Source organism: Sprattus sprattus (genome assembly GCF_963457725.1).
Source record: "Sprattus sprattus genome assembly, chromosome: 10".
Classification (NCBI taxonomy): Eukaryota; Metazoa; Chordata; class Actinopteri; order Clupeiformes; family Clupeidae; genus Sprattus; species Sprattus sprattus.
Window position 1 is genome coordinate 1,547,316 of NC_137908.1, and position 72,089 is coordinate 1,619,404.

The 72,089-nt window shown below is 42.4% G+C and overlaps 1 protein-coding gene across 1 annotated transcript; it reads left to right on the forward strand.

Moving 5' to 3' along the window:
• Window positions 1-7,630: 7,630 nt before the first annotated feature.
• Window positions 7,631-38,410, forward strand: LOC308371710 (protein NLRC3-like; the record flags this gene model as incomplete). The annotated part of the gene is made up of 8 exons (XM_080846697.1): window positions 7,631-7,701; window positions 10,850-10,927; window positions 11,643-13,247; window positions 14,444-14,645; window positions 14,860-14,954; window positions 17,165-17,311; window positions 23,461-24,247; window positions 38,261-38,410. 8 exons carry the CDS (start codon window positions 7,631-7,633, stop codon window positions 38,408-38,410), a joined length of 3,135 nt encoding a protein of 1,044 aa, XP_080702823.1.
• Window positions 38,411-72,089: the final 33,679 nt, after the last annotated feature.

Genomic DNA, 72,089 nt, shown 5'->3' on the forward strand with positions numbered 1-72,089 from the left:
TACAATTCTGTCGTTTTTTCATTTAGGAGACACGTCAGCAGCGAGACAAACTGCCACACAACTAGTAGGGAAGTTTCCGTCTTGCTTCAGCAGGGAGACGAACCTACAATCTTCTCATTACTAGACTGCTTCTAACTACTAAACTGTTTCTCTACCTCCTGGACCACTGTCGGTTGATAGTGAAAGGATTATTTATTTGGTATTTGTGCGGCCCATAAAATGAATTATTATTTATTATTATTAGTTAAGGCACTGTACAGGTAATATTGGCATGGCCCTTACATACACGGACCAGTTTAGGCACTGTACAGCTAATATTGGCATGGCCCTTACATGTACGGACCCGTTTAGGCACTGTACAGCTAATATTGGCATGGCCCTTACATGAACGGACTAGTTTAGGCACTGTACAGCTAATATTGGCATGGCCCTTACATGAACGGACCAGATGGTACCGTGTATGTAAGGGCCATGCCAATATTAGCTGTACAGTGCCTAAACTGGTCCGTGTATGTAAGGGCCATGCCAATATTAGCTGTATAGTGCCTAAACTGGTCCGTGTATGTAAGGGCCATGCCAATATCACCTGTACAGTGCCTTAACTGCTCACTATATGTAAGGACCATGCCAATATTAGCTGTACAGTGCCTTAACTGCTCCCTATATGTAAGGGCCATGCCAATATTAGCTGTACAGTGCCTACACTGGTCCGTGTATGTAAGGGCCATGCCAATATTAGCTGTACAGTGCCTAAACTGGTCCGTGTATGTAAGGGCCATGCCAATATTAGCTGTATAGTGCATAAACTGGTCCGTGTATGTAAGGGCCATGCCAATATCACCTGTACAGTGCCAAAACTGGTCCATGTATGTAAGGGCCATGCCAATATTAGCTGTACAGTGCCTAAACTGGTCCGTTCATGTAAGGGCCATGCCAATATTAGCTGTACAGTGCCTAAACTGGTCCGTTCATGTAAGGGCCATGCCAATATTAGCTGTACAGTGCCTAAACGGGTCCGTACATGTAAGGGCCATGCCAATATTAGCTGTACAGTGCCTAAACTGGTCCGTGTATGTAAGGGCCATGCCAATATTACCTGTACAGTGCCTTAACTAATAATAATAAATAATAATTAATTATTAACAGAAGTAGTTCATAGCCTGCTAGAAGGCTCTCATGGTGGAAACTTGGTCAGTTAAAACAATCTGAATTTAAGATAACAGCTTAAATAATTCTGAAATTTTTATTTTTGCTTTATAGGAGGATTTCTCCAGAACCCACCTGTGTGACCATGGAGAGTGACCAGATCACGGATCATCCAATCGACTTTACAAAAGGAGACTTACCTCCTGGACAGTAAGATTATGACACTAGGATTGATTCTGTGTGTGTGTTTGTGTCTTTTTACGTGTGTCTGCATGTGTTTATAGGTTTAAATTAGGGATGCACCAATATGGAAATTCTTGGCCTGACCGATACCGATGTTCAAAACAACAATCTAGCCGATACCGATATTTGTATATTTTGTTTTTGTTGTTATTCATTCACCCTGCCAGAAAAATAATGAAATCATTATTTAAAAAGCACTTTATTCAATTATTTCAGCCCTTTATCACTATTATCTTTTAATGTAACTTAATTTCAATCATAACTTTCAATCACAAGTGCACAGTCTCTCTGTTGCAAAACAAATAGCACATAGTGCATATTAACAAAAACAATGAATTCACTATACTTTCCATAACATATGTCCATATAATCAAACGAACACCATTTAACCCAACAGAAAATAAAGCCAGACTGAATACTGTAGCTATATTACATAATTGAAATGTGAACAAAACAAACACCCCTCTGACTAAATGCCCCTCTCCCTCCACAAGTGGCATGAAGTAAAAGTGTTATCCCATCGCGAGTGCGCTTTTGCGTTGGGACCAGTATAGGCTATGTGGAAGCGTGAGAACCAGGAAGTGTGAGTGACATGTATTTTAACCAGTTTATGGATATTATCGCAATGCAAATGGTAAATGGATGAGAAAATTGGTACCCAGTATAAATCAGTATAATTGAGCAACAGTAGAGGTGTAGGCTATGCAAATATTATGTATTATGATATATACATAACATATGTATACATGCTATATATGCAGATTGAACAATACACCCAACTCGCGGTAAACACCCGACACCAATACAACTTCACACCGTGAAGCAAACAAGCACCACAAACCCACAAAACACCCAATAACACTTTCAACAATGTTCATTGATCACATATAATACGATCACTGGGGAGATGCTGTGTAATGGAGGCTGCGTGCGTGTGTCTTTAATTCCGCATTCGCTGTAAAGTGAGTAAATGTACAGTAACGCAAAATACATATCAATGAACATCGGCAAGTGCCATCGGTGAAAGTCAAGTTCATTACCGATAGGCCGATGACATTAAACAAGGCGAACATCGGCTGTTACCGATGTACGGCCGACACATCGGTGCATCCCTAGTGATCTATCTGTTAACTTGGGGCGTCCCTAAGTTCTTTTAAACAATTGACTCCACTATATGTGTGTGAACGTACATGTTTTTTTTTGTTTTAGGTTTTTAAGTGAATCAACTCTTTTTAAACTAGCTTAAGCACTCCTAAATGAAACTAAATTACTCTTAAAGTAAATGCAATGAAATTTTCATGAACGGAGACTCGAAACAAGGTATAGGATACAAGTGCTCAAGGCGTGTTTTACTTTGATAAAACAATAGGCCATGATGGGCAAACAAGGCAAGGAAACTCAGGACTCAGAGAACGTAGCGTTCTGCTATTCACAAAAAATATCACACAAAGACAAAGGAAAAGTCCAGGCCTTAAAAAGGAACTCAATTAACACAATCTAGAGGTTAGATCTAAACATGGAGGGAGATACTTAACACTGGGGATGATGAACGGACTGGAGTAGCATCAGTGGTGGACGAAGTACACTAACTACGTACTTAAGTAAAAGTATAGATACCTGGTGTAAATATTACTCCAATAAAAGTGGAAGTATGCACTTTGAATTTCCACTTAATTGGAAGTATAAAAGTATTTGCCTTCATATATACTTAAGTTTTACAGGTAAAAGTACCTTAATGAATTATGGTTCTAATGGCCTTTTATCATTTTCACATCAAAGCTCCGGCTCAATCAACTGATATAAGGTGAAAATACTATTGCCAATCTTTAAATAGTGGTGTACATTTGTCTATTAAAAAGTGTATAAGCACAAAACATTGAAAGCTATCTATTGCCAATAGGTAAGACAAAGTGGTTATGAAACAAGAGAACAATTTTTCAATTTTACATTTATTTGTAACTTAGTTGCACATTTAATTATAAAGTTAAACATAAGCTCCTTTACTATATCACATCTGTTCGTCTGTGTTACCCTTAAACTCATAAATCCTGATTTATGTTTCAAAGTATGATTAATACCGTAATTTCCGGACTATTGAGCGCACCTGAATATAAACCTCACCCACTGAATTAAAAAAAAATACTTATTTTGAACATAAATAAGCCGCACTTGTCTATAAGCCGCAGGTGCGTACCGGTACATTGAAAACAAATGAACTTTACACAGGCTTTAACGAAACACGGCTAGAAACAAGAACAGTTAGTAGGCAGACTACGTACTAATATTAAATATATAGCTTATTATAAGTGCAAAAGTGAACAATCGATGATGAGCGAACACGCAGAAAGTGATGTTGCTCAATAGCAGGATGATGACGAATTGGTTAAAAAGAAAGGGGGCACCTCTGTCGTTTGGAACTGGTTTGGCTTCAAAATATCCGATCTCGACCATAATAGGATAAAAGACAGTTGTGTCGCCGTGTTGTTTTAGCCAAAGGTGTAAGCACCAGCATCATGTACAATCACCATTCAATTGGCAGCTTGCACATTGTCTACTGTTTATCATATTTCATATTATATATATTACATACATTCTGGGCAGCCGTTGCCTACTGGTTAGTGTTTCAGGCCGGAAACTGTAGGGTGGCCGGTTCGATCCCCGACCAGTAGGAAAAATGTGGGCGGGGGAAGTGGTAGACCACTGCTCTCCCATGCCCACATCCACGGCTGAAGTGCCCTTGAGCAAGGCACCTAACCCCGATCACTGCTTCCCGGGCGCCGCCAATGGCAGCCCACTGCTCCGGGTAAGTGTTACTTAACTTCACTGTGTGTGTGTGTGTGTCACTTCCCTGGATGGGTTAAATGCAGAGGTTAATTTCAGAGTGTGTGTGTCTACACCACCTCTGCCATAGAGAGGACTTTCACTTTCACTTTCATATTATCATTCTTCACACACATAGGTAAGGTACATACAGTTGGCAGCTGCTAGCTTGTGATGAACTTGTGTTAATATGTGTGAATATGAACTATTTCATACGAAGTTGCACAGGCACCCTGAGGGCTTCTACCCCTTCCCATTATAATTGTATGAGTTAAATCGAGGATACTAGATAACTAGCTATAATTTCATGCAAATGTAACTCTTCCATTGAAATCGTTTATGTTAAGGTTATTTAAAGTTTCCTTAGCTAGCACAGCAATTCGATAACCAGTTACAACCAGGAAACACAACTTAAGCTGCAAAGTTTAATTTTTCAAAACCATCTCACCATTAAAAAAGTTGAATGAGTTATTTTCTGTCCCGACGTTTGAAGCATACCTTTTAGCTCCGGCATTGACCCCCAGTACGTAACATTTCACGTTTCGATTGAAAGTCCAGTTTCAGGCTCTCGCACGCCCCCTTCATTAAGGCAGAGTTACTGTTTGCTTCCCCTCAGGCATTAAGCTTGTGAAAGTGGGAAAAATCCATAAATAAGCCATAAGCCGCGAGGCTTAACACGTGGGAAAAAAGTAGCGGCTTATAGTCCGGAAATTACGGTACCCTTACAGGAACTAGTTCCACAAAATCAGAGAATGTCGTGTTATACTAGTTTGTGCTGAAGACTAGTGATAGCAGTGATATTCCCTACTCAACCCTAGGTACAAAAACAACAACATTTGACCTAGTTATACTAGTTTGTGCTGAAGACTAGTGAAAGCAGTGATAATCCCTACACAACCCTAGGTACAAAAACAAAACACTTGACCTCAGATCAAACGTGAAAAAAAAATGTCATTACAGGAACTAGTTTTTGCATAAATTGCACAAAATTACAGAGCATACCAGTCTGCACCGAAGACTGTAAAGAAGTATGTAGTGATACCTTTACCGAGGGAGTCAAGAACTGCATGATAAAAGTTTGCGACATCGTGTGCCCTGATAAAAGGCAAGCATTTTTAAATGTGAGCCTGAGCAGAAACACTGTTACTTGTGTATGTTTCTTCCATCATTTATGTAGCGTTACGTAGGCTAAGCTTGAGCATAAAAGAGCCTCAAAATGCTGCAGAATTCAACGTAGCTCGCGCTCAACGAATGAACGAAACTGACAAAACCGAAAGGACTTCAGAGCAAAAAGCGCTAATCTCTGATTGGTGTGATTGTGAACTCACTTTGACCTTTCATTATTTGATTCGCTTTGGTAAAAAAGGAACAAGAGATTTTACTAAATGCGATGAAGTAAAAATGATGAATTTTCACTTTGAAATGTAGTGGAGTGAAAGTATAAACTCTCACCAAATAGAAATACTTGAGTAAAGTACAGATACATAAATATGTTACTTAAGTACAGGAACGAATTACATTTACTTCGTTACTGTCCACCACTGAGTAGCATATGGTGTTGGAGCAGGAACCCGGACTGGAGCATAATAAAGGCAACACAAATGCCCCTCCACAGAAATTAGAATGTCATAATACTATATTAGAATCAGTGGCGGTCCGTGCATTTCACGACTAGGCCTTCAGCGATGTCCTACACGAGGTTAAACTGAGTGAATCCACCTCCTAATACCATCATTACGACGCCATGGCTCTCGAACCATTATATTTATACAGAAAGGCAGTATAAGTGAGCATTGCATCACCTTAACATAGTCGAGTACAACAGACTTTATTCATATTTCTGGAGCATTTAAAATCAATACACCCGTATTAACAATACATTAAGAGTAGTAAACTCTCAGTTATATGATCACTTGGATATTACTGTCACAACTTAAAAATAAAAGGCGATTTTCAGGGATTAGTCTACAAAGTTTTATTAAGTCCACCGAAAGTAGCCTATGTGAGCTTTAACAAGTTTGTCCACTAAACATCGCATTGTCCCACCTGCAAAGCAGTTTCATTAAACTTCCCATCCTCGTGATATCCAGTTTTTCTTGAAAGTTCCGTCTTGAAAATGGCGTTGTAATTGTATCAAAAACTGGAATTATCAAGTTGGTGTAAACTAGTTTATTTGAGTTGGTTAATGTAATTATATTTAGTCTTACCAATTGAAACAACTAGCATAATAAGCATTGAAACCGATGTACGTCGTTTTCGCATTAGCCAGCTAAACTGAGCACTGAAGCGCTGCACCGGTCTGCCTCAGTATCCAATCAAAGGACGTTTACGTGTCACGTTCAACGCGAGGAAAGAAATCTTCCGGGCCTTCTAGAAGGCCCAATGTCGCCAACTCGAAATCTGATTGGTTGTCACAACTGTCTGTTTCAGTTCATTCAACTTAAATGAACCGAAACAGCCAGTTGTGATAACCAATCAGATGTACACGGGCCTTCAATGTGAATTCTGAAGGCCTCAGGGAAGATTTCTGTTCTCAGGGAAGATTTCTTGGAGCGTGGCAACACATGATAGCTGAAATATGATTGGATGAAAGCTCTAACATAAATTAACAACGCTGGAAGCTATGAAATGAAGATAATGGACTATGGGAAATAATTTAATACATATTTATGAAAAGAAAATATTAAAATTAAATGTATTTTATTAAATTTATTTTCTGATGATGTTTAGGCCAGCAGAGAAGGCCTTGAAGGCCCTGACGGACCACCACTGATTAGAATCAAGAGCTGACCATCATACGTACAACTGATTTTGGGGTTGCACGATATTGAAAAAAACTGACGATGATACTGTCTGCAATATATATATATATCTATAAATACAGCATATGCATAGAAAATAAAAGTCTTAATTTAAAAAAAGCTGAATTATATTTTTTTGCTAGATGAGAGAAAAGTGAAATCAGTCCAATAGGTTTGGCCTTCAAGAAAACGTGATGCGTCTCCATATGGCGCAATAGTTTTGTCAGCTTCATTTGAACTTGAAAACACAAGACAAACAATTTCCTTATTCACTCTGCTTCACTGTTCTTATCAACTTCCGTGTCTTTTTAAGTGTGTGATTATGTGTGTTTGTGTTTGTGTCTGTGTGTGTGTTAATGTGTGTCTGTGTATTTGTGTGATTTATATCTGTATGCTTATGTGTGTGTCTGTGTGTCTGTGTGTCTGTGTGTGTGTGTGTGTGTGTGTGTGTGTGTGTGTGTGTGTGTGTGTGTGTGTGTGTGTGTGTGTGTGTGTGTGTAGCAGACATGAGCAGTGAAAGGAATGTTGTCCTGATGGAAGTTCTCCTCTTCTTCTCTAGGATGGAGGGATTGAGTAGGGGAAATCATAGGCCGCCCTCCCCTGTACCCACCTGTGTAACCATGGAGAGTGACCAGATCATGGATCATCCAATGATCATCGACTTTACAAAAGGAGACTTTACTACTGGACAGTAAGATTATGACACTAGGATTAATTCTGTGTGTGTGTTTGTGTCTTTTTACGTGTGTCTGCATGTGTTTATAAGTTTAAATTATCTATCTTTTAACTTGGGGCGTCCCTAAGTTCTTTTAAACAATTGACTCCACTTTATGTGTGTGAACGTACATGGTTTTGTTTTAGGTTTTTAAGTGAATCAACTCTTTTTAAACTAGCTTAAGCACTCCTAAATGAAACTAAATTACTTTTAAAGTAAATGCAATGAAATTGTCATAAACGGAGACACGGAACAAGGTATAGGATACAAGTGCTCAAGGCGTGTTTTACTTTGATTAAACAAAAGGCCATGATGGGCAAACAAGGCAAGGAAACTCAGGACTCAGAGAACGTAGCGTTCTGCTATTCACAAAGAATATCACACAAAGACAAAGGAAAAGTCCAGGCCTTAGAAAGGAACTCAATTAACACAATCTAGAGGTTAGATCTAAACATGGAGGGAGATACTTCACACTGGGGCGGATGACAGACTGGAGTAGCGTATGGTGTTGGAGCAGGAACCTGGACTGGAGTTGCTGCAGGGACTGGAGCAGGAACAGATGAGCGTGTAGCAGAGGCTGTGACAGAAATCAAGAATCTTCCCTTTTCAGTAAAAAGTAGAAAATGTTTACTGTGTTTAACAGGGGGTTTCAACTGGTTTTGTCCCAGGGACCATCATTCTGAAAAGAAAGTAATCCGCGGCCCACTGGTGTGCCTGGGTGCGTGTGTGCGTGCGTGCATATGGATAGAAGGTTTTCCATGAACATTTGGTTTTCCATGTTGGTTATATTTTAAAACCTCAAACATATCTAGACAGATCTACTTAAAAACCTCAAACAAATCTAGATAAACATATTCCCACTGTGTAAAAAAAAAACACAAAAAAGGTTGTTTTTCAGTGCTACCAGCCTCACATGGGAGTACCAGAATATGTAGGGACCTTACCTTGTGAGCAGGCACTAGGTAAATGTGGGTGCAATTGTGTGTAAATTGTGATACCGTCTTTGATTATGCCGGGAAAAGACTCTCATATTCCTTTATCAGATCAACTAACTTATCCTTCCAGTGGGAAAAGACCTGGCATGAGTTTAGCACCCAGACCAAGACTCTACATCATGCAGTGACCATTACCTGCACAGCTTCCTGAATTACTCTTGACAGATAAGCTGCCGTGTTGTAACAAATTGGCTTCAACTCAGAAACTCAAGTTATTAACATTATTTCAAAACACTGTAGAGGTGCAACTTGAAAACACAAGACAAACAATTTCCTTATTCACTCAGCTTTAAGGACAAACTTCATGAACCTTCTCAAACATTTCAATACTAAACAACAAAGGAGTCATACACATCAAATTATATATCAAGTCCCTTGAAGCATTGCTCCAAATAAGATATTTGTGGTAAAGGACAGAAACAAGAAAAAAGTCGGCCTTCAAAACATGTGCGGCCACCGTAAGCGACAAACAAACTAAAAAAACTCCTCTTCTCTGATTCTCTGTCCAGTGTGGTACCCTCTACAGCTAAGCTATCTGGTCAAGTAACCTGTCCAGTGTGGTACCCACTGCCTCTGCAGCTAAGCTATCTGGCTTGCCCACCCCCACTGAAGACTCTGACATACTGCAACCTACAGCCCCACCTACAGAGATGACAGAAGAAGCTGTGTGTTGAGATACATGGCCTCTCTATATTATCCAACATCCAACGTGTACATTGGAATACGGATTAATTACTTTGGAACAACGAAAAGGGAAAGTTCAGTTAGAGTTTTAGGGAAAATAACCCAACGTATAAGCATACCGTCCTGCTTCAGATGTTATTTGAGCATCTCACATGATCTGTCATCCCTCAAAGTACTCCTAAACTCAACAAAGACAGACTTCATTTCGTTCAGTAAAATATTTAAAGGACGTAACCTTTGGCGCAACCAAAATATGAGGTGTAGCCTAAACCAAATATCTAAAAGTCACCGAAATTGCACAAACGTATTATTATTATTATTATTATTATTATTATTATTATGCGTTTATTTGAAAGGGACAGTGTACATTGATTAACTTTTCCCAGAAAATGTTAATATACCGGAATTAGCTTGGTTACCTAGTTTTCATCTGTTGTCCCTTGGCATGGCATGACAACTTAGCGGAGAGATACGACTTCAGTGGGGAAATTCAGTGAGACACCATCACCCTGTAACAGTAACAGGCACACAAAGGTTAAATACTTCATTTTTGTGTTTTTCACCTTAAGGTTGAGAGGGATTTTTATTTTACTGCGTGTAAGTTTGGAAGATATGCTCTTCCTTTCTGTTCCTGAGTTCTCATGACTAAAATAAATTTTGGTTCATACACAAATTCCCCGTTCTAACAAGAGATAGAACAGACTGGATTGGTTGGGTTAGAGCCCGAAAAGCAGAACGAATAGGTAGTTTACTTTCTCTTTCGTGTGATAAACATGACAGTAATATAACACAGTGAGATGTGTGTGAGGGTGCACGTGGGTGTGTGTAAGTAAATACACCTACAGTGTGTCCTATGGTCAGTGTGTGTTCATTAGGGCTGAACGATTAATTGCATTTGCGGTTTAATCGCGATAATAACGCAGTCATTTGCCTACGGTCCCTGGTATGGCAATGGCACAGAGGCGATTCTCCATATTAAAAGTCATTGTAGCGCCCCAATTTTCAGAGCTGTTATTTTAAGGTAAAACTGCTTATCCTAACCCTAACCCTGAAGTACAATTACTCCATAAGGCCAATTTAAAAAGTGCATGCCTTGTGTTTATACTTGACTTTGTTTAAATAACTTAAATGCACAGTGGCAAAGCCACCGATTTGTTTCTGTAATGAGCAGTTAAATACAAATGTAAAATGTGGGAAAGAATATTTCACACTAAATGTATCTAATATTTCATATTTAAATCATTCAGTACGTTTTGTTTGAAAAAAAAAGAGGATAACATTTTTTTTAAATTGCATCTCGAATCGCAATCGCAATATTTTGGGGAAAAATCGCAATTAGATTATTTTCCCAAATTGTTCAGCCCTAGTGTTCATCATGAATCCGCAGTGTGGGCTCATTCTTGGATTATATAGTCTAAAAACTCTACACTTTGCTTTAATCCCAGGTCAGACTCTCCAGACGTCTCTGCCAATGAGTTCATGGTGCCTCCATCAGATGTCATGGGAGACTCTTCTGCTGGACAGTAAGATCATTGCTGTAGTGTTCAAATGACAAAAATGAAAGTTGAGGATAGGCCTGGTCATCTCATCTATAGTTTAAAATCAGTGTCTGTGTATTCTAGCACATAGCCATGTTTGTTCATGACAGTGGATAGACAAAGTCTAAGGTACTAATGATGCGAGTTTCAGAGTTTTAGCATCAGCAGGTGAAATGTGGTGAAAGTGAGAGAGAATGACTGCAGAGGAAATATTATTCCTGCAAGTCACTTAAGCATTAATCACATGAGGAAGGAGCATGAGGGGAGAACAGGGCTGGAGCTTTGCAGTGTGTGTGTGTTTGTGTGTGTGTGTGTGTGTGTGTGTGTGTGTGCGTGCGTGGGGGTCTACCTCCATCCCAATCACAATAGAGTTTTTGTTTGTGTGTGTTTGTTAATAACATCACTAATTACTTGTTTTTATTTTCACACACAGTTTCCAACTTACAATAAATGAACAAATTATTCAGATCCACAAGTCTAATCTGCAGCAGAAGGTTCAGCATCTGATTGAGGGAGTACCAAATCAGGGAGACACCAGACTCCTCAATAAGATCTACACAGAGCTCTACATCACAGAGGGGGGAATGGGAGAGGTCAATGATGAACATGAAGTCAGACAGATAGAGAGAGCATCCTTGAGAGAAGCAGCACGAGCAAGCAGGATAGAGAACATCCATGATAGTGACAGTGACAGTGACAGTGACGGCTACATTCCAGAGTGGGGAAAAGGCAGTCCAATCAAATGCAGTGACATCTTTAAACCCTTATCTGGACAACACAGACCCATCAGAGTGCTGACAAAGGGAGTGGCTGGCATTGGAAAAACAGTGTCTGTGCAGAAGTTCATTCTGGACTGGGCTGAAGGGAAAGAGAATCAAGATGTCCACTTAATATTTCCTCTTCTTTTCCGAGAGCTGAACCTGATGAAAAGTAAAAAAATCAGCCTGGTTGAGCTTATTCATCATTTTTTCCATGTAATTAATGATTCAGAGATCTTCACCAGTTCAGAGCACAGAGTTATGTTCATCTTTGATGGTCTGGATGAGTGTCGACTTCCTCTAGATTTCGACTCCAACCCAAGCTGTTATAATGTGTGGGAGCCAGCCTTAGTGGATGTGTTGCTGACAAACCTCATCAAGGGGAATCTGCTTCCCTCCGCTCATCTCTGGATCACCACCCGACCAGCAGCAGCCAATCAGATCCCCCGTGACTGTGTGGGCCAGGTGACAGAAATAAGGGGATTCAACAACCCACAGAAAGAGGAATACTTCAGGAGGAGAATCAGTGACGAGAACCTGGCCAGCAGAACCATCACACACCTGAAGTCCTCCAGGAGCCTCTACATCATGTGCCACATTCCAGTGTTCTCCTGGATTACCGCCACTGTTGTACAGAAAACTTCAGATGAATCAGGGAAAGTAGAAATGCCGAGGACTCTGACTCAAATGTACGCACACTTCCTGATCATTCAGACAAGCACCAAAAATGAAAAGTACACATACAGAAACGAGACGGATGAAGAGGTGATTTTCAAACTGGGGAAACTGGCTTTCCAAGAGCTGGCGAAGGGCAATCTGATTTTCTACCAGGAAGACCTGAGAGAGTGTGGCATTGGTGTTGAAGATGGATCAGTTTACTCAGGAGTGTGTACTCAGATCTTCAGAGAGGAGGCTGGGCTGCACCAGGAGAAGGTGTTCAGCTTTGTGCATCTGAGCATTCAGGAGTTTCTTGCAGCTTTATATGTGTTCCTCTGCTTCAGCAACAGAGAGAGAATGCCTGACCAACGGCAAACCTCTCAGATCTCTGCTCTGTTCAGAGCTGCAACACCTCATGACCTACACAAGACTGCAGTGGATCTGGCCTTACAGAGTAAGAATGGACATCTGGACCTTTTCCTCCGCTTCCTTCTGGGCCTCTCGCTGGAGTCCAATCAGAATCTCTTAAGACACCTTCTGCCCATGACAAGAAGCCAATCACAGAGCTCAGAGCAAACAGTCCAGTGTGTTAAACAGAAGATCAAACACCATAATAAGTCATACAGAAGGATCAACCTGTTCTACTGTCTGCATGAGCTGAATCACCATGCTATAGTGGAGGACATTGACAGGAGCTCAGGAATTCTGTATGTAGAAGTGCTCTTACCAGGAGATTGGGAGACCAGGAGATTGAAGTTTGAGATTCTAGAAGAGGAGCTGGATGAGTTTGACCTGCAGAAGTACATAAAGACCCCAGAGGAAGATCTGACTGAACTCCTCAGTCCTGATGATGTTCTTCAGAGGCTCGTGCCAGTGGTCACATCAGCTATGTAAGTAATTCTGTAATCTGTGACTGTGTGTGGTTTGTGTGTGTGTGTGTGTGGGGGGGGGGGGGTTATGATGTGCAATGAAGTAGAATGAAGTAGAGTGATCATGTGTAAAATATGATGTGTGTGTTGAGTACTTAATGAAAGATGAGATACAGAGAGATATGTCGTCCTGTGGCGCGGACACCTTCGCAGGGTCAAAAAAACAAACAAACAAAACAAAAAAAATGAAATGAATGATTGCAGATTATGGTGGGACTTTTGAACCTGCAATACCAAGAAAGGTTGGCAATAGTAATGCACCTCAATACAATATGGTACTAACAGTGAACTGTAGATAATGCTGAGCTTTACATTGCAAAATGTCCATAATTACCCGTATTTTCATAAACAGTCAGTTATTGATGCCGGTACATCAGCTGTGGTTGTTGCTCCCGGTACTAGCATTGTGTGTTGGAGAGCGCGAACAGCTGCTCTATGAGCGGGGTCAAACTCATGACGTGGAAGCACTTTTTCCCCACTAGTTGCGTATAGTAGCTTTCTCGAGCACAAAGTGCAGAAGCAAGCACCTGCTTCTCTTAACTTCTTACACCAGCTCAAAAAAAGGCTTACTGTACTTCCATTTCTCTACTATGCATGTCCTTCAGTGTGATGTCTGTCTACTCGGGCATCTACGCAGCGATAGAGAAAAGTCGGTGGTTGAAGCACATTTTCTCAAGACCTGCCCCAATCTACTTCTGATTGGTTAATAATGTTATTTTTAGAGCGGGAGAGTTGCGCTCCTTTCACATCATTGGCAGATGAACTCATAAACTTGAAAGTGATGGTGTTGATATGGAAGACTTTTTTTCGCAGCCAAACGCTGCACGCCGGAACCTCTGCCACACTGCAAACTGGAGACACTAGCGTGCGTGTGTGTGTGTGTGTGTGTGTGTGTGTGTGTGTGTGTGTGTGTGTGTGTGTGTGTGTGTGTGTGTGTGTGTGTGTGTGTATTGAATCCCCATTGCAAACTGGTAAAACTACTGCGTTTGTGTTCGGTTCAACCTGCCCTGTGTCTGTGTGATTACATTAGTAGGGGTAGGGGTTGGTTTCCCTATGTTCGTTACCTGTACTGGTTGGTCTTTGAGTGTGTGTGTGTGTGTTTTATAGGAAGAGGTGTGTGAGTGTAATAATCAGATGTGTCATTATGTTTCTCCCAGGCTGGAGAGTTGTTCTCTCACAGAGAAGAGCTGTGCTGCTTTAGCATCAGCTGCCAGTTCAACCTCCTGCAGTTTGAAGCAGCTGAACCTGGGAAATAATGAGATTCATGATGCAGGAGCTCAGCATCTCTCAAACCTCTTTGAGAATTCCCACTGCAAACTGGAGAAACTATTGTACGTGTGTACCCTCTACAACAGACCTGTGTGTGTGTGTGTGTATGTGTATTGAATCCCCACTGCAAACTGGTGCAACTACTGCGTTTGTGTTTGGTTCAACATGCCCGGTGTCTGTGTGATTGCATTAGTAGGGGTGGGTTTTCCTATGTTATCTGTACTGGTTGGTCTCTTTGTGTGTGTGTTGTATAGGAAGAGGTGTGTGAGTGTAATAATCTGATGTGTCATTATGTTTCTCCCAGGCTGAGAAGTTGTTCTCTCACAGAGAAGAGCTGTGCTGCTTTAGCATCAGCTGCCAGTTCAACCTCATGCAGTTTGAAGCAGCTGGACCTGGGAGGCAATGAGATTCATGATGAAGGAGTTTGGCATCTCTCAGACCTCCTCAAGAATCCCCACTGCAAACTGGAGTCACTTGAGTAAGTGTTAACACACTACAACAGACCTGTGTGTGTGTGTGTGTGTGGAATCCCAACTGCGAGGGTCACCAATCTTTTTGAAACTGAGAGCTACTTCAAGGGTACTGAGTAGTACGAAGGGGTACTTGTTTGATACAAACTTCCTGAATAAGAAAGTTGCACTGATCACTATTTGATGAGTTTCACATCAGATTATTAGAAGCTGAAAGAGTCTTTGTTTAAAGCTGTTGGGAAAGGCCTAGTTGTTAAAGAAGTGCTTCTTGGCCCAACTTCTCCTGTGTTATTAATTGCGAGTAGTGGGCCTCATTCTCGAACGCAGTTAAGAAAAATTTCTCCTTAACTCCATTTACGATGTTTTAGGCAAACATTTGGCATTCATGAAAGTTTTCTCATCTGGGATTCGTTCTGAACTTAGACCAGATTTTCAGAATGTGAAATAACAGTAGTAAATCGCCCAGAGTTTCCTTAAATGCAATTCCTCAAAAAAACACCAGATGCCCAACAGGGCCGCTCAGTGTAAGAAGGGTTAAGGGCTCAATTTGTGAGAAATCGTTGGTGATGGCGTTCACATCAACTCTACAGAAATCCTCGGATTTAAATAATTATAACAATAATAAATAAAAGAATATTTGTATCATTTACAATTACGTTACACATTTATAGTCATCATTATAATAATAATAATTCATTTTATTTTTAAAGCACTTTTCATTCAAAGGAATCTCAGAGTGCCTACATATGTCTACATATATTCATTATGTCTGAAAATAAATGAAAGCACTACACGAACACTGCATATGTAAGTAATAAATCAATAAACACTGAAAATAGTAGGGGTGGGGCTCCCTATGTTTGTTACCTGTACTGGTTGGTCTGTGTGTGTGTTGTATAGGAAGAGGTGTGTGACTGTAATAATCAGATGTGTCATTATGTTTTTCCCAGGCTGACCAATTGTTCCCTCACAGAGAAGAGCTGTGCTGCTTTAGCATCAGCTGCCATATTAACCTCCTGCAGTTTGAAGCAGCTGTACCTGGGAAAGAATGAGATTCATGATGCAGGAGTTCAGCATCTCTCAAACCTCCTTAAGAATTCCCACTGCAAACTAGAGAAACTAGTGTGAGTGTTAACCCTCTACAACAGATCTGTTTCTGTGTGTGTGTGTATTGAATCCCCACTGCAACCTGGAGACACAAGAGTGAGTGTTAACACACTATAACAGCCATTTGTGTCTGGTGTGTGTGTGTTCAATTCCCACGGCCAACTGAAGACACTAGAGCAGGGGGGGAATTGCAGGGGTCTGCGACATGCATGAGTTCACCATTGTTTTTTTTTTTATAAATTCGCTTTAATATTTCAACACATTTCAATTTACTTGTTGTGAAAAATATCTAGAATAAGACAAATATGTCTAAAATGTGTTCAACATTACTGTCAAATGAAGTGGACAAAACTTGCCGCATATGGAGACGCATCACATTTTCTTGAAGGCCAAGCCTATTGAACACATGTTGCGGAATTTCAAAGAACAAGTCCAAAAATAAGTGAAAATGCTCTGAAAGCATCATATTTGCATCATGGTCGCTCTCAGGATTGCAAAATGCAAAAAGCCCCTTAGAATTGTAGACAGGAAGTGAGGCGGAGAAGAGGTGGGGAGAGGACCGGGAAACGACATCAGGCCAGACTTGAACCTGTGCCCCCGCGGGCAATGAAGCTCGTAAATGGGGGGCTTATGGCGTACGACACAGTGCCCTCCCATCAGTTATATTCTATTGTTTTCTCAACATGTCAGCTACATGTCTGTACATTAAGTCATGACTGTTGTATGTATATTGATGAACATACAGTATGGTTAAGTCTGAAATGCAGTACAACTACAAATGAGGATGGGTGAACTACTTTGTGATGTGGAGTGAAGTGTGTGTGTGTGTTTTAGTCACCCTGCAGTGAGTGTACACTGTATCACCAACACACACAGTCAGGTATTGTCTGTGTGTGTGTATGTATAAGTAAGGGGATGTGTGTGTGTGTGTGAGAGAGACAAAGTAGTTCAGCATCTCTCAGACATCTCAGAATCCCCACTGCAAAGTGGAAACTGGAAAAGAGTGTGAACACATTAATAATTGTCTTCTAGGGTGACTGATAGTGGTGGTCGTGATCGCACCTTCAGAGCGAAGCGTCCAGCATTAGCTGCAGCCTTCGCTTGCAGCTCCCACTCTGCAGGTGCTGACAAAACCCAGAAGGATCCAGGAACACAGCCTCTCTCTGATGACACTCCCAAGTGAGTCTGGGGGACAACAACACACATACACATGCATACACACACACACACAGACACACTTGTATGCATGCACATGTAGACGGCGTGGTCTTACTTCGCCGACTACTGCGTTGTGTTCAGGTGCAAATATAACAGGACGCTGCAGTTCTTTGACGACACTTTACTTTTAGTCTCCCAGTGTGTAGATTGCAAACTTTTGTTGGCAGGCAAAACATAGACAGACGACAGGAAAGGACAACTGATACATATGGGCTACACTACAAAACGACAGAAAAATGAAAGCTAGCATAGTAAAATAGGTAACACACGAGGTTAGCTATATCTAATCCCCAAACTTACAAAACAGCAAATACATCCCAAAATCCCAAAACAAACTAACTAGGGATGCACCGATACCACTTTTTTACAAACCGATACGAGTACGAGTATTTTTATTTGTGTACTTGCAGATACCGAGTACCGATACCGATACTTCCAAGATTTGGTTTCCATGAAAGATTTTATTTTATCCTCTGCAGGTTATGTCAAGCCTATAGCACAACATTAACAGAAGGCTATCCCGAGCCAAAAATAAACAGAGCTTTCTGGTTTTAACAAAAAAAAAGAGTCAATATCATCACATTAGACAAAATGTAAATATAGACAGATGGCAATTCAATTTGCTGCATAGTTAACAACACAGTCTGCTTAACAAAAAGTGAACAGAACTATTCCTGGATAAGAACATGAGCACAGTTCAGTTACAAAAGGATCAACAACTCTCTTCCTCCCCTTCTCTCTCTCTCTGTCTGTGTACGTGCGCGGTTTTTTCTTTTGCAAGACGTCAGATTGGTTGCTTTGGTCTCTTGCGCGACTGGCACTATGGTGCGTCTTCAGATGTTTAATCAAATTGCTTGTGTCAAACGAAGTACTTTACTTTCTGCCCCTCGACACTGTAACAGTGCAGATCTTACACTGTGCCTTACTCCTGTCATCATTTATCTTAAAATAAGTCCAAATCGCCGTTAAGGCAGCACAACGGTATAGCGATTTCTTACTAGAGTTGAATGTTGACAATTAACTGGGCTACGTTATTGCAGCCAAATTGACACAGTTTGCTTGATGGTTAGTGAAGTTGTTTGCAACCTAGCCAACATAGCTATCACAATAACATTGCAAAGAAGTTAACGCAAGAGCACTTAATATTAGCATCAAGCGGAAAAACTAAGGGAAAAAAACGTAATACTAGCATCAATGTCCAAGAGTGTTAAAACAACCTTGCTAACATCGCTAACGGGATGTCTTGCTAGCGGCTACTTGCTAGCGGCTGTTTATGACAAACTAGCAAGTCAACAAGATTCCTAACACAGTCAAACATCGAGCAACTGAAACACAAGACAAGGCAGACATCCTCTTTTACCCTGACATGTCCTCCTAAATGCGTCCGGGTAAAAGAGGAGAAAACAAATACATTCCCGTCCCCGTCAATCAACCGTAGCAAATGGCAATAATGTGTTTTAGGCGCAGCGTCGCTAATGACAGTAGGCTAGCCCCTACACTTTGCCTATGTAACAGCAGTTCTAAGTTTACTGCAAAACATAAAATAGCCGAAGATAGCACTTACCTTTACTGGTGGTCGTACGTGTTAAATTGAGGTTGAACTTGAAGTTAAAATCGATTCAATAACAGCTTGGATACGATGTGTGGAGGTGGCTTGCGAAAGCTAACGGTTTCGCTAGCTGGGTAGCTTGCTTCCGTTAGCCAAACTAACTAACTATATGGTTTTGTTTGCCAAACCACGGCAGACAAAACGCAAAAAAAAAAAAACTACCGTCACGTTGTGCACAAACGAGGACCTTACTTGTTCACAACAGTGTTGAAGGTATAATTACTTCGCTGCCCTAGAAGCTACTTTGCCCACACCAGTTATATTTTTTCTAAAATCTCTATCAGTCTGCAATACCGCTCTCGGCCTCTATGCAACTTCGACCTTCTCAAACCTGCCAGGCATAGACAATAGAGGAGAAGAAAGCACACGCGTTTAGACATCCCTAAAACTAACCAACTCTATATGTCCTGATCACAAAACATATTTATAAACCACCGTGTGCACCACAATTTACGCTAAAACACATATATTACTAATCTACATTAAATGATTATGGACACACTATTAAAACGTACCTTTTGTTGGCAGGCAAAACATAGACTGAGCCAGGCACGTAACTGCAGCCTATAGCCACCAAACCAGCCAGTAGAGGGCGCACTTTCTCAACAAATAATAATACAATCATAACTGTAATAAAAGAAAACAACATTTTGAAATAAAACTTATATACACAAAATACAAAATGAAAGATTGCACACATATTAATTATTTCTAAACCTGTTACACACACACACACACACACTTTCACACACACATGGCAGGGCCGTCAGGTAGCTGAAGGCCAGCAGCATGTAAGACACACACACACGCACACACGCACACACACACACACACTCTCTCTCTCAAGTGAGTCTGGTGGACTACACACACACATATGCATACACACACACCAGTGGTGGAATGTAACGAAGTATTTTTACTTCGTTACTGTACTTCGTTACATTTTTACGTATCTGTACTTTACTTAAGTAAAAATAATAGTGCATACTTTTTACTTTTACTTCGTTACATTTTGCAGCTATTATCTATACTTTTACTCCGCTACATTTCTACAATATGTGTCGTTATTCGTTACATTTTATGAACACAGTTTCGCCAAAATGTTGCCTACACAAAAATATGGATTGCGTTGCTTTAGGACGTTTCAGCCAATCAGGTGGCTCTATCAGCTCCAACGACAGCAGAGTGTGTATTTGGCAGCAGCAGCAGCACTACGGTAGCCTTTGCCTTGCATGTTTTGCTCAAACATTTGACAAACGGCCTGACTAACAAACAACTTTTCAGCATGGATTCAGAGTCAGCCTCATCTGAGGACATGTTCAAGTTCAGAGGCCCCAAGAATAACCCGTGGAGGTTTCAGTGCGTTTCCTGTCTACCTCAAAAAATCGCCTTCAAATTTGGAGAAACAGGTCAAATTATGCGGAGTTCTTGCTATGCTAAGTTAATGTCTATGACTTTTGCATATCGTATGCGGTTACTGACATGATTTTATACTGTTATCTAGCAAAAATACATGTTGACATACAGCAATAGCATCAACATAAGTTAAATAACACGATTGTACCTTGATTATTTATTTAACGTAGTGGTAAGATAAAGCTGGTAGTTTAGCAATGTCAAGCTAACGTGAAGATTTGCCTTTTGTATTGACTGGTTATTGCCTGGCATGCAAACCTAATGCCTAGTCTTGGGTTACTCAATATGTTTTTTTTTTTCCTTTTCTGCAATCAATAGAGCATAAAACTCTGCATTGACCAGTTTAACAACTCCATTTGTTTTTCATGTTTCATATTTACATTTTTTTACACGTTTACAATTAAATAAAAGATTAAAAGATATAAAATTGTGTCTTTATTGGTTTGGCTTAATGGTATTAACTTTGCAAATAATCCCTGGTAGATAATTTGTCATCTGCAGAATTGTAAAATAGAGTGTGAACAGTAATACAGACAATAGGCCCAATAAGTACACCAACCTTTCCAATTAACAAATGTTGTTGCTTATAATTATTACTAGTAGTGACATCTGTAGAGGCATTTATTACCAGTCGCTATTTCTTTATCAAAATGGCACAGCCCATTGAGACAACCCATTGCGTGAGTACTTTTACTTTTACTTTTAAAGTAAATTTAAAAGTGAGTACTTTTTACTTTTTACTTAAGTAGGATTGTTGATGTAGTACTTTTACTTTTACTTTTACTTTCATTTGCCTGTTTACTTGTACTTTTACTTAAGTAATAAACTTCAGTACTTCTTCCACCACTGACACACACACACACACTCATGCATGCACCCACATATGCCACACACACATATGCATGCATTCACACATATACACACACCTACACATTTATACACACACCTACAGTCGTGGCCAAAAGTTTTGAGAATGACACAAATATGCATTTTCACAAAGTTTGCTGCTTCAGTGTCTTAAGATATTTTTGTCAGATGTTACTATGGAAGACTGAAGTATAATTACAATAATTTAATAAGTGTCACTGGCTTTTATTGGCAATTACATGAAGTTAATGCAAAAAGTCAATATGTGCAGTTTTGACCCTTCTTTTTCAAGACCTCTGCAATCCGCCCTGGCATGCTGTCAATTAACTTCTGGGCCACATCCTGACTGATGGCAGCCCATTCTTGCATAATCAATGCTTGGAGTTTGTCAAAATTAGTTTTTTTTATGTTTTCCCACCCGCCTCTTGAGGATTGACCACAAGTTCTCAATGGGATTAAGGTCTGGGGAGTTTCCTGGCCAATGGACCCAAAATATCAATGTTTTGTTCCCTGAGCCACTTAGTTATCACTTTTGCCTTATGGCAAGGTGTTCCATCATGCTGGGAAAGGCATTGTTCATCACCAAACTGTTCCTGGATGGTTGGGAGAAGTTGCTCTCGGATGATGAAAAAGGTGCCCCCTTTTTAACCAAATCGTCATCATCCTGCTCTTGAGCAACATCACTTTCTGCGTGTTAACTTATCCTCGATTGTTCACTTTTGCACTTATAATAAGCTATATATTTGTATAATATTAGTACGTAGCATGCCTACTACTAGCATGCCGTGTTTCGTTAAAGCCTGTGTAAAGTTCATTTGTTTTCAATGTCCCGGTAGGCACCTGCGGCTTATAGACAAGTGCGGCTTATTTATGTTCAAAATAAGTATTTTTTTTAAATTCAGTGGGTGCGGCTTACATTCAGGTGCGCTTAAAAGTCCGGAAATTACGGTAATTATCTCATGTCACTTTTAAAATTAAAATCCATCTGTCATAACACACGGTCACAAAACCTCATCTCCCTTGAGAAAACTTATATAGGTAAAATAGCTTTTAAGTTTGCTTCCCATAAATGGAACACTATTCAAGTGGATTTGAAACTCACTTTTAGATGCTAAGGATGTGCCTCAATGCTGTTGTTTTAAATGATTCTCTGATTACATTTTTTTACTTTATGTAATTTTTTTTATACTTAAGTTCTGAGTTTTTTAATGTGTTTTGTTTATTTATTTTGTCTGTTTTGTTTTGTTATGGTTTGTTTATTTATTGTTCTTCTGTATTCTGTAGCCTCAGTCAGGGCATTGCTGCAAAAGAGCCATGTGCTCAGTCAATTCTCCCTGAATAAACAATGATGAATGAAAATGCACACACACATTCACACATATGCACACACACACACTTACACACACGATGAGCCATCAACTACCTGCTCAAGGTCAGCAGCATGTAGGACACACACTCGCACACACACTCCCAAGTCAGTCTGGTGGAAAACATACACATATATGCATACATACAAACACACACATATGCATACCCACAGACACGCTCGCACAAACACACATATGCATAAAAACGTGCGCGCGAGTGCATACACCTACCAGTCTCACACACACACACACATATGTTAGGTGCAAATTCACTCAAGTTATCTCAGGACTCCGGAGTTGTAGATAAGTATATTTATTACAAACAAAAAATAGCCATCGGGCTCAATCACAGCACAAGGATGAAAGTGAAGCAATTTCACAAACATCGCACAGGGTTTATATACTTAAGATTTATTTAACTTTGATGCCGTTAATGTTTCTTACGTCAGTAAAAATAGCCACGCTCGACTTAAAGTCCTTTTGTTTCATCCCAACTGCGCCTTCTGAAATGCAAGGATGTTAGTTTTACGCAGGGTAGAACAAGCACAGTTCGACCCTTCTTATCACCTCTGAGCTCACCCAAACATATGCAGAAGGTCCCTCTCCTTACGCGTATAACTCTTACTCATATGCAGACTACATGGCATCAGCTTAATACTTAATAATAAAAGTTACACACACACACACACACAGAAAAGTCATGTTCCTGCTTACATAAGAACATTCATACAAGGTAGTTATTAATACAAGGCACTTGATTGATATGTTCTTAAGTCATCAACAGTGTTTCGAAAAGATCTCTATCAAAACACATACACACACTCCTTAACTCTGTGTGTGTGTCCGAGCAGGCAGAGGAGGAGCTGCCAATCCTGTGCCCACATCCCAGACCTCGCCCACTGGGTTCCTGTCATGCCCTCCATCACCATGGAGACCGGTGTGTGTGTCTACAGCTTGAAATCTCCTGCAGGGAGCTATGAGTGCTTAGAGTCTGGTCTGCGCTGGTCGTGTGCCGGTCCAGTCGCCCTGCAGTACAGCTTCAGCAAGGAAGAGCTGTTCTGGGCCGACCTGCAAATGTTACAGTACCAACCCGTGGGTCCTCTGATGGACATCAAGCTTCTGTCAGGCGAGCTGGAGGAGGTCCATCTACCACACTCCCTCTGCCTGGGTGGTTCTGACCCGTCTGTGCTGAGAGATGCTGTCAGGGTCCTGCACGGCAACGACAGTGGCGTTGCCCTGGAAACGTGTGAGCTGAGTTGTTTCCACGCCAGACTCCCGGCACCGCACTTCTCTCTGTGGCAGCTGGTGGTGAGACTGGGCATCCCGGTGAGAAGCCACTGTGATGTCCTGATCTACAGGTCCTGCCCCGAACCCCTGGTCATCAACGCCTTCCTGGTGCCCCAGCCCTCCACAGCCAGGCAGGTGGTTGAGGAGATGTGGAAGGAGCAGGGCGCCCGCAGAATCCTCAAGTCGCCCCCCGAAGACTCCTTCTGGCTAAGTTCCAGATTCGAGCTCCACACCTCCTGCTCCTCAGTGATCACTCCCCTGGAGATGACACTCACATACAAGACCGCCCCAACCTTCTTCGAGGTGTATCTGGAGAACCCACCGGCGGACTTCAACATGGAGCTTAAAATTGTTGGGGAAAAACAAACCGTTTGGACAGCCGTGATGCGGCAGGGAGCCGACTACAGACGGATGCAATACCAAGCAGAACCGAGGGCACCTTCCATTCCGCACACAGGTTGGGGAGTTGGGTGTTTTTTTTTAATAATTTAAAAACAGAAACGTGTGTGTGAGTGACCAGTGATGAAATGGTGGCTGAGGTGTGTTGGGTTGTGACTATAATAGACTGGTGATTGTGACTGTAATAGACTGGTGATTGTGTCTGTGACTAATAGACTGGTGATTGTGACTGTAATAGACTGGTGATTGTGACTGTGACTAATAGACTGGTGATTGTGACTGTAATAGGCTGGTGATTGTGTCTGTGTCTGTAATAGGCTGGTGATTGTGACTGTAATAGACTGGTGATTGTGACTGTAATAGACTGGTGATTGTGACTGTAATAGACTGGTGATTGTGACTGTAATAGACTGGTGATTGTGACTGTAATAGACTGGTGATTGTGACTGTAATAGACTGGTGATTGTGACTGTAATAGACTGGTGATTGTGACTGTAATAGACTGGTGATTGTGACTGTAATAGACTGGTGATTGTGACTGTAATAGACTGGTGATTGTGACTGTAATAGACTGGTGATTGTGACTGCTATAGACTGGTGATTGTGACTGTAATAGACTGGTGATTGTGACTGTAATAGACTGGTGATTGTGACTGCTATAGACTGGTGATTGTGACTGTAATAGGCTGGTGATTGTGACTGTAATAGACTGGTGATTGTGACTGCTATAGACTGGTGATTGTGACTGTAATAGACTGGTGATTGTGACTGTAATAGACTGGTGATTGTGACTGCTATAGACTGGTGATTGTGACTGTAATAGGCTGGTGATTGTGACTGTAATAGACTGGTGATTGTGACTGCTATAGACTGGTGATTGTGACTGTAATAGACTGGTGATTGTGACTGTAATAGACTGGTGATTGTGACTGTAATAGACTGGTGATTGTGACTGTAATAGACTGGTGATTGTGACTGCTAAAGACTGGTGATTGTGACTGTAATAGACTGGTGATTGTGACTGTAATAGACTGGTGATTGTGACTGTGACTGTAATAGACTGGTGATTGTGATTGTGACTGTATTAGACTGGTGATTGTGACTGTGTCTGTAATAGGCTGGTGATTGTGACTGTAATAGACAGGTGATTGTGTCTGTAATAGACTGGTGATTGTGACTGTAATAGACTGGTGATTGTGACTGTTATAGGCTGGTGATTTTGACTGTTATAGGCTGGTGATTGTGACTGTAATAGACTGGTGATTGTGACTGTAATAGACTGGTGATTGTGACTGCTATAGACTGGTGATTGTGACTGTAATAGACTGGTGATTGTGACTGTAATAGACTGGTGATTGTGACTGCTATAGACTGGTGATTGTGACTGTAATAGGCTGGTGATTGTGACTGTAATAGACTGGTGATTGTGACTGCTATAGACTGGTGATTGTGACTGTAATAGACTGGTGATTGTGACTGTAATAGACTGGTGATTGTGACTGTAATAGACTGGTGATTGTGACTGTAATAGACTGGTGATTGTATCTGTAATAGACTGGTGATTGTGACTGTGACTGTAATAGACTGGTGATTGTGATTGTGACTGTATTAGACTGGTGATTGTGACTGTGTCTGTAATAGGCTGGTGATTGTGACTGTAATAGACAGGTGATTGTGTCTGTAATAGACTGGTGATTGTGACTGTAATAGACTGGTGATTGTGACTGTTATAGGCTGGTGATTTTGACTGTTATAGGCTGGTGATTGTGACTGTAATAGACTGGTGATTGTGACTGTAATAGACTGGTGATTGTGACTGTTATAGGCTGGTGATTGTGACTGTAATAGGCTGGTGATTGTGTCTGTGTCTGTAATAGGCTGGTGATTGTGACTGTAATAGACTGGTGATTGTGACTGTAATAGGCTGGTGATTGTGTCTGTGTCTGTAATAGGCTGGTGATTGTGAGGGTAATAGGCTGGTGATTGTATCTGTAATAGGCTGGTGATTGTGACTGTAATAGACTGGTGATTGTGACTGTAATAGGCTGGTGATTGTGTCTGTAATAGACTGGTGATTGTGAGGGTAATAGGCTGGTGATTGTATCTGTAATAGGCTGGTGATTGTGACTGTAATAGACTGGTGATTGTGACTGTAATAGACTGGTGATTGTGATTGTGACTGTGACTGTAATTGACTGAATGTTCCTGATTGTTATTCTTCAGGTCAGAACAGCAGTCAAACTGTGGCTCCTTCAGTGTCTCATAACCAAGTCCAGAGAGATGTGAATGTCACAACTCATATTCACGGTGAGAACATCAAAATAAAAAACAAGCAAGTCAATGAATGATTACAGAATAATCAGACATATTCATAAGAAAATGAACACGTCACGGAAAACCTAATATTCACAGTAGCAGATATTTCATGTTGCCCATTGCCCCCCAAGAGTCACATTTCTTTTGTTGTGTTTCTTATTTTAACTGCCGTTTCCACCATTTCTCTCTGTACAGTCCAACCATCACCAGCAGTCAACACAGACAGGTAAATGGAGTTTTACAATCTCACTTATAGAGGTATCATTTTGTACAGGCAGATAACTGTTGTTATGATCCCTCACACTCTGAGTATATGTATTAGTGCTGTCAGTTTAACGCGTTATTAACGGCGTTAACGCGAACCCATTTTAACGCCGTTATTTTTTTTATCGCGCGATTAACGCGGTGTAAAAAAAAAAAAAAAAAAAAACTTTTTTTTTTTTTTTTTTAGATCAACGTTATTTTGCCCTCCCAAACTTTGTAGTAGGCTAACGTCACGTTTGAGTGAATGATGAGCGCGATACAGCGAAATGGATGATAAAAAGCTTCTGAATAGAAAGTTTACCTTTAAAAGTTGTGTTGTGCAAAAGAAGTGAGCTTCACTGTTGTCTGAAAATGTCAACCGGCAGCTGGCAGCAAAAAATATTAAGCCATGGTTTAACTGCACAATAGGCTGAGTCCATGTTTATCTTAAATGTGCACTTCATAATTTTATTTTGTACCGCCCTGTTCGGTAATGTTGTTTTTCAATAAAATAAAACATTGCTTAAAGCAAGCCAATCCACTTTTCCATGTTGATAACAGCATTAAAATAAAATAAAAATGATGGAAAAAAAATTATTGAAGGGGGCATTTAGAATAGATACATTTTGCGATCGCGATTAATTTTGATTAATTTAATCGCGATTCATTTTGAGTTAACTATGACAAAAATGCGATTAATCGCGATTAAATATTTTAATCGTTTGACAGCACTAATATGTATATATAGTTATATATCTCTGCATTGGGTGGCTGTGAATGATATGGATATATATACATATTCTATGTCTGAGTCATATAGAGTTGTATCTGTGCATTGGGTGGCTGTGAGTTACAGTCCTATAGTTCTAAAGCTCCTTGGGTTCATATGAAGTTAAGATGAAAATGTCTTTCAGATGAACTCAACCCTGAGGAGCCCCTTCTAGAAGACTTCTACAAGAGGAGGATGAATCTCTTAATCTGAGCTCAAGTCTCACTCAGATAATCTTTAATCTGAGCTCAGGTCTCTCTCAGATAATCTTTAATCTGAGCTCAGGTCTCTCTCAGATAATCTTTAATCTGAGCTCAGGTCTCTCTCAGATAAACTTTAATCTGAGCTCAAGTCTCACTCAGATAAACTTTAATATGAGCTCAGGTATCTTTCAGATAGTCTTTAACCAGTATTTTAGATTTTTTTTAGCACTTAGTCATATGGCAACTGTGGTGTGTGGTGTGTGGTACATTCCTGTTTCTGACCGGTTTAATGATGTCTTTCTTTTCTGTCTGTTTATAATCACATTGATCAACTCAAAATGTCTTCCGTGCAATACCTTTGCCATTTAAAAGCTGTAATACAAAGGAATTTATATTTACATACAGGAAATTATTTCTAAGTGATGAATGACTTTGGTTCTCCTATAATTCTACCATAATTCTTGTATTGTTCCATTTGCACTGTTTTGTCAATAAAAAAAAAATAATCAAATAAGTCTCTGGTGTAACCCTCCACTCATTCAGACAGAGTGTACTGATGGTGTTTTTGATTGGCTGCTGGACTCACCTGAGGAAAGCCCCTGATGAGTTCAGACAGGTGTGTTTGATCCGGGAGGGAGAGAGATGGAAAACATGGCCTGGAGTGGGATTCCCTTAGAAGCAGGACTGGCTAAACTACCACAGCGCCATCAGCTCTCATCAGTCATTCACTACCCAAGGCTGGGAAGGTACCACAGTTCAGAGTGATGGACTAGTATTCCCATTCATCTCTATGGGAGCTCAGCCAATCAGAGTGATGGACTAGTATTCCCATTCATATCTATGGAAGCTCAGCCAATCAGAGTGATGGACTAGTATTCCCATTCATCTCTATGGGAGCTCAGCCAGTCAGAGTGATAGACTAGTATTCCCATTCATCTCTATGGGAGCTCAGCCAATCAGAGTGATGGACTAGTATTCCCATTCATCTCTATGGGAGCTCAGCCAATCAGAGTGATGGACTAGTATTCCCATTCATCTCTATGGGAGCTCAGCCAATCAGAGTGATGGACTAGTATTCCAATTCATCTCTATGGGAGCTCAGCCAATCAGAGTGATGGACTAATATTCCCATTCATCTTTATGGGAGCTCAGCCAATCAGAGTGATGGACTAGTATTCCCATTCATCTTTATGGGAGCTCAGCCAATCAGAGTGATGGACTAGTATTCCCATTCATCTTTATGGGAGCTCAGCCAATGCATTCAGATCAGCAGGATCGCAGACTGGGCGCTAGAAATCTATTAGTGTCACACACACACCTCACAGATCGGTGGTCATGTGTTTGATAGAATATCAGTGTCACCAGGTGTGTGTGGAGCAGGGAGGTTTTACACACGCACACACACACACTCACCCACCCACACCCCATACAGCTCAAACACAGTAAGGTCTACACCACATACACACACACACACACACCAAAGAGCTCAAACACAGTTAGGTTGGGCCTACACACCACAAACATATACTATGCCTGAGTCATATACAGCCACGGAAAAAATTAAGAGACCACTTCAAAATTATCAGTTTTTCTGGATTGACTATTTATTGGTATGTGTTTGAGTAAAATTTACATTTTTGTTTTATTTCTACCACATTTAAAATAAAAATATTGTCATTTAGAACATTCTTCCAGGACAACTTTATACCTGGCTTGATTCATGCGTCCTTCTCAAAGACAAATCTGCTCCACCAGATCATCACAGATCCTCCAGTAGGTGCAAGACACTGTGGCTTGTAGGCCTCTCCAGGTCTCCATTTAACCGTTACACGACCATGTGTTGGGCAAAGCTAAAAATTGGACTCATCAGAGAAGGTGACCTTAGAATATGTCCTCCAGTCCTCTTTGGTTCAATCCTTATGGTCTTTTGCAACCCTTAGCCAGGCCAAGCACAACGTACAGAACACCTTACACAAAATCATACTGTATTTATTGCCAAGCACCCCAGGGAAGTACAAGCAATCTATGCCACTGCACTTTGAACTCTTAACATATATATATATATATTTTTTAGCTATTTGTACTACTGTTCTGTTATACTGTATGTTGTCCCTCGTTGCACCAGCAGGGGCAGCACTCCAAAAGAAGTTGTATTCAAATACAATGACAATAAAGGATTTTTCTATTCTATTCTATTGTATTTCTATTAGTAACGTTCTGAAACAATTTGTTCTTCTTTGGCTCCACCAAGTGCTCTGAATGCCTTTCAACCAGGAGTTACGGCGAGAGTTTGTGCACACACATACACATATACACACACACACACACACAGGCAGACCCAGTGGGGTATTACACAAGCGTGAGGAGAGTGGAGGATTAGTATTAGCGCTCATCTCAATGGGAGAAGCTCAGGCAGGTGACTCAGCCTCACACACACACACACACACACACACACTGAGAGTCCACACGGACTCCTGAGCTCTAAACTATGAGCCAATCACCTGGGCCGTACATGTCACATGACTCATCTTGGAGGGATATACTCTATCTATATTATTATATATACAAATTGATTTACTTATTGTTTGCCCTCTAGAAGTATTGGACATTTAAATACTACCTGAAAAAAAGTATTTTAAGCTATTACATTGGCAAACAAATGCATGCTTTTCAATGGAGGTCTTGGAAGTTGAATGGAAAACATGCTTTTGCCCGCATGGTCACTTGCAGGATGTGACCAGCAGAGGGCGCCCTAGTCCATGCTGACTCAGACCACTTGCAGGATGTGACCAGCAGAGGGCGCCCTAGTCCAGGCTGACTCAGACCACTCACTCAAGAACACTTGCAGGATGTGACCAGCAGAGGGCGCCCTAGTCCAGGCTGACTCAGACCACTCACTCAAGAACACTTGCAGGATGTGACCAGCAGACGGCGCCCTAGTCCAGGCTGACTCAGACCACTCACTCAAGAACACTTGCAGGATGTGACCAGCAGAGGGCGCCCTAGTCCAGGCTGAATCAGACCACTCACTCAAGAACACTTAGGGAGTTCATCCCTCATGAAGGACATCTCTGGCCTTCAGGCTCCAGGGTTAAATACCCATTGCTTAAAATGATTCAATTCAATTCAGTTTTATTCACAAAGTGCCTTATTGAAGAACAGCTAAGTTGGTAGGCAGAGCGCTTGCAAGTTTACTATTACAAGGGTAAAAATTACACAGAAAACTATGTCCATGGTGGCAAGTATTTACATAATTAAAATAGGCTAGCAGAGAGTATGTAGATGTTTCATAAGTGGAGTGGAGTTAATGCATGACAGTGTGGTTGGGGTGGGTAGGTGTAGGCAGAGGGTTTCTGCACGTAGATCAGGTGGAGAGACTTCATCAGCATCCCACAGTAGAGAGAGAGAGTGTGTGTGTGTGTGTGTGTGTGTGTGTGTGTATCGATAGATCAGGTGGAGAGACTACATCAGCATCCCACAGTAGAGAGAGAGTGTGTGTGTGTGTGTGTGTGTGTGTGTCGATAGATCAAGTGGCGAGACCAGCATCCCACAGCGGAGACTAGAGTCTAGGGCCCTCATTTTTAAAATGTTGGGTAGTTGTCCAAACGTTAAACCTCTCCAGGTAAAAAAAAATGGTTAATCACCATGTGCCTTCAGTACCAGGGTGGCCGAGTGGTTAAGGCGTTGGACTAATATCCAATGGACGTTTGTCCTCCTGGGTTCGAACCCCACTCCTGGTATAAGATTGCTGTTTATAACATCTACAGCCCTTAATTAACTTGAACCACATCCTCTTAACAAAAAAGGCCCATCACTAGCTGTGTGACCTGTCCACGTTGGTTCAAAGTAGATGTGATGAATTTTCAGTTCACTTTCAATCCAAGATCGTTCCAAATCAAATTAGCAGGCTGAGTAGCAGTAGATATCATGGATGTGGGGTTAAGGCGTTGGTCTTAAAACCCAATGAACAAATGTCAGCATGTTTTCAAACCCCAGTCTAGGTGGGAAGATATGACGTGTGGCTAACTCCATTATTGTAACACAAACCTGAAACTTACGGGGGGAAAAACACTGCCTTGGGCCGACACACTCACTCACAGGTGAAGCTCAAAGCCTTCAGTTTGAACCTGAACAGAAAAAGCCAGTTGCATTACAAATCCAGGCACTGAACCCCTCAGCCCCTGATTGACTTTGTGGGATTTTGACTATGAAGTTGATGTCAGGACATAAGCGTCATTTGGGGCAGACAGGAGATAGACACAGACAGGACAGGAGATAAACACGCAGACAGGAGGTACATATTTGTTCAGCATGTAGCTTTGGAGTGGCGTGCTGGTGGTGCAGTGGTAGTGTCCACGCTCCACACCACCAAGGTCACTGGTTCAAACCTAAGCACAGGTGAGAAGGTGGAGAGGCAGGTGGGATGTCAGGATGGAATGCAAAGAGAAAGACAAGGTGGGTTGGAAACAATCGAATAGAAAAGCAGGGTGTTGAAGACATTTTTTTCAGTGGGCCAACTTTACTGGTACTATACATACAGATCACTGTTTGTGGGTTCCAAGTCAAGTTGGCCCACTGAAAAAAAGTCTATAACCTTCAGCTTTTCTACTAGATTGTTTCGGGGGGCCAAGTAAGGCCCCCCATGTATTTCTCTTTGCAATCCATCCTGACATCCCACCTGCTTCAGGGCCTCTGAGTCCACCAGGTCCTCTCCACCTTCTCTCCTGTGCTGAGGTTTGAACCGGTGACCTTGGTGGTGTGGAGCGTGGACACTACCACTGTGCCAACAGCGCTCCACTCCAAAGCTGCACGATGGACACATATGTACCATTATTTTTAGTGTGTGTGTGTGTAAATGGGTAGGGGTTATCTGAGTCTGCCATCGCCTTGTGTTACCTTTGGTGACAGATTTTTTTAATGCGTGAAAATGACATAAATGCAGGAACATGAAAAGCAGACCATCTACCTTGTTATATTAATAACCCTATGAAGAACACAGTGGTGGCATAAGCCACATAGGCTATACTTTGTCCGTGTTTGAAACACAGCTCATGAATTAACCTGATTTCAATTGCAAATATGTATTCTTTAAGTGTGAGGTGTAAAATATTATACAGTTAGACATATCAGCTGGGAGAGTAGCTACCTAAACATGTGAAATAGATTGTATTTAACTTCAACAAATTTGGCACAGATCATCCTCAGACCAAGCCTCACAAAAGACGAGGTTCAGAAAGTCAAAAGGTTTCCTGAACTTTATTTTCTAAAATCTCTTGTAGCCCAAATTCAAGCATGAAACAATTTCCAATCCATAGTTATGTATACAAGAAGTGGGTTTTCGAGGATTCCCAGCTGAATCAGTTTGGAATCTGATGACAAGGGTTGGACGAAGAGGCCACTTGAGGAAAACAGCCGTTCGCAGGTTGGGAGAAGCGGCAGAGAGAGAGCCTCCTGTTGGCTCTGGCATAAGAGAGAGGACACTAGCTGGAAGCCTGGAGGAGGGGGGCAGTGACTTGGCCAATCACTGCTGACCCGCCAACTGGAGAGTGTTGTGGTTAAGGGTCAAAAACACTCTTAAGAAGGTTGGGGACCACCTGACGACCCCTCCTCCAGGTCAAGGCTTCATCCATTGGAAATGGGTTAATAAAAGCACCTTTGATGTATTACAAAACAAAACTTAACTTAAATTATGTCCTGTTGATGAATAAAAGTTTAAATGAAATATTCACACATAAATGATGTTGACATAACATTGTGTTAGATGTCAGTGGGTTGATGTATTCAAACTAGCTTCCTGACCTCTTTGTATTCAATGGGATTTAATCAAGGTATTCATTTAATGTGATTAAATCAGGTTAAAAGTCCTAATTAGCAATCATCCACTCAAAACTAGCACCTACCTGTAGACACACCCATTCCCTCCCATATGTTTACCTGTAACTTGTACTGTATAAAAGATGTGAACTCCTGTTAGTTGTCCTGTGACGCTGTAATAAACCTATTTCTAGTGTTGGACACTTTCCCGAGTTTTCCTGATTATGCACAAAAGCATTAAGTTAAAGTAGTTAAGATCATGTTTGATTTATACTTCTTTACAACTGAATCATATCAAAATCTTTTTATTTATTTGTATAGCCCTTTTTTTACAAGTACTGTCACAGAGGGCTTCACATACACCCATAGAACTGCCCCTCAACCAAACTAACTCTCAAGGAAAAACTCCTTCAGGACAAATGGAAGAAACATTGGGAGGAGCAATTCAGTGAGGGGTCCCCTCCTCCAAAGACAGTTCGTTTTTTTTTGTATTATTATTATTTATTTGTATTAATTGTGATTGTACATTTTATGTAAACATGCTTTGGCAACATTGTATTATATGCAGTCATGCCAATAAAGCCTTTGAATTGAATTGAAAGAAAGGTGCAGAGCCCAGGCTTAACATGGTCATACAACAGGGAAGTGTCCATGTGTGTTGAATACACCAAAATCCAGTGTTGTACTTGTATGGAGGACCAAACCTGCCATATTTACAAATGAATGAATTAATAAATAAATGTCCACATCCATGCATTTAGACAGAAATAAATGGATAAATGTATAAAATGGATAAATAATAGTTACTTATAATTTACATTTACGTATGTATTTATTTATTCATTCATATATTTATTCATTCATTCATTCATTCATTCATTTATTTATTCATTCATTTATTCATTCATTCATTCATTTATTTATTCATTCATTCGTTGTTCCCAATATGATAATGAGAGGAGGCCAGTAGGCGTGGAAACTGACGTGGAAACTGACGTTCAGACCTTTTGCAATCAATCCAGAGCCTTGATGATACTGATTTAATGCTATGGCTTTGTATCAGATCGCCATATTGCTCTCAGGTTGTGCTTTAGGGTGACCAAACGTCCTCTTTTACCCGGACATTCCGAGACCTAAACATTTTTGGGATTCCAAAATTGTCCGGGATTTTGCGTCATCGGATATTTGTGTTTCTGGGTCTTTCACAAACTCGTTTTTAAGCCCTTACAAGTTTTGGAAAGGGTATCTCCCTTATGTTCCACCCTCTTGCGCGAGCTCTGACTAGAGAGAACTGTCATAGGTCATCGACAGCCCTCTCAGTGTTGCCAGGTGCACAATAATGATCCTCCAAATACGATCATTTTGAGCATTTGGCACGATACTGAGCACTTTGCCGGCCCCACTAGGTGCATTGTTTACAATAACGGTGATTTCCTTCAAAGGAAAGGTACCCCATATTCAAAACCATAGTAGGCTAAGTTAACAAATATTGTAGCCTGGATACCAGCCTGAACTCCGCCCACAAAATGTTTGGTCTGACTAGAATTATGAGTATGACATCGTCAGGCTACAAATATTGTCTAGGAAAAGTGATCTGCGTGATAGCCCGATGGGCGTCTCTGCTGCGCAAATTAAAACCTGTGTATGTTTTGTGCCACTTAAACTAGTTCTAAAGTATGCCAGTGGAACTTTTTTCCCCCGCAATATTGACATTTCGGAATATTGGCCTTTCGGAACACTGGGCCGTCCCCAGAGTGCCTACGGGACTTGTAGATCTTACACAAGGTACCCTGAGAGATTATTAGAGGGACACATCGTTTTTGTTCGCATTTCCAAAGCCCAAAACATAGGAGGAAAGTTGCCAGTTGTGGATTAAACAGTGTGGGAGACACCACTCCCAACTCAATATATCGCAAAATACACATATGTCTGCTCCAAAATAAATTAAGCTGCTTGCAGTTAGCTAGCTATCTATCGCTAGTTATGACGACTAACTATCTTGTTGAGAGAACATCCCCTAACAGTTGTGGTTCATGGCAACTAGTATTATTACCATCAGAAGTACATAACTAGTCTCTCCAACAAATGTGTTAATGTAAAAATCAAAATGTTAATGTTACCGTCAAAATGCTAATGTTACTGTTTTAAAAATTGCAGTCTGAGCTATCCTCCTAGCTACTAGCGATAGCAAACGCCACCTATTTGCCAGGAGCTCAACACAATACATCAATGTTGAACAAAACGTCCCAAAAGGCCATTAATAACTTTTTATATTTAAATCTTTGTAGAATTTTGTGAATGGGAAGCCTACTCCTGAGTATCCCATGGTATGCATAAGCACAACCTGAGAGCAATAACATGGCGATCTGATACAAAGCCATTAAATCAGTATCATCAAGGCTCTGGATTGATTGCAAAAGGTCTGAACGTCAGTTTCCACGTCAGTTTCCACGCCTACTGGCCTCCTCTCATTATCATATTGGGAACAACGAATGAATGAATAAATAAATGAATGAATAAATGAATGAATAAATAAATGAATGAATAAATGAATGAATGAATAAATAAATACATACGTAAATGTAAATTATAAGTAACTATTGATTGACAATTGTGCATTAATTAATACATTTATCCATTTATTTCTGTCTAAATGCATGGATGTGGACATTTATTTATTTATTCATTCATTTGTAAATATGGCAGGTTTGGTCCTCCATAAACTTGGGCCAGAGTTGGTAAATGTAAATTTAAGCAGAGGTAGCCACAGGGCTGGGGACAGTGATCGATGCAGCATCACAGGCAGGGGGGTGAGGAAAGGGGCCGGGAACTCGATGTTGTCCGTCAGAGACTGGCGTCCACTTGGCGACTAGATCCAGCTTTGGCAGACTGTCACAGATCGATGTCCACTAGTGACCAGATCCAGCGTGGGCAGACCGACGACCAGGCAGGAGCTGAGAGCTCAAACTCCCCCATACCACAGGGGAGGTGTGGAGGGGGGACAGAGAGGAGATCAGGGATTAGAGAATGCCAGGAGCAACAAACAGATACAGTAACTGAAGTTTTCCCTTTTTGTAGTGTGATTTATTTTTTAAGAAATTCATTTCAAGAATGCAGTATAAATGTATTTATTGCAGGTGAAAAAAAGAAAATAACACACACACAAACACAAAAAAGATTCAGGGAATATGTAAAATATCACTATAGGCAATATAGTGATTTAGATTTTAGATATAACAGTATTAATTAGTATAAATATAACAGTATATTAATTAGTACAAAAAAGATATTACAGTATTCAGGGAATATGTAAAATATCACTATAGGCAATATAGTGACACTCCAGCCTTGGTGGCTACGGCCGGACACCATCCGTGGGATTATCCCTTACCTACCCCACTCCCACTATATTGCTTAAATTACTGTATATACTCTACCAGATTTGCACATGATGTTGCTTATCAGATTTAGCATGCCTATATTGGCGGGGGGGGATTGTCTGTTAAACCAGGTATACTCACTCTGTGTGTCTGTCTGGAGATGACACGTTGCTTTCTCTGGTCACTTGGTTCAGAAGGTCAAAGGTCTCCTGAACTTTACCTCTTGTAGCCCACACACAAGCATGACATCATTTCCAATCCATAGTAATGTGGTTAATCTCACAAATTCAACAGTAATATTAAGCGACATGTTGGTGAATAATAAAATACAACCATGGACAACCAAGAAAATTCTATAATACAAGAACATTAAAATACACGTGTAAACAAAATAGTATACCTTTTAGAAGAATACATCAAATTAAGAAAGTACACTTAGAACTCCTCTCCCTTCCCCCTCTCCAGTTGCAGTTAGTCTCTCTGTCTCTCTTCCTGTCACACAGCACTACATCACTAATTGGGCCTGGGTCCTGATTGATTAGGCTGCCTGACATATTAAGAACAGGCTTATATATAGACACCTGGGGTCCCAAAGCCATTAAGAAACAGGCTTATATATAGACACCTGAGGTCCCAAAGCCATTAAGAACAGGCTTATATATAGACACCTGGGGTCCCAAAGCCATTAAGAACAGGCTTATATATAGACACCTGGGTCCCAAAGCCATTAAGAACAGGCTTATATATAGACACCTGGGTCCCAAAGCCATTAAGAACAGGCTTATATATAGACACCTGGGTCCCAAAGCCATTAAGAACAGGCTTATATATAGACACCTGGGGTCCCAAAGCCATTAAGAACAGGCTTATATATAGACAACTGGGTCCCAAAGCCGGTAGCAGAGCCACGGGTGCGGCGTGAAATCTACAGGAGTACAAACGTTGGCGGAGGCGCGGTATGTTGGTGTGCTTGATGTGCGAGTAAGTGAGTGGCGCCAAGGAGGAGAAAGAAGGAGATTGGTGATCTCCAATGAAATTTGGGCAACGGTTGTAGACCATGTTCTCAACCATGGATTGAGCATGATGGCGAGAGTTTGTGCTTGTAAGTACCATACACACAGCACTGACACATGCATGTATTGTACCTGTAATCCAATGTTGTTCCTTCTCTACAGTGTCTCGGTGTGTTGACCTCTCCGTGTCCATACTGTTACTTGCATTCTCATGCTCTCTGTGGCAGCGGCTCCAGGAGCATGACACAGCAAATGTCCAGGAGCATGACACAGCAAATGTCCTGTACCAGTTCATCTTTATTGATGAAGTGGGGTTCAACCTGGTGAAGAGGAGGCGCTGGGGCAGAGACGTCATTGGCCAGCGGGCCATTGTTTAGGTCTGGTTGAACTATTTGCACTTTTCTACGAGGCTACTAGCCCCAACAGAAACTCTGGCTTGCTCCAGGTTTTCAGACCTGCCAACATTGGAAAATGTGTTTGAGTACCACCCCGGTGCGGCGCAGCGCGGCAAGATTTTGTGGCCTTCATTTTATTAGTTATAATGCTGTTGTTGCATGATTGAACCAATCGACGACATTCTGAGCTAATAAATAATGCAGTTCTGAACCACTTTAGAAGGCCTAATGAAATAAAATAAAAAGACTGTGATAACAGTTATAAGTGATAACTGTGCCAACTAATTTGTAGCCTGGGATGTTATTTCACTCTAGGCTCCTTAGGAACTTCTCACACAATGGTCATGTTGTATTTTTTCCCTACCTCATACCTATCAAGTGTCATGATTCATCATTCACGTCTGATGTTCGAATGCAAGCCCAATAACATGTGATACCAGGACTAGACAACTGCTAAGACCAAATGATGGCGCTGTGTTTGCTTCTTTATTATTTAATTAAATTCTAGTCAGTGGAAGCGTTTTTTTAGGCTATTACAGACATCCCAACCTGCAAAAAGTCATTTCAGGGAGGTATTCCCCCCCCCTAGGCCTACGTATTACTGTTGTGGTCCCTAAAAGTTATAAAAGCATAATATCATTCTATAGGCTATAGCCCTATGCAATTCTTTGTTAATTATGTTTAAATATGTAGATTACTTTTACTATTTATTTATTATATGCAGCTAATACTATCCTATTTATGTTAACTGCTTTTATTTGTATTCCATTGCAACTTTAAACCAGTTTAAGGAGCTTGTTTTTTTCATGTAGCCCTGGCAACTAGCTGGCATGAATAATATGCACATGAAATGAAACTTTTTTGGGGGCACTCTCCCTGTGCCATGGTGCCCCTGTTCCTAGATACACTGAACTGATAAATTCGGTTCGGGAGAAGAGATAAAAGGCCGCCCACACTGAAAATTGATTGGTTGACTTACCGAAACAGGCCAATCAGGATGCTCCTGAGGCACACACGCACACTGCCTCACACACGCAGTCTCCAGGTCCCTCTCTCTCTCTGTCGTGCGCGTGCTACACAGATGCTAACACGGTTTGGAGCACGTCGCTCGCTCTAGATTCCGGGAGATTTTAAGTAATTTGCGGGCATCAGGGAGTGGTTATCAATATGCGGGAGACTCCCGGAACTTCCGGGAGACTTTGGATGTCTGCTATTATCATTAGCCTATTATTATTATTAGAAACATATAGCCTTTTACACTGTGGCCTGACAACAGCTGTGCGTAAGCATGTGTGGACACTGTACGTAGAAGACTGCCGCGGACCTCTAGCATGAACTTGACAGATAGGCCTATGATTTTCTGATAATATGCATCTTACTGTGTTCGTTACCTGTTGCTCCTTGGTGACTGATGTCAATAATGACGTTGCACACTGTGCAGAAAGCATGGTGGGGTTGTGCAGGGTGCGATTTATCCAAAAACCAGAGGGGGGGATGTTTTTTTTTTTTTTTTTTATCATGAAAAAAAAAAAACAAGCAATACATAGGCCTAATTCTCTTCATATACATGCATATGTCTATCATGATATGATAATCGCTGCTAGACGCTCAGTTCTTGTGCTCCCTCTCATTCACGTTGAAATACTGAAACTTTGAAACTGAAACGCAACTGTTTTGGACAGAACTCGCTAATTCAGTGAACAAATATTTTCATATTCATTGTACAGTAGCCTATACACGGAAATAGCAAAGCCAGCGAATTCTGAGAATGCCGACAGTTCGGGTAAGGTAAACGTTAGTGCCAGCGATGTAAGCAAGTGTAAGAAAACGCTGTCACAACCTGTCTGTTTTTTCATTGTTTTTTTAATAATTGAGGGTTATCCCCCCCATGTATGAAATTCATCCAGCTGAGGTGGGGATGTAAAAACCAGAGGGGGGGTAAATCCCCCCCATCCCCCCCGGCAAATCGCACCCTGGGGATGTGCCTGAAAAGAACGGAGGCATGGCCATCTCTCCCGGTAACTATCTATGATTTTTTGCGATCTTTTTATTTTATCCGGTGGTTCTGCCATGGTAACATACTACAAGAGTTTGTCTAAAATAAGTAGTTTGAAAAAACACAAAAAGCGTAAAGTCAAACCATTTCTAACACAGCCAAGACACTTAGATTTATTTGCCATTTTAAATCGATGGCGAACACGAAAACCACATGGTTAACATCGTTGGGCTACAATTTTATAAATACATTTTTAACGTCTTATCTCTACATTAGTCGTTAGTTTACCTTAAGTGATTTTTTTAATGTCCTCACTTGAAGAATTGGCCAGATGTGGTAGGGAAGGGAGAATTAGGTAAGTATTCATGAATGAAAAATCGCTAACTGACACCTCAACAGCGGTTGATTCCTCTGACCGCAGAGAAACCTAGTATTATCTGATTTCGATGGTCATACAGGGAATAGTAACGATAGTAACGGCAGGGGGTCTGTGATTGGTCAAACTCCTCTTCTGCTTCTTGATCTGCTGCAGCTGCCTATTTACGCATTGGTGACTCGAGACAGACTGTGAAGTTTGAACCCGTTGAAAACCGGCAATGCATTATTGAGCGTTATGCGTTCTAAAAAAAAAAAAGATATATATATATTTTTTTGGTTATGCGTACTTTTAGACCATCAACTCGTACCAGCGTACTTTGATGTCAAAATGCGTGCCAGGTACGCAAAATGCGTACATGTTGGCAGGTCTGGGTTTTAAGAACTAAGTTCAACCTTTTAAAACTGACTTAACTTGCATTTGTTTGTGTGTGTTGTTTAAATGTAGGCCCTTGAGTCCTTTACCTACGAACTGTTGTACAGAGTTTGGAACATCGCAATGTGTGCTGAAATGAATCACCATGGGATTTTGCACTGCCATAACCACGTAGGGGCCTATAACACTGAGGACACTGAGAGCCACTGCACCAAGACACATTCCTTCTTACTTGGCCAATAAAAGCTGATTCTGATAACACTGCCCATCTCCTCGTCTTCCTGGATGGCCTGCATGACCTGCTGGTACTACCTGGCCAAATAGATGACCCACAGCGGATCGATCACGTCGTCATCTGGGACAATGTCAGTTTCCAGCGGGCTGCTCAAGTGCGTGAGTGGTTCCAGGACCACCCACATTTACCATTCCTGAACCCAATTGAGGAATTCTTTGCAGCTTGGAAGTTGAAGGTTTACGAACGGAACCCACAGGACCGGGTCCCACTGCTCAAGGCCATGGAGAAGGCGTGCGGCGACGTGAGTGTCGAGGCCTGTCAGGGCTTCATGCGTCTCTCAAGGCGGTTCTTCCTACGCTGCTTGGACAGGGAGAACATTGCCTGGGATGTTAATGAGGCCCTCTGGCCAGACAGGAACCGGAGACGTGATTCCTACACTGAGACATTTTACAAATGGCACAGCAAAGCTATAGAAATTAAGTTATATGGACAAGTTTTAAAGCAAGTTTAAACCATTAGATACCTGGAAGTGTGGTTTGATATAAAGTTAACGTTTATGGAACACATTCAGAAGATGATTGAGAAGTGCAAGAAGTGTATTAATGTCCTGAAATGCTTAGCAGGGTTCAACTGGGGAGCTTCAGGAACGTCCCTAAAATTAATTTATATTGCGCTGATTAGATCAGTTTTCGATTATGGATGTACAGGAACTATTACTAGTTCAATTTTTATCATGTATCAAAGACATACAGTTAGCGAATAGGATTTAGAACTCTTGTTTTGTTTGATTTGGTTTTGTTTTATATATATATATATATATATATATATATATATATATATATATATATATATATATATACACATACAGTACTGTGCAAAAGTTTTAGGCAGGTGTGAAAAAATGCTATGAACTAAGAATGCTTTGAAAAATGTAAACAATAAATGTTTATTTTTTATCCATTTACATGGTAAGACTGAGCACAGCAACAAGACACAACAAAGTTATACTGCATCAGCAGGGTCTCTCCCAGACAAAGATTTCAAAGCAGACAGGGGTTTCAAAATGTGCAGCTCAAACGCTTTTGAAGAAGACGTTGAGGATCGTAGACGCAGTGGTCAGCCAAGGAAACTTAATGCAGCTGATGAAAAACACATCAAGCTTATTTACCTTCGAAATCGGAAGATTTCAAGCAGTGGCATCAGCTCAGAACTTGCAGAAACCAGTGGTACCCAGGTACAGACATTTACTGTCCGGGGAAGTCTGGCCAGAAGTGGTCTTCATGGAAGAGTTGCAGCCAAAAAGCTCTACCCCGACAAGGGAACAAGGCCAAGTGACTGAACTAAGCACAAAAACATAGAAACTGGGGTGCAGAAACATGGCAGAAGGTGCTCTGGACTGATGAGTCAAAATTAGAAATATTTGGCTGTAGAAGAAGGCAGTTTGTTCGCCGAAGGGCTGGAGAGAGGTACAATAATGAGAGTCTGCAGGCAACAGTGAATCTTGGTAGAGGTTCCTTTCCAGTTTGGGGCTGCATTTCTGCAAGTGGAGTTGGAGATTTGGTCAGGATGAATGGTGTCCTCAATGCTGAGAAATACAGGCAGATACTAATCCATCATGCAATACCATCAGGGAGGCGTATGATTGGCACCAAATGTATTCTGCAGTAGGAACATAACCCCTAACATACAGCCAATGTCATTAACAACTATCTTCAGCTTAAAGAAGAACAGAAAGTCCTGCAAGTGATGGTATGACCCCCACAGAGCCCTGATCTCTACATCATCAAGTCTGTCTGGGTTTACATGAAGAGACAGAAGAATTTTAGGAAGCCTACATCCACAGAAGATCTGTGGTTAGTTCTCCAAAATGTTTGGAACAATTTTCCAGCCGAGTTCCTTCAAAAACTGTGCGCAAGTGTATCTGGAAGAATAGATGCTTTTTTGAAGGCAAAGGGTGGTCACACCAAATATTGATTTAATTTAGAATTTTCTTCTGTTCCTTCACTGCATTTTGTTAATTTATGAAGAATTGATGAAAATAAACTGTTAACACTTCCATTTTTGAAAGCATTCTTAGTTTACAGCATTTTTTCACACCTGCCTAAAACTTTTGCACAGTACTGTATATATTTTTTCTTTAAAAGATCCCCAATGAACTGCACCTCAGTCTAGTAGATGGTGGTAATACACTTAGTTTGTAAACTGCCATAAAACACAACAGACAAAGAAGAAAACTTCACCCTTATTATCTTCTCGCGGTAGGTGAGTAGGTTCACAGGTGAGTGTAACGTATGCTAATCGTTGTGAGTCTTGCAAACCGTAAGTTGGAGCTGCGAGTTCTCCCCCTCTGAAGACTGCGATTAGCATCATAAATCAACGTTGGATAAGTATTTTGATTGAGGTGGAAGGGATACTTAATTCTAGAACACCAATGGCACTGAGAAACACTCTAGAACACCAATGGCACTGAGAAACACTCGTCTGGGGGACCTCAGAACCGTCATTCCCACCTGTGTTGGCCGCAAGCCAAGGGGACTGGATGACCTTAACCGCTGGAAGGCTACCGAGTACCGCCAAATTTCTCCTCTACACCGGGAGAATGTCGGTGCAAGGTGTACTCAGCGAATGAATGTTGGAATGAATGTTGGTGGTGGTCGGAGGGGCCGTAGGCACTGCCACGCTTTCGTCAGTCTGCCCCAGGGCAGCTGTGGCTACTCCCGTAGCTTACCACCACTGGTACGACTGTGCGACTTTGGGTCATTGAAAAGCGCATTACAAATAAAAGGTATTATTATTATTACTCAGAGAAGATCTTTTGGAGAACTTTATGGCCTTCAGCACAGCCATGTGAACATTAGTATCCCCAGTTTTAGCTGCGTCACAGATCGGTAATGTACATGATCTCCTGAGATGTTTTTGTCGATCATGGAGAGAGTCTGTATGGCCGACAATTTCTAGTGTATAATGTACACTCACTGTTGCACCCGGCAGCCGATGTCTCTCTTTTAGGATGCCTTGACAACTTCAGTGCATTTCAATCTGAACGCAAGCTGAGCAGGCTGGTTTACAGTATTGTACTGTTGTCTCTGTGAACCAGAATAAACCTTTTTTTTGCTGCTTATTTGTGCTGTTTTATGTTTGAAAAAGTGACATGGAACTGGACTATTTGGGAGGGGATGATGAAGCCAACTGACGCCTGAACCAGAGAGTGAGACAGAGGAAGGGAGAGATGTAGGTGTATAACTTGGTCTGGTATAATCTTGAATGGAGAAAAAAAATCTGGTATACTTAAGAGGGATGGGGAGGGACTGGTACAGTTATAGCAAACAAATACCCATAGATGTACAAGGCATTAACCAACTGTCATGGATGTGGTTATGGGCACCGAGTGAGTGAGTATTCATGTGTATTTTTAAGTATGAGTGGAAATGCTATAGATGTGGAGATGAGGATTCTTGCACTTTATTGACTTCCATCCTAACAAACTCAAGACTCGCTACGTCAAATATTACATAATAACGATGGATACAAGTTCTTAAGAGGAATTCTTTGCACATCTCCATTCTGGATGTCAGTATAGAAAGACCTTTTTGCCATGATCAGACAACTTTCCCTACCCACTTTTTCAATACCCATCTTTTAGCTCTACTGATTTGGCCAGAAATGCTGGACTCTATCCTCAAGATAGAAAGAACAGTTAAATGTTAATGAATTTGTGAACAGTGCATGGCCATGCCAGTCTGAGTGGAAATTTACGGGGTACACCACCAGCATTCGTGACTTTATCCTCTTGTACTTCAATTAGCGTTGAACGCTCAGAAAACCTCACATTTGATTTTGATCTCTGAATCTTACCAACATTTGGGTCGTCAAACTCTACATAGCTGTAGGGAAATCATCATCTTGTTGACGTTTACTGATGTGGACAACTGTTCCAAAATGCTCCATTGACAAGACCATCAGACATATCAATGTTCTTCAACATCACTTTTGCTCCAATACCCAATGAAACACAATCGGACAAACAGGAATTATAAATGCAAGTAAATCAAAAATATTGAGCGATGCCAGCTTAACATCTCCCTATGGTTTAGCGCAGATTAGGCCCACGGGGACGGCAGTGATTACATCACCCTTACCGTCACCTCTGCCACGGGGCTATTTCCCACGCCCCCCCCCTCACCCCACTGTGTATGCCAGAAACACCTACCAATGCTGCCAGCATTACTTTGGATGGCACTGTTACCCTCAGCAACCTGAACACGGACGGTAACAATACACTCAGCAGTCCGGCCGTGTTATCATCATCAAGGTCACCGTTAGCATCCCCTCTCAGTCAGCCAGGTGGCCGTACGAACAGACTTAGTCTGAAAGGTAGAGCACAAAAACAGCCACTACAAGAACCCATCAGTCATTCAAAGAGTACTAGGAAAGCGCAGGAATGGCACATCATTATTAGGAAACCACAGGTCATCTTGGGTGATTCTAACCTCTCTAGAATACCAGCACTACAGGTTGTTAACATGCAGATAGATAGCTACCCTCAATACCCCCAATAAGGACCACCTTTGAGCTCATGCGGAAGCTACCCCAACCCATTGACTCTTAAGATTCTCATTCTCTCGGTTGGCATTAACAACTGCCTTAACAGGAATCAGGAGGCCACGCTTAGGAAAAGTCTCCTGAAACTTCTGAGACAGGCGGCGCTCTCCTTCCCTTGCGCCGCTATTCACATCCCCTTATTAAACATTCACACCAATTTTGACAGAGACCAACAGGCCAGTATTAGGTGGTTTAATGAGTTGGTGACCTTAAGAGCCAGATTTCTCGCCGAGATAAGTCCACTAAGATTCCACACACAGGCGAATGGCATCCACGGGATGCCTGTAACAGCCCGCGCCATTCTAGAATCTTGGCGGGATCAGTTAAACTATTAGGGGGAGCTCAGGTCCAACAGGTCACCAACTCCCACACATCCAACATTACTCATTGCTCTGCTGTCCGGGACTGTTGAAAAAGCGGTTGTATCACTCAAAAAGATTTTTACTGCAGGGCAAGCATACGTTGCTTTGAGTCGTGTGAAGACGCTCAGTGGACTGATAATTGAGGACTTGAAAGTCAACCAAAATATTGCAATAACAAAATAGACATTGCAATGAAAAGCTTGACCAGTTTAAAATGTGTAAATTCGGTTTTCTCTAATGTTAAACGTGTAAAGGTTGCAAAAAAAAAAAAAAAAAAAAATCACCTTTGTACATGGCTGTTTAGAAAATTTGAATATTATGTATGGTGTGATATGTATGTATTTTCTCAGGTCTGTTATGTAAATTTGTAATCAGCTGGTTTTAATGAACATGAGTTACGGGAACATGTGAACCTGTATTCAATTCAAAATTGAACCTTTTTTCAATTTTTTCAACATGACAGAGTCATGGATGGCTCCTGTTGAGGAGGAGGGCATATCAGACCCTGTATTGACTGGGTTGGGAAACATATCAAACCTAGAGTTGGAATGGGGTAAGGCACCAAATGTGCAAACGTTTTTACAGTCGGACGAGGTCCGTATTCCGTTGCATTCGTGCACAATCCCTTGTCCTGCCGAATGTTTGATTTATAATTATGATGTGGATGGGGTTGTCATTCACTTGCGCACGCTGACAGGCCTCAAAAGAGGACTGCATCAGCTGATGCTCCCTAAAATGACACAGAAGACTGTGTCCCCGCATTTTATTCTTTTAAAGAAACACATTGATCTGACAGAATATTCAACCAGAGGTTTGGAAGCATTGCACAATTGTTTTGGTACAACCATAGCATACCTGGATGGAGGTTATACCCTGAACCTCACAGCTTTGCCCAAAGACCCCAAAAAACCTCACGTCCTTCTTGGGGACAAAGCCGAGTACAAAACGATCGCAATTAATGCTCTAAACGAAGTCGTCTTGGACTTCCAAGAACGTTTACAGCATCTTGATGACGCTGATATCCGAAGAGCTAGCATGGTAAAGCAGTGCCTATCTAGGACGTCTAGGTTCGAAGTGCTGTTCCAAGATCTGGGGCTTGTCCTCAGCTTGCTGCAGCGTTCATTCGTCAACGCCAATGCCACGGATGATCACATCAAGCTGATCATAACAGTCATCAGATTCGGGCAGAAGCAAGACTACGGTCTTTACTTAGGCTTTCTTGATTCGGCAGAGGTGATTGATGTGTCCTTGCATTGCGCAGTCAATATAAAAGCAAAAGACCCAAACCTACATTTGCTCTGGTCCAGGTATGGGCTGCAGGATTTGTGCGGTGTGTTTTCCAACACATTTCCAGTGTTGGGGATGCACGAGGTCGTCAATGTTCAGACACGGCTGACCAACCGGCCTATGGACATTAGCAAGACGCTTATGGACATGGTGGCCAAGAGTCCACTGAGGTTCTTACAACTTTATGTTGACTCGCCTCATTCAATGCTGAGTTCAGGCAGCAATCCACACCCCATCAGTGGGAATATAGCATTATGTGACCTGCAGCACCAAAAAGTGAGAGCTAAAATGAACACTGCTGCCGAGGACTACCTTGAGAGAATGAAGGACTTGTCTTTGAAACTCAGAGGGCAGTTGGGTTTGAGGATAGAATTTGTTACATGTTTGGACCGGGCTTGGGGATTAGGCTTCATCCCGCACTCTGCTAACCCAGCCAATTTCTTTGATGAGATTGCGATTGAGAATCTCTTCAAAACCCATCCAGTTGTGGTTCCATTTATGGACACAAATGAATGTCACTTTCTACAAGTTGTACATGACACCTTTGACCACATTGTGTGTTCACTGAATGACTTGTACATAAATAATGGAGGGAAGGGGGGGTTCCTGCCTTCTTGGCAGGCATTTCAATTAGAATTAGCCTGTGAGGAAATGGTCTTTGGTCATCCCATCAATCGGGCTGATTTGCATTACAGTGCCTCTTTGGGTACCTCATCCCATACGGAGAGAAGCTTGAGCCACATTCGGGGCTTCATCGGCCTGTCGCCCTGTAACAGCGCCTCAGTTGGCGATGATCCCCCTCCAGTCACTACCTGGACTGGGAACTTGTCCCTGCAGAGCAGAGTACAGAGGCTTTTCCCACTTACTGACAGCCTGCAAGCTTCTCCATCAGTGATTGGGGCGGCAATGCTGAGGGTCGTGCTTGCCGACCTCTATCCACTGGGTATACCGTGGACGCAATTGCAGGCGGACAAGCTTGGGCCTGGGCGTACTCTCGTTGGCTGTAGCACAACTGAGGACCTTGCAGACCGCATTGTAAAGACACTCACTTTCACCTTCCCACACACCTTCTATCGGGGGAAACAACTTGTGGTGGAGGCTGGCCATAAACCTGAAGAGTGCCTGGTCTTGGGCTTCCAAGAACTCGCCCTGAATTTTTTTCCTGATATGTCGGTGTACGACAAACACGGGAATCGTGTGGCAAGGCTGGTCCCGAATCAGTTTACAGCTGTTCACCCTTCCAACACCGATCCCCCACTGGAAGCAAGAGTGGCAAGCCTCAAAGGTGACATCTGCATCGAAATCGAACGCAGGAGGCTCAGCTTTTACACAAACATTGAGCGATACAAGCTCAGCTGCTGCAAACCCTCACCTTTGTTAGCTGTGTAGGGATGCGGATGAACGGTGTGTTCATTGATTACCTCCAGCTCAAAGAGCTTGCGCAAGAGATGCCTTTGCCCCAATCAACCTTGCAGAAATACTTGGTGTTGGGGCATGACCTGTTGGAGCAGGTCACTGCGCTTCGGCTGTGGAAAATCCACAAAAACATCCCGTACCGCATGTCCAGGCTGCCTCTGCGTCCACCTGGCGCAAAAAAGAAAGATGACGAGAAGAAAAAGGAGAAGGTCAGGGAGAGGGAACCTGAGATTTTGGAGGAGATCGAGTTCGTCCCTCCAAATATTTCAGGAACAGCCAGTGTTAGCCAGGTCTTACCTAACACGACTAACATCAGGTGGTCATCTTTCGAAGTGGACTTGGTCCCCCTCGACCTGGCTCTTACCCATAGGCAGGCATACACTGCCTATGTGAAGATTTGCCAGGAAAAAAAGGCAAAAATCAGGAGCTTCAAGGCCTTCGAGAAGAAGAGAGGAGCCATCATTGAGGGGATCAGGAGCTTCAAAGCCCTGAAAACAAGCGGAACGGAGCGTTGATTGATGGTGCCGGTTAGCCTTCTATTTCTTTGTTACTTTTTTCTTTTGATACTTTGAACGCAGCGTGAGTCCTGATAATGGCAGCGTAAGACGTATTTTTTTTGTACATAGTTCTTTTTTGTGTGCAAGGTTAGGGTTTAGTTAGTTTAAATTGTTAGGGTTTAGATAGTTTAAAACCTCCACATGGACTCTGCCGTGACATGGCGTGGGGGCTTACGTGTCTCTGCTTTTAGACACAACCAAAGAGTCCAAAAGATATATCATCTCCTTCAAACACTTCTACTAAACATAACCTGTCAGTGGGGCCAAAGCATGAAGTTAGCATAATGAAATTCGGGAACATGTGACTTTCAATTGAGAGGACTTTAAATATGAAGGCGGAGGCGTGTGCCCGAGGAAGTCTTTTGTTCCGTTTACCTGTAGAGTTGGAGAGGAATGCGTGGCGGTAAGAGAAAAATCAAAGTGTGGATTATACCCTGCCCCGTGGTCTTTGGATGCCGTCTTTCTTACGCCCGACTCACATTGTTGCGTTGATGCAACGGACGGTGGAGGAGGAGTTTGGCGCATGGGGTTCTGTTGATAACGGAGACGTTATAGTGAGATTGACAGGTCAACAAACCAATCACGTCATTAGTAAGCTTTTACCCTGTGAGTAGTAGCATGCTAACCCTAACCCATCATTAGACAGTGTGCTCAGACACCTCGCAAATCCTATGATACGTATTTCTCAGTTAAAATAAAGGGTTTTTTACATTGTACAGTGTCTATTTCTCGGTAACTTTTAAAAAATCTAACCAAAAAAAAGTCAAACAACCAACTTGAAGGTACAAATACGACCATCTACGGAGTTTGGCAGCCATGTTTTTTTTTTTGAGTTTGCCGCTCTGTAGACGTGAGCATATACGGGATATGATTGGCTAGTGCCTGTGCTGTCAGTTATGCATGAACGGCAATATGATTGGCTGACGCATGCATTGTCTGTCGAAAAGTTGAACCTTCTTCAACTCTTGTCGCGAGCAAAGCATGAAACGCAACGCACGCGAACCAAACGGAGCCACAATTCAGTTCGGCAAAGGATGACGTCACCCCATGCAAAGTGAATGGGGATGCGTTAACCCTGACGCATCAACGGCTTCCAACGCAACAATGTGAGTCGGGCGTTAACTAGATAATCCCTGAAACAATTAAATTCACATCAGTTGGAGCCGGAGGTATTTCCCTAAGGTTGGAAGAAGTTCACACAGACTGAATTCAAGAAATTCAGACAGACTGCTGCAAAAGACAAGGTTCGTATCTTTATCCATAAAAACATTACCAAAAAAGGCAGAAATGGGGCAGTCATGATAATTGGCTTCACAAAAGTGTAACCAAACGTTCTCGAAGGCTTACGGTGGGTGTCCACGATAAATATGTCTTGCGTTTAGTCGCTATGCGACTAGTTGCCTGGGGGGCGTGGTCAGAAAATTCAGTTTGGCTGTAGCAAATGTTAGCTCGCTAGCTAGCCACTATTTGCTCCAATGGGTTTTCGGTTAAAGTTTTCGCGGCAAGCTAACAGTAATAGTTCAGAGTTCAGTTAAAATGTTGCGCTGATTACTTTAATTTGTAATTTGTGAATTTATTCTATCTAAACCATATATATCAGCCAGTTCAATCACGAAAACATGGTATTGTAACATATTTAGCAGCTAGCTAGCTACAATGGCTTTTCGTTCAAAGTATTAGCGGCAAGCTAACTAAAATTAAGCTCTAATTAAGCTCTCAACTATAAGACCTACAATATTCTGTTTGACCTCACAGCATTCGTGTAGCATATAAACAACAAACCGAGTCGATTAGACGTATACAAGTCGTGTAGATAACCTTTATTCACATAAAATATGTCCCGGTAAATGAGTCTTGATGTCCGCCATCTTGTTTAGAAATGTTTGGTTACTCCCGCCCCTATGAGCTACGCTGACTTCCAAATCACCCACACGCCTAACTGATTGGCTCTCAGCAGGCAGCAAGTCGCCTTCATTTGCATAGAGTTAAAAAATCCCCAAATTTAAGCAGCCAGGAGAGCCGACTTTTTCCTCAGCAGGTGTCGGCAGGCAACAAGACGCTTCCATTCTATCCCAATGAGAGTGACACGATGTGTCGCCCTGTGGACACCCACCGTTATAATTGAATTATATTAGTATCAAGAGACACTAACAGATTAGACGGTTCTGTAACATTTACCTGGTCATTTTGTTCTCAATTGCTACCTACTTATGTTATCTCACTTTACCAAATTTAATTAAGGAATCTTTAAAACCGGCAGGCTTAAATGGAGAAGAGAACAAAATCGGAAGTTGAAGGATACCTCCGCAGTCTCAGAGGTCATGGAAGGAAAGAACCTTTCAGCTATACAGGGTCTCGCAGAGGGGTGCGCCATTCGTACAGTACAAGGTGCCTCACAGTATCCTGAGCTTGCTAAATACGGATCGACATGTCTTTCTACACAAGTCTAGCTTTCACCCACGACACACATTTAAGGGATTGAAAAAATCTCAACTCATACGCTTCTTTCGCATCTGTACCTTTCGGGATGACGTCGAGTCTGCCACTCAGGTCCTGTTTGCAGCGTTGAAACCTCGTGGCTACACCGCACGCTTCCTCTGCAAAATCAAGGAGCAGGTCACCACGAGTTTTAATACCAACACAGGTGCGTTCAATCCCACTCCGCAACCACGAGACCCCCTAATTCCCTTCGTGATTACGTATTCCACGGCAGCGCTGGAGTTCAGAAACAAGGTTGCCACAAACTTTACATACACTGCCTCACAGTACCCTGAGCTTGCCGGCTACAGGTTCATCACTGCTCAGAGACGAAATAAGAACTTGCAAGACACGTTAGTTAGAGCACGCACGGAAGGTGAGCGAAAACGTGGTGAGAGCGCAACACGCCCACCGTTCTTCAAACAATTTACATATGTGCGCAACAGGATCTCACAGAGGGGTGCGCCGATCATACAGTCACTCACACTGACGAAAACCTTTTTTTTTTTTTACTGTATTCAATGGCAGTCCTGTAATATGCTGTACGTGGGTGAGACAAGATACACGCTCCTGGCACGGCTTAAACAGCACCATTACCACACACGGAGGGGGAATAGAGAACATGCTTTATGGTCATTTTCGTGCTTCAAGTAAAGTTCGACGGGGTGATTACAAAAGTGGTACTTGAAGACTTGAACGTACCCTGCTCGACATAAAGAAACGCACTAAAGTAGACCCTGCAGGTTTAGTTTCAAAACTTCTGGAAAAAGAAGATATTGAATTTGCAGGGTCTCATGTTCTTTCAGCAACCTTTCTAAAGGTCTAAATAAGTGTTCTGATTTTTTGTATTTCTTTTACAACTGTTACGCTACGTTATGCCTAGTTTTTTAAATATATATTTTTAATTTAATTTATTTATGTACTAATCTTTTACTGTTCTTTAATCTTAAGTTTTTGAAAATAATGTGAACCATTGGTAAGTTAAAACAAACATTTCTTCAACTCTGCTGCTGCTGGAACTCTGCTAGAAACACCACCTCTCTCAGACCCATTTCATTGGGCACCGGTCAACCACAGGGACACACAGCGTCAACAAGCAGACTGGGCCTTGGCCACTCGCTAGCCTCCCACAGCTGGAGGAGACGAGCAACTTCCTGCAAGAGGCACTGAGGATAACCGCCGTGCCACGGACCAAACCCCACCTCCCTGCCATTTAGTTAAGTAGCCTCCTAGGGTGAAGCTTTCATAGACATGAATGAATATGCCTGCCCAGGTTTCAAGTGTCCCTCCAGGTGGTGGTTCACAAAGCATATGGAGAAGGCATATCAACGTATTCTTGAAGAGTTGAAGGAAAAGCTAAAGAAGAGGCCCTCAAAAATAACACTTACCACCGATGCCTGGAGAGATTTTAGTTGGTTACACAGGCTGGCCTTTCATTTTGTATAATTGTACTTATTTTATTTTGCTGTGCAAAACGGTGCTCAATAAAGTATATTAAGATTTTTTTTTGGTATTTATTTGAGATACATTATGGTTTTAATCGAGCAACAGAAAAATAATCGTTAAGACTAATCGTCCAATTAGTCGACTAATCGATAAAATAATTGCCAGATTAATCGTTTACCCCCAGCTCTAATAACCCCCACTGCCGCACCTCCCTGCCATTTAGTTAAATAGCCTCCTAGGCTTTTATGTTCCCTCTCCCCCCTCCTGCCAGAGCCTCTCGAAGCGACCTGCCACTAAAGAGTCTTCTTTTTAAAATATTGATATCTTTGTAATCCTGATTCCCTGAGTCTTGACATCTCTTTTGGGTGGGGGTACGGTTTGCGCCTCAGAGTATCAGCTTAGATTTAGTGGAGGCCCCAGCGCCCCCACCTGTGGCGTACCACTGCAGACAGCACAGGAAGCAATGTCACTGTTAAATTGCAACAAATCCAGCAACAAATGCATCCTAACCAGCAACAAATGCATCCTAGATCGTACACAGCTGCAGACAGGACAGTAAGCATAACACTGACGGTCTGGGGAAAAAACTTGATGGCAATTGGAAGTTGGTATCGTATCACAAACGTATCTGTGCGAACCTTCCAACAGAGGACCTGCCTTTCTTCAACAACAAGTGCAACATTCACACTGAACGAAGACAGGAGCTATGTCTCATAGATCGCACTTGTGCCCCTGGAGCCCCGACTTTCAGGGCTTAGGGCGTTCAGCTCTCAAAAAAACAAAATAATACAGGGCACTGAAAGTACCCGGATGACGCCCCTCAAACGTCCAACATTTCCAGGGTTCCAACGTCTACACTGCTCGCCCTATATGGGCGCCATCTTGGCTACGTAGCGGAAGAGGAGGAGCCCTTTCGGCAGGTCATTTCATTTGTGAAACAATGGCGGACGACAATACACCTGTAGCTCCTGTAGCTGCTGAACCAGCTGCAGTACAACGACCATGTAAGTATCAGCGGTAATTCAACACTGTACTGATATTAAATGTACTACTGACATGCCATTGTCAGATTTAAGTAAGCGTCATGAGTATTTGGTGGAGTTCTATATATGTAAACCGACAGTTAGCATACCTAGCTAGGTAGCATAAGATGCGACAGTTATGCTAAGCTATCTGACTTGTACACACCAAACACCCTAGGCCCTCTTTGCCAATCCGACGAAGGTTAATTTTTGATCGGACACTTTTCTCTTGACGAGCGGGGGCAGGTGTCGGCCTTGAGGCGCTCGCGCCAACGGCCAGTCCAACGACAGATAGCAATGTCGGTTGTCAAACAACGGCTGTTCTGTTAACAAAAGAAATGCTAAGTTTAATAATGGATTAACAATCGATATGCTCTGTTTAATAACATGTTTACATGATACCGCCGGCGTTTGACCTTAACACACGCCGTCTGATAATGAATACGATAGGTCTCTAAGCTAGGATCCTCAATTTGTCCTAGAAATAATTGCAGCTCTAAATGGTCGTTTTTGTAACGTTTTTTTTTTTTTTTATGTCGTGGTATTTCACGTGTAGGGACTGACGAGGACACGAGAGCTCTAATAACATGGCTTGATGCCAACAAGGACATATTTACCGGGAAGAGGAACGCATCCAAGACAGGATATGAGTAAGTAAAATTACAAGAGCTTATAGTCAAATGGCTTTCCTGTAAATTGTTGACTTTAGTTGCTAACCTTACAATGAACAATATGGGTCGCTGTGGTCATTACTGTTACAAGGATGTGGTTTAGGCAACATGTTAAAGCAGCAAATAAATATGTTTTCACCAGGGTGTTCTTAAGGGAGAGGGGGCTCGGGATCCCAAGCTCATCAAAAAACGATGAGAGAACCTCGTGGCCAAGTACAAGGTCAGATTAAGCCTAAAGTATCACCTTTCCTCTTTGCCTCGTCCGGCCAGGAAGTGGTAGGCCCCCCCCCCTCCCCCCCGTGGTCACACCCCACCCTGTCAGGCGTAGGAGTGAAGCCTCCTCCACAGTGTCAACCCCTAGAAAAAGGAGGGTAGACACTGTGGAGGTTGTGGAGCTCATTAGGGAGAATGAGAGGCAGTTCAGGGAGAGTGAGGAGCTGCAGAGGAGAGCAGACCAGAGCGAGAGAAAAGAGAGAGGCTGCGGCAGTAGAGGATGAGAGGTATTACCTGTGATGGTTCTTCCCCATAAACCACATAACCTAACCTTGCTCGAGCCAGTCAATCTTCCCCAAAACCAATCTAATGAAACCTAATCACAAGCTTCCATCTGAGTCAGTCTCCCCCTCTCTCACCTTTTATCTATCCTTTTCTTGCCATCTTTTATAAGGTAAATTTTGTCTAGTATACATTTTATTTTTCTTATGATGCTATTGTATTATGTTTTTTAATATGCCCTTTATGAGGCGTGAATAACACAAACATAATATCAGACTTGCCCCTGTCTGTTTTCATTGTATCTCAAACTCTGTGAAGTGTTTTTTTTTTTTTAAATCACTCTCAGGTGCCATGGAAACGAAGGCCATATGACCTTTGACCTGAAACCTCTGCCTGGCCTCTGGAACCTCTGTCAGGTGATCAACCAACCTCTGACAGTTGGCTGTAACCTCTGTCAGGTGATCTGACAGGGGAACCCCTACATCCCATATAGGCCATGAGGCATACCTTCCCCCTCCATTACCCTGATTAAGTCTAACAAGGTGAAACGTCGGCACTGAACCTTCTCCTCCTGACCCTTTTACACGGGGACTATTGTAAAACTGACCAAAAACGACTCCTCTTGGACTTTTAACCACTCTGGATTATCACACAATAAGGATTTACAAACCCCCCCCCCCCCCCCCCCCCCCCAAAAAAAAAAAAAAAAAAAACATTTCAATTACTCCTGGACAATAACCCCACTCTATATCTCTCTCAAAAGAGATCACCAACAGACACTTTCCTTTGTTTGATTAAGGTAATAACTGTTGGTTTACCTTTCTCCTGCGAGTGATGGTGCACTTCATCAACTGGCCCTAGTTGTAACCCGAGAGTCCCAGGAAAGAGAGGAGAGGCGCCACCGGGAGAGGGTGGAGATGAGTTAGCGCCACTTCTACCTGCTAAGGGAGAGTGAGGAGCTGCAGAGGATTGTAGACGAGACCACAGCTAGAGAAAGGAGAGAGGCTGCGGCACAAGAGGCAGAGAGGTATAGAGAGGCTCAGCAGACAGAGGAGAGGCGCGACAGGGAGAGGGTGGAGATGAGTGATGGCCACTTCTACCTGCTAAGGGAGAGTGAGGAGAGGAGAGAGAGCTGCAGCGGCCCGTGAGGACCGCCTCCTCTCACTTTTGGAGAAATCCCTCCAAAAGGAATAGATAAATAAAAATAAACCATTCTATTCCAATGTATGTGCATGTGTGTTTACTAACACTTAACCCTTAGGGAGCTGAGGCCTGTTTGACTCTTCTAGGAAAGTCAATAGTGATCACTGAATTACCATACCCTTGTCATATTACTAGTTTCTTATGAAATACTTTTACGTAGTCTTAGGTGTGATACACCCCTTAAGAAGGATTTATATTGAAATTATAAGGAAAGCATAATATACTTGTTGTAGAAGTACATGGTTCACATTACGGGGTTACTGTTTTTTTGTTGTTTTTTACTTAGATTTTTTCTGTGAAAGACAATGGTATTAAAACAACCATACAAGTAGAAGGCTAAGTGTCGGCACGACAACATTCATTTTGTACAACTTATTATTGTGACGTGCTACAGCATTCATAAACAAGTATTTACATAATACACAGCAGCAGAAAGGTAAATGAAATGGGAAATAATATTAAAATATACAAGTCATTTCTCAAATGCAATAGGAAGGTTAGTCTTTCCATCTCATGGATCTCTTTAATAATGTCCAACCAGTTATTCACAGTCGGTCTGTAACGGTGTTACTGTTCTATAAAATATGTATGTAATTATACTATATATCCCAAGGAATTCCCCCGTAGAGACGCTGTGGCTAAAGGGCAGGTCACCTCAAAGTTGAAGAACGTGAAGAGGAATTACAGGAAGGCTGTGGACGCTGGCTGCAGATGTGATTACCTCCAAAGAGACCTCAATTTGGGTTTCCCATGGCTCTCCAAACTAATTTCAAAGGCACGAAAGGTCCATCACCAAAACCATGATTTTCTAACGGTTTAATGGCTGAAAAGACTATAGAGTGAGCTGTTCTTTTCTCTGCATCCGAGCATAAGTCTGTACGAAGACCATAAAACAACTATCATGGCAAGGTCTGGCATCTTGCCACCACTGCCAGAGCAAGACAGCTGATAAGCTACATAGTTGCAACCCGACCACTATAAGGGCTTGGGAGCAAGTTAAAGTCCAGCACAAAAACACCACTTGACGACAGTAAACTTCGACACTTTGATGACAAGATGCCAGACCTGCAATGCATATTGCAGAACAAGAAATGTCAGCATTAAATGGGAAGCAATGCTTCAAGTAAAGTTCAACGAGGTCATAACAAAAGTCCTACTTGACGCCTCTGTACTACATACCCTGCTGGACATTAAACACACTGATGTAGACCCTGCAGATTTAGTTTCAATACTTCTGGGAAGTTCTTTCATGTTCTTTCAGCAACCTTTGTATAAGGTGTAAATAAGAAAGAGAGAGCTGTTCTTTTCTCTGCATCCGAGCAAGCAACACTCATAAGTCTGTACGAAGACCATAAAACAACTATCATGGCAAAGTCCAACACCGCCACCGCTGCCAGAGCAAGACAGGCAGCATGGCAAAACATTGCTGATAAGCTACATAGTTGGAACCCAATGGTTAAAAGGACTTGGGAGCAAGTAAAAGTCAAGCATAAAAACATCATTCAGGCTGGTGAGTCAATACAATAAACAAGAAAAGGACTAACATGGAAAAGACAGGGGGAGGACCCAGAGTTAAGATTTTACTCATCGATCCTTTATCCTCTTTGTCATTTGTTGTTTTGTGTGTTGATGGTTTAGTTATTTAGTCTTTTTCCTTTTTTTACTTGGTGTTTGTATGTTGATTTTTTTTTTTTTGTTATATGCCTTTTCCTTTTTTATCTGTTGTTTGGTATGTTGGTTTCTTCTTTGTTATATGTTTTGTGTGGACCCCAGGAAGAGTAGCTGATGTCTTCTGCATCAGCCAATGGGGACCCTAATTAAATCCTAAATCCTGCTGAGAAGCTGGTTGAGTCAGGAGAAGCTGTAGTGACCCGTTTAGGGGGCAGCTGTAGTGACCCGTTTAGGGGGCAGCCTTGCAAACGGCGTGAATGATACGACACACCTGGTCACTGAAGGAGAGGTCCAGAGTTAACGCGTACGTGTGAAAGGTGTGTTAAACGGCGTGAATGATACGACGCACCTGGTCACTGAAGGAGAGGTCCAGAGTTAACGCCTGCTGAGGAGCTGGCATTGGCAAACAACAGGGGAAGGCCCATAATGCAGGGCATAGATGGGGGGTGCTCCTCTGGAGAGGTGGGTGCAGGAGAAGAGAATCCTTATGTCCAAGGTAGGTGCACTTCATTCTATGCGTTCCCTTCATAATTAATCATTGGGTTGACCATCGCGTGAGTGATATGACACACCTGGTTACTAAAGGAGAGGTGTGAGTGATACGACACACCTGGTCACTAAAGGATAGGTGTGAGTGATACGACACACCTGGTCACTAAAGGATAGGTGTGAGTGATATGACACACCTGGTTACTAAAGGATAGGTGTGAGTGATACGACACACCTGGTTACTAAAGGAGAGGTGTGAGTGATATGACACACCTGGTCACTAAAGGATAGGTGTGAGTGATATAACACACCTGGTTACTAAAGGAGAGGTGTGAGTGATATGACACACCTGGTCACTAAAGGAGAGGTGTGAGTGATATGACACACCTGGTCACTGATTGAGAGGCGTGAGTGATATGACACACGCCACCGAAACCGCGCCCAGTAGTCGTATAATTCGTTATGTATCTGATTTCTTGCTGCAATTCTGCTGATCGTTTGTTGTGTGTTGTTTTTGTTTCGCATGGACCGTGAAGACGAACATCATCAAGTTGATACCTGGACAATGGAGGACACCGTCAATGTCAGAGGGCCCAACGTGGATAACAGACAGGGGAAGCTTCAGAGGAACCTCCCTAAACACTGAGATAAACAGCAACATCAAGATCTTCAGAGTGGTGCGACCAGCGACAGCAGAGTGTCCTCTGAGGGTATATCCATTTCTCCTGTTTCTAAAAAAGAGGATGGTTCCAGAAAATACGTCAAAAAGCAGTATTGTCTGTACTGTGGAATTGCTGATGGTGTCGGGCTCAGCAGGGCAGCCGTGTCCAAGAGCGTGGCGGCCGTCACGGCTATATTGGCCCAAGAAGCACACCACCACATACGTGTGGCTGACACGCAACAAGAAATGCTGACTGAGAACCAGCTTTTTCACCAAGTGGCGGGCCTTCCCAGGGTGATTGGGGTCGTGGATGGCACCCTAATCCCGATTTCCAACCCCACGCTACAGGATGGGGCGTTCATATGCCGTAAGGGCTACTCGGCCTTGAATGTCCAAGTAATCGTGGACGCAAAAGGCCTTTTCTCCGACGTCGTGGCGAATTGGCCAGGAAGCGCCCACGACGCCTTCATCTGGGCCGACTCAGCTGTGGTGCGGGATGCGGCCGCAGGAGTGTTTGGGAGGAGGATCTTCCTCGGGGATAGTGTCTACCCGCTCAGATCCTACCTCCTTACTCCTGTGGCCAATCCCGCTACCGCAGCTGAGGAGAATTACAACACGGTCCACATCAGGACCAGGGGCCTGGTGGAGCGCGTGCTGGGTCGGTGGAAGCTCAGGTTCCGCTGTCTCCACCGCTCAGCGGGAGGGCTGCGGTTCACTCCGGAGCGTAGCATTCGGGTGATAGTCGTCACAGCATTCGGGTGATAGTCGTCACCAGTTCTATGGTATCTCTGAGGGCCGATGCCATAGAAAAATATATTACATTTACATCTATCATAGTTAAATATATAATTATTGTGCAGGAAAAAGAAGGAAGAAAGAAGAAAAAAAAAGGCACTGGAGACTATTGAAGAAATTCAAGCCTACTCTTGCAACGGTTTGAGAGGACTCAGATTCGGGATCTGACGATACCGTCACTTTGGAGAAGGACATAAAGGAAGCAGTTCAGTTATTTTGTTTATAGTTTCACGTTTTTTTTCTTTTCTTTTTTTAAATCAATAAAAACACTGTTCCATATGTTCTTTATTTTAAGAGTATTTAAATTTTTGGAGTCCTCATCCCTATCATTCAAGAGTTCCTTTGACAAATTAAGATAGCAACACTTCTTGATTTGGGAAAACCTTCCTGGTTGCAAGGAAAAGAGTCACATGTCTCGTCTCTCCATCCGTTTCGAAAGTGCAACGTTTGGGGTTGAACAATTTGCCTGGAGGCTGCTCACTTCCTGACCATCACTGGCTGTGACAACAGCCCCATGGTAGCCACACACCACTTCACCAATACAAAACCTGCGTTTTGCCATGATGCTTGTGCCCGTCCCTTCACCGCAAGCAACGCACCACACCGGAACCCAACGGAGCAACAATTCAGTTCGGCAATAGATAACGTCAAACCCATTCAAAGTGACTGGGAATCCGTCAACGGTGGCGGATCAACGCATTCGAACACAAAGGTGTTAGTCAGGCATTCATTTCTTATTCTCAGACCGTGTTTGATAATTAACGAACACATTTAACCAGATCCTTCATGGTGGTGGCTATCATACTGGTGCAGGCTCCACCCTAGGTGAAGCAGCTAAAAAGCTTCCTGTCCAGGCTGGCATCAAACACAGAATGTATGTCCAAAAGTCAGACGGTAGGAAAGCATTGCCCAGGACCCTTATTTGGTTGTGTCTGATGTGGAAATTCCAATAACAAGTAAATTATTATCTTAAAATGCTACATAAAATGTCTGACATTTCTGCACATGCTATCTTGTTCCACACTTGTATAGCTGTTGTATGTCTCTACTTCCAAATAACTGAATTGTCATTTGTAGGACGAACCAACACACTGACCCTGCAAACCAAGGCCTGGAATATACTTAAAGTGCGCAAATTGTTCCATGCTGTTACAAATCCCAACCAGAACACATAACATAAAACGAGTCACACTGTTGGTTTTGTGAATAAAAGTATAAGCTTACTATAATCAAAGAAAACGCCCAAATCCTGTACAAAACAATGTGGTTACAAGACTGAAAGGAAAAAGGGAAAAGAAAACCTCACGCTTGCTGTGTTGGTGTTTGTGAACTTGCCTGGCTCCCGTGCCCGACGTACAAGTCACGAGACAGGCAAAACAAGAAGTGAGTCTTCCGCAGTCCACTTACTTACCTATACTAACTAACTGCAACTAATAACGTGCTGAAAATAACCACAAGGTAACAAGAAACAATAGCAGGAATATTAAGCGTCTTTGAGTATTTAGAAAAGCGCTATAGAAAATTGAATTATTATTATTATTATTATTATTATTATTATTAGCAGAACGGAGCATTCAAGTAACAGTCAATAGACAAAGCATAGAGTGTGCCAGCGTCTGTGTATGCGAGAGCGAGCCTCCATCTTGGAAACTGGATGGCTTTTATCCTTGTAGGCCCCAGAGCCTTGACGGCAACAGTGTTCCAGGGCTCCGCTGTATTTTGCTAAAGAAATTGTCAGATCTACACGTTACAGAAGGCTGTTATTTTCAAGCTTGTTCAGGTCGGCCCTCAAGAATTTGACTACATTGATCAACTTTTCCATGAAGATGAACCCAAAGACATGGCCAGTGGGCCAGAGAGTTTTGATGAGGATTCAGTTGAGGATTATAATGCATCACAAAGCACATGGATTATTTCTGGACATTTGTATATTTTGTGAACTGATGACAATTCATGCTTTTTTTTTTTTTTTACATAATTGGAGCATTTTATCTGAGTAACTGTATGTTTTTAGTGTCTCATGACAAGGTTCTTAAATCTTGACAATTGTTATTCTGTGGCTGTGGTTATATTATTATATATTATTAAGTAGTAACAGTAGAATTATTGGTATTATTATGATTTAAAAAAAATAATATTACACAAGTGGCATGATGCATGGACATATGCGCTACGGTGTCCCTTTTCGATAGGGTTGCAGTTTTTTTTCTCCAAAAGGTTAGATTTAATATTGGCTTGTGATATTGATATATGTACATAAAAGCAACATCATTTCAACCTCTTCGTCATATAATTCCTTCACTGACTACACCTAGTCAGATTAACCACTGACTATCAATTCAATTTTATCTATATAGCATGATACCTCCACTGACCAAGTCAGATTAACCACTAACTATCAATTTAATTTCGTTTATTGGCTTGGAAACTTTGAAAGCCAACGTATTGTTCTATTGTTAAGAACAATACATCACATTTTCTACATGAACATGGACTTCGCGGAGCAACCCCACTCCGCTGCTCGTCGTGGAGTTCTTTGCCCCGCAGCGTCCATTTACTTTGTAGAGCTGCACAGCTCGTGGGCCGTTACTTAAAGGCCCCGTCACACCATAACGTTCTGGTCAACGTTCTCTGAAAAGTTCTTATCGTTCAATTTCGAGCGTTTTAGGACGAGTTGGACACATCTGTAACGTGCTGAAAATAACCACAAGGTAACAAGAAACTATATAACAGGAATATAAGCAGAACGGAGCGTTCAAGCAACAGTCAATAGACAGAGTATAGAGTGTGTCAGGGTCTGTCTATGCGAGGCGAGAGCGAGCCTCCATCTTGGAAACTGGATGGCTTTTATCCTAGAAGGCTCCAGAGCCTTGACGGCAACAGTGTTACTGGGCTCCGCTGTATGTTGCGAAAGAAATGGTCAGATCAACACGTTACAGAAGGCTGTTATTTAAAGCTTGTTCAGGTCGGCCCTCAAGAATTTGACGACATCGATCAACTTTTCCATGAAGATGAACCCGAAGACATGGCCAGTGGGCCAGAGAGTTTTGATGAGGATTCAGTTGAGGATAAGAATGCATCACAAAGCACATGGATTATTTCTGGACATTTGTATACACAGATGCAGATGCACTTGAATTCTCCGTGGTCAACTTCGTGAGCTATGCAGCAGGAGCAACTGCGCTGGCCCACTGTCCATGTCCTGCAACACTGCACCGCACGCCTCAAAAGTCAGAATTCACATGCATTTGCATGCCATGACCTAGCGGTGTACAGTACAGTGCTGCAGGACATGGACAGCAGGTCAACACAGCTTATGCCCAGCCCCCGCCACCCCTCCACAAGACTGCTCTCCCATGTAAATAGTTCGTGTTAGTTTGTGCTGTGTTTTGTTTCAGTGTTTCTTTTTTAAGTTTTGTTCACAAATAAAAATTTCGTTTCAAAATCACTTTGTTGTGGGCTTTTTCTTTCGATGTAAAGATGCTGAGTTTTCTATGGTTATCCCTGTTTCATTATAATAAACATTGGCATAAAATCTGGAAAAACTAGCAGTAACCAAGACGAGTCTAAGGTGAAGGTGGGGTCGTCAGGGGTTGAAGGAGGTCAATTACGCCATGATCGGCTACTACAATGTCCTGCAGAAGATAAGAAAGTGGTACCTCACCTTTTTCCTCCATTTCCTGGACATTGCCATAGTCAATGCATTCATTCTTCACAAAGAGTTGGCTGTTCAGAGGCAGGAGACACCACTGACCCAAAAGGCATTTCGGCAGGCCCTGGTGCTGGAGCTGAAGCATCTCCTACTACAGCCACTCCTCAAGCTCCTCGCCCTGCTACTTCTGGTTCAGCACACCTGCCGAGGCACTTCACCCAGGACAGCACCACTGGCAGGCATCGGTGTGTCCACTGCCACCAGAAAACTACCATCCAGTGCACTACCTGCAATGTGTCCCTGTGCTTTATGGTGAGCAGGGACTGCTATAATGCACGGCACACGGGCGCAGAATCTGGTGTAATGTTTTGTAAATAGTTTTTGGAAATAGTTCTTTTATCTCAGTTCAATATTTGTTGTAGCAGAATTGTTACATTTTCCACTGTTTTACTCTTTTGCACAGTTTTACTCTGTCTTATTCTTTGCACTTGCACTGTTCATAATATATTTAACAACAAACATACATATATAAAAGCATTTTTTTCAAGTTCACTTTGGCTTTTTTTTTCAAACGGTATTTTTTTTTGTGTGTTTTCTGTTGTCATGCCTCAGGGTCTTAGCTTTCATTTGATACCAGGATTGTGTTTCTAGGTAAAGGGGTTCTCAAGTTATAAGCCTTTGATTCTCACTAGGCGCTCTTGGTAACCAAAAGTCCCTTTTGGAATCTCCAAAAAGGATCCAAGCAAAACGCACAGACCTGCCTTTAGAAAATAAATTGTGTAAAACACACGACAAACTCCAGAGTCTTTCAACTCTCTGGATCAGTTGTGTGTTTTTTGTCCAGGTGTAGGGAGGAGGAGGATTTGTGCCGAAGGAGGCACTTGTGAATGGCGCAAGGCCCAAAAAAACCCTGGAGCGGCTTACGCTGCGTGCACTTGTTGTGGAAGTGCCCAGTGAGGCAGAGTAATGTTGGTCAAAGCTGGAGAGCGGGTGGCCATAGAGGAGCTCCTCTATGGCCAGCTCATACTGGTATGCCTGCCAACATGCCTCATAGCCCCCTTTCCCGTTGTTGGACTCACAGAAGCCTTCTAGGCCTGACCAGAGGAAGTCAAGGACTTCCCTTAGACTCTGCAAGAGGTTGTCTTCCCCCTGGTTCAGAAATGGTAAAACAACCGGCCACTGTTTAAAAAGAGTATTAAGGGCACGCAAGTCCCAGTGGGCAGAGTTTGCCGGTTCGAGGGTAGGTGTAGTAATGTTTACATTCTTTAATTGATTTGATATGTTTTTAAGTTAGGTAATAGTGTTAAGAAGAAATGTAACTAGTCATTTAATTAGTTCAAGGAGTTTTAGTCACACACACACAGCAAACGTGTAAAGATGAGTTAGAAGGGGAGGGTCGTTAGTAAGCCTTCTGATTGGTTGGAGTTAGAGTACAGGAGGTCATTTGATTGGGGTAAGGGACAGCCAATTATGGCTTGAGTGGGAGTGTCTTAGTATGTTTTAAATATGAGCCCGCGAACGCAGCTCTGCAGATTGACTGCCGGTGGTTTTTCTCTAATTGTGGCTTAAAGATCTGCAATTAAATCGCACTGAAACCAGCATTTGTAATCCATCTTCTTATTGTGAATTAGTTTATAATACTCAGAATCGGCTACAACATAGGTGAAAAGTGTTTGTTATAGTGGACATACTCCAGACGCACACCGACCCGACCCCTCAGCTTCTGGAGTGTGTCTTGCACACTTTGCATGTAGACCTCCACCCTGTCATTTAAAGCCTTCAAAGACTTTGGGTGTTGCAGGTTCATGAGGGTGCAAACACCGCTGACAGGGTGAACCGCCCCGTGCCCCAAATGGCAATGCGGAAGATCTGTGTAGAGTTGGACAAAGAGGATGTCCTCTTTGCCTCCAAAAATCTCCATTAGCTGGCTGGCCACATCAAGTGGCCTGTCTGGCCTTGTTTGAACGTTCACCGCCTCAAAGAGCCCCATTGTCGTGAACCACTTACAGTCCCCAAGCATGTCCTGCAAGCCATGCTTTGCCCAGAGGAGCTGCAAGTCTGGGTCCTGAGCAGTGACCGTGGCCGCGTGGTGCACCGAAATGGCAGCCACTCCTTCTGCCCGTAGCGGGCAAGGAAGGGGACCAGGACAATTGACTCCTCATTGTGATTGCGGTCGATAATGGCCGCCTGCAAAATTTGGAAAACAAACTGAAGGTCTTCCTGGAGGACCTCAAAATGTTTTGTTTCGCGCAAGGACTGCTTCCTGAAGGAAGGCCTCCTCAGGTCGTCATCCTCGAGGTGGAGGAGTCTGGTTCTAAAAAAAAAATCGACCAGCTCGTCAAATACCGCAACAGCAGCCACGACATACTCCTCGTAATTGAGGAGTTCAGAAGGTGGATTTTTCCTGTCGCGGGGGAGTGCAGAGACCAAAAAATTATACCCCCCATCAAGGTAGGAAATAGTGATCCCACAGCAGTGGGAAAGAGCCTTGATACCCTTTTGTGAAACATTTTGAAGCGGGAGGTGCTTCTTCAAAAAAATTATAGTGAGGCTTTAACCTGCTGAACTCCTCAGAGAGGGGGAGGCGCAAAAAATGAACCCCTCTCTGGATGGCTGTTACTTTTTTGAGCTCGACACAGATGCCATCTACATCGAACTCAAACTTCAGTGTCCCCTTTGGGTTTCTAACGCATGATGCGTTGAACATTAGCCTGCTGTCTTCTGCAGCAAGGAAGCGGTCAACTCCTGTGAAAAGTCTTCTTTCTGACAGGAGGGCATCAATATTTTCTCTCGCTGTCTCGAATACCACCTCTTGAGGTTGCTCCTCCTCAAAAGCCTCATCAAAGTCCTCCTCAAAAACCTGATGAAAAACCTCATCCTCGAGCGGCCCCTCCTCCTCAACAACAACGTTGTTGTCCAAAACTGGCAACCTCCCTTCCTCTTCCCCTTCAGGAGCATCGTCGAAAATCTCCTCCACCCAAACACCTAGTAAATTGAGGTTGTCCTCAATAGGATCATCCAAAATGTCCTCCTCAAGAGGAGCCATCCACGAATCTGGACTTGCCATTGAAAAAATTGAAAAAAGGTTCAAAAATTGAAAAAAGGTTAAAAAATGTAGGGAAAAGGAGTGAGGAGAGGGTAAATGGGTTAGGCGGGGCAGAAAAAATGGTGCTTTGCACCTAAAACCGTTTGAAAATGGGGAAAAAATTTGAAAAATCTGGAGCTATGTTAACTGTGGCCTCTCTCGTCGCTAGTCTGGTGCTTTCTGAGCTGAAATGGCTTGCGTGGCCTTTTATAGCCACGGGGGAAGTAGTGCGTTTAGGGTGAACCGTACACACTAGAGAGACGAAACCACCACTGGCGCGTGCGGAACGGTCGATTTATGATTTTTAAGAATATTTTCAAAGCTCCACGACCTACCCATTAAGAGAATAAAATCAAAAACATCCCAAACAGCGTTTTCCACTTCGATTTTCGTTGAAATCACAAACATGGTGCACTTTTGGTGTTACCAAGGTCGCGCACACACACAAAAATTTGCACACATATTAAGTCGGCCATGGCCTTTCCAACGGTACCATCGACGACTCTGTACGACGTCGGATAAGGGGTGAACTTGACGTAAAAATTTGCTAACATTTTTTTAGTAGCCTATATCTCCGGAACCGTAAGTCCGACAAAAATGAAACCACATCTGGCATGTTCAGCGACAGCGAATTATAGGGGGCGGAGCAGGGTCCCATCATTGTACGACCTTCCGTTCTGGACTTACAGAGCAAAACGTAAAATTGACGCGCTAACTTTTTTAACATATAATTTTTTGGCCAAGCCCAGGAAGGTCGCACACACAAAATCAAAAAATCTAGTGTTAGAGTAGACCAAGGCCTTTCCAACGGTGCCTTGCACGACTCTGAACGCCTTTCCGTTTGAGATAAGAGCAAACAAAAATGTGATAGCCTGACTAGCCGAAAAGCGCCGACTCATTCTGACTATGCGAAAAGCGCAATATTAGTTCAGTCATTGTTCATAAGTAAAAAAAAAAAAAGAAAAAAAAGAATTCCCCATATCCGCCTTTCGACGCCAAACAAGCCAGACGTGGGTTAGAGGTGAACGTGGTGCCAAGGGTTACAGGTGAAATGCGAAGAGTGATACGCTTATCACTTAAAAGGTTATTAACATGAGTAATTATACTTTATATACACTATATATTTTTCAGATGGAAAGTACAAGTGGATATACAACGGGGGATATATGGTCGGACAGCACAGTCATCCTCTCCAGAACTGTAAGTTACACCCTATTGGACTCTTTGGTTGTGTCTAAAAGCACAGACACGTAAGCCCCATGGCTTTTTGGGCCTAAAGGGAGACAAGTGTGAGCCATTGGGCCTTGCTGTGACTAAATACAATACACAGGGCAGTGCCTGCGTCTGTGTGTGCCTGCCTGCCTGGGTGCGTACGTCTGTGTGAGTGTGTGTGTGTGCGTCTGTTAGTGCTTCAGCCCGCGTGCCTACCTCCTGCCTGCTTGCCTGCCTGCGTGCGTGCGTGCCTGCCTGCGTACCTCTGTGTGTGTCTGTGTGTCTGTCTGTGTGTCTGTTTGACCTATGGCGACCTTTAATAGACAGCAGGCTCATGAGGCCTACATATGTACAGTACAATACAATACATACAATGTTTTTTTTAAAGGAAGGAGGATTTCTTTTCTTTGTCTGGGGAGGAGGAGGAGGAGGCCCCCACTTCTCAGCTGGCTCCACAGATGCGTCCCCAGCTGGCTCCAGAGATGCGTCCCCAGCTGGCTCCACAGGCCCCTCCTCAGCCTGATCCCCCTCAACTACCGCCGGCTGAGGAGGAGGACGAGGACGGCTATTTTGGAGATGATGAGGGGGATGATTAAACTTTGTTTTTATGTTTGTTTTTGTATATAGTTGTGTGGTTTCATAATAAAAAACTCTTTTATTCAAAACTTTGAAACCCTGATGACAAGATGCCTGAACGGCAATGCTTATTGCAGAACAAGAGATGTCATCATAATGATTCAAGTAAAGTTTGACGAGGTCATAACGAAAGTAGGACTTGACGCCTCTGTACTACATACCCTGCTGGACATTAAACACACTGATGTAGACCCTGCAGATTTAGGTTCAATACTTCTGGAGAGAGAAGATATTGAAATTAAATTAAAACCCCCGCCCAACGACAACGAGGATGTGCCATACTACCTCATCGGTGACGACCCGTTCGCCTTGAGATCTAACATGATGAAGCCGTTCTCGCACCGTGGAATGATCGACGACGAGAGGATCTCCGACTACAGGCTGTCAAGGGCATGTTGTGTGGTCGAGAATGCCTTTGGCATCTTTGCCAATAGGTTCCAGGTACTCCTCACCACCATGAACCTCACACACACGCACACACAGACGCGTCCCTGAGTGCCTCACTTTTGCCAAATCAATGAGATTCTCGTCCTTGAAGGGAAAACATCAGGCCCTACTAGGACTGAAGCATCTTAACTGTCACACACCTTCAGGTTACCATTACACACACACACACACACACACACCTGCAACCGTAAGGCTCATCATGACCACGTGCATGTGTTTGCACAATCTCATGCGTATGAGGTATCAACGTAGGGCCAATAGTTTTCCGCGAAAACGGACGGAATACGCGGAATGGACCATCTGAAACGGAATGGACCACTGAAAACGGAATTGCAACTTTTCAAACGGAAACATAATTTTGTGCATCAAAATCGCCCAAAACCACCTGTATTTTACCCTGTAAGACTGAATTTCTTTCAAATAAGCACAACAACGATCGCAACAATGAACAAACATTAATTAAAGAACAAAAGCAGTCAGAAAATGTCACGTCTGCGCTGAACTCTGCTCCGGCCACGCCCCCCTTTTCAAAGGAAGTCACGCACTCACGTTCATTTGCTCATCTTCCCAATCGCATTAAAAACTAAAAATGTTAAGTCTTCTGTTGTGTTGATGGCTGTCAAACAACAATCTAAGAAGGGCACGTATTATTCACTGAGTTACCAAGCAGTCTAATTTATGGGGACTAATTAGCACTGCACTGAATTACATTGCCATGAGTTATTGACAATAACAATTACACAACTAATATTACTAGATACATATAAAAGTGGACATTACACTAGGCAACATGGATCTCATTCATATCTCATCCAGTCGAAATCTTAACAGGATTGAACCCATCTTTATTACAGCGTATCAGCATAAGAACAGAACATAGCTAAATCTCCGCTTAGCATCATGCTAATCACTACTAATAGCACGAGCAGGTAGCCCAAAATGTGGTATTTAATACACGATATATCACAGAAGCAACTTCATGAAAACCCTTACTTTCATTAAGTATGCACATAATGCCTCACATACAGGTCGAACAATGATGATTTACGCATTGGAAATGTATAAGGCACAGTATGGTCAACTACTTGGCGACAAACTGAACTCACAGTATCTTAACTGAGGGTGCTGCACACGCACGCACACAGCGTTGCTAGGCAACATCACTATCAACAGAGTTTTTCATACAGTTAACGTGCGGAAAGGCATTATACGGCTGTTTTTATTTTTTTGACGCGGAATCACGGAATTACCAAAAACGTGACACGGAATTTGCTTTTTTTTGACGCGGAAAACTATTGGCCCTATCAACGTCAGCAGGACATTCACATGGACCGTGAGGACGAACATCATCAAGTTGATTCCTGGACAATGGAGGACACAGCGCCATCTGGAGGACACCGTCAATGTCAGAGGGCCCAACGTGAATAACAGACAGGGGAAGCTTCAGAGGAACCTCCTTAGACACTGAGATAAACAGCATCATCAAGATCTACAGAGCGGTGTGATCAAAGACAGCAGTGCGTCCTTTGAAGGTTTATCCATTTCTCCCGTTTCTAAAAAAGAGGATGGCTCCAGAAAATAAGTCAAAAAGCAGTATTGTCTGTACTGCGGAATTGCTGTACAAAAAAAATGTCAACGCATTTGTCAAGAAAACATAGCAATGAAATTGATGTTGCCAAAGCACTCTCTTTTCCTGCCAAATCCCAAGAGCCAGCTGCTTTTTACAAGAAGAAAAACACTGAACCAGCTAAATTGCGCATGCACGTCCTGCTTTAAAAGGCATAAAAGGTCGATCATCAAAACCAGGATTTTGTAACGGGAAAATGTAAAAATCATATAAAGAAAGAGCCCTCATTTTCCGCTGCAGAGCAGACACTCCTAATGAACACATACGAGGATTACAAAGAAGTCATATTGGCCAAATCTGAGATCAACAACCTAATCAAGATCCTGGTTCTACGAGAAGAACTACACTGAACCAGAATCACTCAAGACTAGCCCATGTTGTATTTGATGTAGCATTACAACGAACACTGTTGAGTAACGATGCATGTCTCTTAACCATTTGTGCTAATACATGCACTATTGTAAAAAAAAAAAAAAAAAAAAAAAGGGAACATGGTTTGCGCTTATTGACTCACACGCTAATAGAGATGTTAACAAGGAACGACACGAGTCAAGTATTGTTGGTTATTTTAGCTCTGCTGAGTCTCTTTACAGATATGTGGTCTGCTGCCGATTCTGTGACTGGCTCCACATCCCCATCCCCTACATCTCCAAAGAAGAGGAAGGCAAATCCCGTTGTGGAGTTCCTGCAACAGGAAAGTGCCAAGGAACAGAAACGGCATGAGGGAAACAACGCCACGCGTTGAGATAACTGGAGTTAAAGCAGATGGATATCAGTGCAGAGCTGCATGGAATTTGTAATGATTGTCAAAAATAAAAATAAAAGATAAGCCATTAACTTGTCCAGCTTGCACACCTCAGATGCT